The 59392-nt window shown below is 42.5% G+C and overlaps 1 protein-coding gene across 3 annotated transcripts; it reads left to right on the top strand.

Annotated features, from left to right (window-relative positions):
- The first annotated feature begins 5733 nt into the window (after window positions 1-5733).
- Window positions 5734-39826, top strand: Erich2 (glutamate rich 2). 3 transcript variants are annotated; one of them, XM_052181156.1, is made up of 13 exons: window positions 5734-6196; window positions 6287-6332; window positions 9346-9402; window positions 19195-19230; window positions 20454-20484; window positions 21014-21062; window positions 21282-21318; window positions 24086-24178; window positions 28629-28777; window positions 31641-31819; window positions 35078-35135; window positions 38141-38212; window positions 39154-39826. In XM_052181156.1, the coding sequence occupies exons 1-13, from the start codon at window positions 5734-5736 to the stop codon at window positions 39273-39275; spliced, it is 1392 nt and encodes a 463-aa protein (XP_052037116.1). In that variant the 3' UTR covers window positions 39276-39826. The 3 variants fall into 3 exon arrangements, with proteins under 3 accessions (XP_052037116.1, XP_052037117.1, XP_052037118.1); XM_052181157.1 differs by lacking the exon at window positions 9346-9402 and having other exon boundaries at window positions 5734-6175; XM_052181158.1 differs by lacking the exons at window positions 5734-6196; window positions 6287-6332; window positions 9346-9402; ... (2 more) ...; window positions 21014-21062; window positions 24086-24178 and having other exon boundaries at window positions 21263-21318.
- Window positions 39827-59392: the final 19566 nt, after the last annotated feature.

Here is a 59392-nt window from a genome sequence, read left to right on the forward strand (position 1 = left end):
AACAACCAAAAATGTTAAAAATGACATGCTAATTTCTGCTATAAGGCTGAGTCCTAAGAAGGCTGCCTTCTTATGCTCTGCCAGTATCGGCAGAGCTATACTGCCCTTTCACACTCAACTACTGCTTGACTCAGTATTTTGATACACAATGCTAGGAAGGGAAAATGAAATTAATAGCCAGTTAAAACCATTAATTTGAAGCTAGAAGCCACATTTTAATAGGAGGTGGACAATATTTAACATTCTCTAAAATGAGGATTGATTTGCTGAAATTATATTAATAAATTTCATTATATTAATAAAAAAGTTACCAATTACATTAGCTAATAACATATGTCTAGCCTGAAAGAATCACACAGAAGCTTTTTCAGTAACTTATTAAAAACAAGCAATCCTGGAAATTCCAAGTCCATTAAAGAGTCAGCGTCATGGGCTGGAGAGACCGCTCACAGTTAAGAGCACTAGCTGCTCTTCCAGACAAGACGACCTGGGTTTGATTCCCAGAACCCACATGATAGAACCACTCAATTCCACTTTTAGGGGATCTAGAACCCTCTTCTGACATCTATGGGCACCAGGCACACACATATTGCACAGATACACAAGAAGGCAAAGCATTTATACACAAAATAAAATAAATGTAAAAGAAATTTTACTAATTTACACTGGCTTTCTGTCCAGTATTTGTTTCATTCAGGCTACAGACAGAGCTTTAAGATGAGTCCTGAGAACAGCTAAAAACACCACAAAAACCCCTTTTATCATCAATATTCACTATCTTGCCCATTAGCACTCTCACTGATATCTATTAATCTTTTCTTTGTTCTCCTGGACTCTCCAAGAAAAATGTTGTTCTTAACAAAAAAATTAAAGATGGAAGAAACTAGACCTTTCAACAAAAAAAAAATATCATGTCTCCTGTCCTCCCATTCTACCGTGCAAAAGGACTGAGAACGTCTCACGGCAGCCTGGTGTCACTTTAAGGGAAGTATACTTAGAAACAGGAAGTGCGCATGCTCATGTTGTCTTGATGAATCCTGAGAAGGAAGTGTGTTTCGGCTATCCCAGGAGGCATTTACACAACCCTAGGGCCACTCCGATCATCTGTGATAGGAGATGGTCCCCTCTACACAGTGAGAAAAGAACATGCCCACTGTGGATACTGGCAAATGTTTCATTACTGCCCAGCCTAGGGCACTAGTAAACAAATACAAACTAAGTAGCCAAAAAGACTACTCAAGATGTTTGCTGCCAGGCTTAATGACCTGAGTTCAAGCCCTGGAAAATGCAGGATGGAAGCAAAAAACCGATTACAGTGTAATCGCCACATAGCACCACAGCACACTCACTGCCACACATGGAGGCACACACACAGTAAATAAAGAAATGTAACTTTTAAAAATAGAGCTATGAAGTAGCACAAGGGACTCTTTCTTCTTCGAGTGAGACATACAGAACATACAGACATGTCACGTGAGAAGCAGCCGGGCGTGGCCTTGGTCTGAGGAGAGTCTTAAGCAAGCAACAAATGTACGTAAAGTAAGTGCTATCCAGTGCTGTCAACAAATGTACATAAAGTAAGTGCTATCCAGTGCTGTCCGTCAAGCTGTGGTATGGTCAGGAGGCATCTTTAACATTAAAGAAAATCCCTAGTCTGTGAAAGGTGTGGTAATGTATTAGGTGTCTTCCTAGAATTCTGTGAGCTTCCTGTAGGATGACAGAGCTTCCCCGAGTATCTGGGGGAACAACCAACTACACCGCAGCTTAGTGTAGTTGAGACACAAGCACAAAGACACTAAATTGGAAGTGGTGACTTATTTTAAAGTTCCGACGAAGCTAAGAGTCTTGACAGTATGCCCACAGAAATGGAAAGGAAACCTACACTGTGCTCTGAAAAGGGAGATAGTGTTGCACGCAATGGACCCCTGTGGAGTGTCACCCCTGTGGAGTGTCAGCTCTGGGATCACTGAAGGGGGTCCGGAACAATGGAATTCTGGATGGTCTCACTGAGAAGGTTGAGAGAAGGCTAAGGTCGCTTTCTGGTCTTTTAAGAAGAGATTATAGAAGCAAACAGATTTTAAAATCATTGCTGTTTTACATAAACGCATCAAGAACCAGAAGCCGATCACAATGTATATGTCTGCAATAATAATCTTTTGGCTCCAGGCTCCCTCTACTGACTCCTAAATAATAAATAATAAACATGGGTAACCTCCTGACTAGACTCAACCATATGTGAAAGCCAAGGCGAATGAGGCTGTGCGGTAACAAAGGATATCCTTAGTAGGAGAAGCAGAAGTTCAACATTTGAAGAAACGTCAAAATATAAACTAATTTGCAAAGTACCTGTATAGGTAGAACAATTCAATTTGATTCAATTGCCACTATTTAACCAATTCTTATCCACAAATGACAGCTGCATGTGGTTTGACTTAATTTTTAATTGTCAGAGAGAGCACAGCATCGTGGTTTGACTTAATTTTTTGTCAGAGCACAGCATCGCCTGAATCACAGGTATATTATATACAAGTGTGTTGTCAAAGGTGGTTATTGTCGTCAGTAAAAACTCTCTAAAATGAAACTAATTGCAATGATCATTTTACGTCTCTTAACTAAATCTAACTACGGGATGTGTTAAGTGAAGCGCCATACAGGAGTGATGATAATTTTGCTGAGAAGTATGCCTTAGGTTAGGGTAAAGATACAAAGTGTCTCACGGGAGAAGGTAAAGGAAAGCAAAGCTCAGGGGACGGGTTTACAGGGGAGAAGCTGGAAATTAAACAGCATCCTTAGCACTCTAGCTGTGAGACCAGGAAGTGGGGTAATTTGCATAGACTTCAAACAATCTCACAACTATTGAGCAAACCAGCAAATCCTGGAAAGAATTAGAGCGAAAAGCCAAAGTCAATACACTTCAAACCCCCTTGGTGTTTCCCAGCAACTGGCAAGAAAGCATCTTCTGCTGGTTCACACTTTGCACAAAATAAATATTAAGTCCGTTGTTGGTACTCTTCCAAAAAGTTAATATTTTACAGTTCGGAATTTTAGTTTAAGACTGCCTTTGAAGCTCAAAGAATGCCTTTTTGAAGTTATGTTTTCATAGACCTAGGAATCTGGTCTGAGAATGAAAGATGTCATCAAAGATTTATTTACAAAGATGGTTGTCAAAACCTTTCTTTCTTTTTTTTCTCTCCCAAGACAGGGTTGTGTTTCCAGGCAGGGTTTCTCTGTGTAGCCCTGGCTGTCCTGGAACTCACTCTGTAGACCAGGCTGGCCTTGAACTCACAGAGATAGGAGTGCACAAACACAGCCCAGAACTTACTTCTTACAATTACTGTTCAGCTCTTGCATCTCAGGCCCTGAATGCAGCCTCATCCGCAGCTCCCAACAAAGATGTTCAGAAACAATGAATCAGCAGGAGAAAAGTTAGAAATCTCCAAATCAGGAACTGTCTCAGCAAATTAAGAAAGTTATGATACATATCATATATTTGCCATTGAGATGCTTTGAAGACTAAAGACATTGGGAAACATTCAAGAAAAAAATATTAAACAACAAAAACAAGAGCACCAGCAACAGAGACCATCAAATACAAATGTCAGTAAGTGAACATGTGCCCCAAAGTAAAAGTTAACATGTGCACAAAAGAGGGCTAGAAGGTCACTACTAGGAAGGAGAATCCTGGGTAATTCATATTTTGATGGTTGTGTTTTTCGGTATGTTGTAATTTGTCCATCGTGAGAGTATATCGGTAACCCTGTTTTTGTTGTTGTTTTGGTGTTTTGTCTTGTTTTTTTTGGTGAGAGAGCTTGTTTTGTTTTCAGTGCTCAGCATTAAGCCCAGAACTGCAGTTCACCACCAGGCAAGCACTTCACCACTAACCTACAGCCCAATCCCTGTGTTAGTTTTATACTCAGACAACACTAAATGTTAAACACGTTTTTTGTATCACGCTCTGCTAACATTCAGATCTGTGATAAAAATAAAAAATTACCATTAAAAATCATGGAGATGGGGCTCAGATTGTTGCTTGGTAGACTACTTGCCTAAAGTAATCAAAGTCCAGGATCCAATCAATCCCTAGGACCACCAAACACCGAAGCACCATGGAATGCTATGGGGGGGGGTGTGGTGTCTGCACGAGCATTTCCTTCTCACTTCTTTAAAACAACTCCTCACTAGGGAGATCCTTTAGATAAACTTATTCAGTATCTAAATGCACAGGCTCGAGCTAAACTTTACCTTATATATGAGGATTGTGTCAAAAACCAACTTCTGCATATAGGTTATAGAGATGGGTGAGTCGTTTCTAATGCTATGCAAATGAAGATGAATTTAATGCTTTTTCATCAAAGTGAAATACACCGTTCATTATGGAGTTGAATAGGCATTGGGCCAGGTACTCTACTGGAGTGACCTTTATTCTTACTGTTACCCTGAAAGTTGGCTATTTTATTTAGACCCATAATACAGCAGAATGGATGCTATTACCTGAGTCACCTGTCAGATGTCATTTAATCTGTAAAGAGTTTCTCTCTCCGAGTTGTGAGAAATAGGAACCACAGACACACCTTGAAAACCCTGCAGTGTGTAAACTGGTTTGGGCTCATCCTTGCGATGTAGGGGGAAGAAAGAGATGGTCTAATCAGGTCAGCTTGATACTCTTACACTTCCTTACAGAGGGACAATGTGTGCAACAAAGGCGCCATTACTTGAGCCATACCAAGTAAATTTAATAAAACAGGTTTTAAAACATAATCAAGAAATAGACTTTTCCTTTGCCTTTACGAAGAAAGATCTTGGGTAAAACTCAAGACACCTGAGACAGAGTGTTCCCGTCCCTGCAACAGCAGACGCTGGGCCTTGTTGGGCCCTCATCAGACATGTTGCAGTTGTCAGTAATTTCATTGAGTTCCTTAAACTTTCATTCTAGCTTTTCCCGCCCCCTGCCTCCCCCTGCCCCCCCCCCCCCGCGTGATGCCTTCCTTCCCCTCATCCATGACTCAAAAAGCTTTAGAGAGTGCCTGGACGGATGAATCCGAGAATTTAAAAGCAACAGAAACTGCCTGTACTCTTGGTTCAGAATGATTCGGCTGGTTCTATTTTTATAATAATGTCATAACTGAATCAGTTTCTATACATCAAAACGTACATATTTTCGCCATCAGATAAACCGCATGTCCCCAGAGGGCCTTAAGATAGTGATTATATCTCTTATATTCTGGCCACTAGGTGAAATTCGAATGCAGGTTTGATTCCAACAAACGTGTCCCCCTTCAAATCTCGTTGCCTAGCAACAAGTTCTCCGTGTCCAAGGAGAGAGGTTACCCATTTTCCCCCTTGAAGATAAGCTTGAGAGACCATTGAAATTTTCTAACAGGGTGTCCTCCCACCCTCTTTTGTGACCGAAGCAGTGAAGCATAAGACCTCCAACTGGCTGAGGTGCTTCAGTAGCAGCCCGGGCGCAATAGGAAACCCAGACTTGGCCCGGGCTGGGTGGGAAAGGCGAGTCTGGTTCTAAACACCTGAACCGGATCCCTGGGAGAACTGATGTCGAGATCCCCAGGAAACCCATAATCTTCTCGGGCGATCTCAGGTGCAGGGGATTTTTGTTCATTCATATCCAGAGGCACCCAGCCCTCCCAACTCAAGGCATCTTTTCTTCCACAAGTTGTAACCCCCAATGAGGCCACCTCGCCCCTTTCCCTCCGCCACCTAGAGTCAGGATCAGGTATGGACACCGACCTTCCAGTCTCCCTGTCTCCGGCCTTTCTCAAAGTAAGCAGGGTACGTGGTCAAGCCTGCCCCAGGGTGTGCGGCCCCAACCTGCCCCGCAGCGTGACCCCCAGTTCCTCGGGACGCTGGGCCACCCGCGCCGCCCGCTCCGCCCTTCGCGTGGTTCCAGCCGCTGGAACCGCTCCCGCCCCGCCCCCGCCCCGCGCTCTACGCCCCGCCCCGGGCCCGCCGCGCTCCGCCCCGCTCGCCCCGCCGCTGCGCCGGGCGGTCCAGTCGCTGAGCAGCTCCCGTGGTTCCCGGGGCACCTGCGGCAGCCCGTCCTGTCTCCATGGCGACGCGGCGTCCCAGGCTCGCGGCTCGGAACCCACCGCAAGTGCGGAGCGGAGCTGGCCTTCCTGGTCTGCGCTTCGTGGAAACTCCTTAGCAGGGCGGCCAGAGGGTAAGCAGCGCCGTGCTGACTGTGAGTATTTTCCTCGCACCCCCGGGAGTGGCGGGTCCCACCCCGCACCTCCGACAGCACCTAATCCTGAACATTTATCTACCACTCCAGGTTGGGCCTCTGGAACCCCACGGCTGTCGAAGCACCGCCCGAGAAGGTAGGATGCTCGACTGCGAGGAGGGAAAGTCTGCCTGTGTAGGGGGGGTATCTCACCCTACCGCCAAAGTGAAAACCGTCACGTCCATCTTAGGGCTTCCAGCTCCGCCCGTTGTTCTTTAACTTTTGCAAACAACTTATTGGCTTACCGGGATGTGCATCCCCAGGCTTGCTCTCTGCCTATACTTGTTCGGCACTGTGAACTTTGGCCCTCCTGGATCTCCCAGGAGAAAGGTTCGCATTACGAACTGCCCTTAAATCCAATCTGGATGACTTGGAATATCCAAAAATAAAGATTATGACTTTTGACTCCTTGAACTCCTGCACCACACCCCAATAGCATTTAAATGATAAGTAGCACGGTGGCATCAGCACCTTTTGGCAAGGTGACATACTTGCCAAAGCAGTTTGTTCTTATCCGAAGAACGTTGCTTTTTAAAAGGAGATCTGGGGAAAAAAAAAATTAAATTCTTTGTTTCATTCTCCTAAAAACCAAAGCCACTGGCTCCCAAATCCAAATATTTGAATGTTACTAGGATTTGGGGGTTTGTTTTGATCTCCAGAAAACAAACTACCTCAGCAGAAATGATCTCTGTTGAGTTTCCAGAGCTAAATCCCAACTCTGGGGATCACTGCACCCTCTCCACATTCCAGTCTCTCACCCCTGCCCTGCAGTCAAGCTGTGTACCTTAGCTGTGCTCTCTGCTTCGGTGTCCAAGCAGTCCCAAGTTCAATTAGAACCAAGGTGTTTACTTCTATTCCTAGTTAAGTTCTGTTGTTATATATGCTCATCTGTACAGGAATCACAGGGTAATTGACTCACAATTACAAGAGCTATTGAAATTTGAACGCAGGCTGCCTCAAGCAAGCTTCTGTCCTGTCAAGGAGGAAAGACACGGTTTATATTTAAGTACTGGGAAAGACCCAGTACTTCTGGGTATAAGTGATGTGCTGTAGAAATTCTTAATTTTAATCTGGGGCTTTTATCCTGCCTTTAACCATTTTCTTTTTAGACAAAGCACATACCCAGCCTTTATAATAAACCTTAATTAGCACTAGAGCTGGGCAGATATCTATTCTCTATGATCAAAATTTATTCTTATCAATAACCCCGTTATATTTTCTGTGTTTTTATTCGGGCTGCTCTTAATTCTAATTGGCCAGCCCTCAGGACCATGTTTATTTTGACCCTTAGGCCCATGGTATCTCCCTCCTCCTCCCTCCTCTCTCTCCTCATGGTCTCCCCAACCCCCAGGCTGGGAACACCAAGTACCACCTATGTCTCTTCTGCCCAGCTATAGGCTGTAGACATCTGTATTCACCAATCAGAAATAACTTGGAAGCAAGGTCAAATAGTGTCACGGGTTTATTTACAGAGTTTCTTGTCTCTGGGGCAACCAGGTCTTGGAGACCCACACTTAGCATTACAATACATAACAACAGACCACACCTCAATTTTTTGCCTAAGGAAAAAGGCTTTTTTTAAAAATATGAATTGAATATAATTAAATAATTATGAAAATTATAAGGTCTGATATATGTTTATAACATCCACTCCATTATATTTGGCAATTTAGATGAAGTAATTTTTACCATTTATCTTATTTTGGTGAGTTAGAATTTTATATATTAATTATTATTTTAACCTGTATTATCATTTTAAAAATTAATTTAGACCTAGAACATTTTTTCTTAATTTTAAACAACTTAAGTTTAGTTGTGAGGTTATAGTTATTTAGTCTTTAATCCCATCAGAGATTTGAGAAGGAATAAATATTATTTGAGTATGCAGGAAGTGCGGAGATACGGTTTTTTAAAAATTATAGGTATCGCTTCTCGACCTTTTGGCTAAGATAAAGTGTAAAAATTATAGGAATGACAGAGATATCTTATTGCTTAGACAGTCTCCAATATTTTTCTATAATGTTGGAGCATCTGTCTTTAGCCTTTTGGCCCAGAACATTTGACCATTTGACAGACTTTAAGTGAAGCAAGAATTATGAAGGACTAGCTTACCCTTTCTTGGCAGAGTTTAGTAATTGATTAGTGACTTTTTATGTAGCTTATTGATGTTTATCTTTTTTGAAGTGAAGTGGGGTTACTGTTAGCAAATTTGTCTCATAGTCAAAAGACTTTTTAATAATGAAATAATTTCAAATGTCATATTTTGTGGATCTTTGACATTTTTGAAGACCATTTATCTATTTATAGCCTATTTGAACAAGTAAAGACAGTTTGTTTTTAGCTATTTATTATGTATATCCCAGGATGTATATTTTTGTGATAATTTAGGGTAGTATCTAATATCATTATGAGGTTGATTGAGTGACTGTTAATTTGTATTATTTAATTATTTTAAACAATTCATAATAGTAGTTATTAAAAGGATTGGGATTAAGCCTTGTATTATAAGCATAATGTCTATCTAAGAGTAACAAAATTAATCTTAAATTTTGTATTAATATACAAAGATTTTTATCAACAAAAATCTTAAACCTGTATTAATATATAAAATTTGGTATTAATGTAACAAAATATAACCTTAATTTTATATTAAAATATAAAGATTTTATTAATATAATATAATGACTATAAAATGGTTTTGCATGGTTTTTGGTGACAGGTTTTTTTTTTCCTAGAATTCACTCTGTAGATCAGGCAGGCCTTGAACTCAGAGATCTGCCTGTCTCTGTCTCCCCAAGTGTTGAGATTAAAGGCATGCGCCTCCACTGTTTGACCTCAGACTCATAAGAAACCTATCTGTCCTTGCCTCTGTCTTCCAAGTATTGAGATCAAAGGCCTGGATTTATTTATTTATCTATGTATACTTGAAAACATTTTAATTTTTATTTTACTCCCTTGGGAGATTAATACCTCCGTGGATAAATATACTTATACCTGCTTTCTCTTTATATAAATTAATTTAATATCCTTCTTTTGCTTAACTTTATTTACGTTCCCTTGTTTACTGTATAAGCATATTTTCAAGCCACCATATATGTGTTTTATGCTAGGACAAGAAGTCCCGGTATTCCCCTGGAGGCCACGTTGAAGGAAGCCAGTTGCTTAAGGTAGAGTATCATTTTAATTAATTAATTAATTAATTAATTAACTTATTTATTTAGTTTTTCTTTTTCTTTTTCTCTTTTTTTTTTTTTTTTGAGTGTGGGAAGCATGCAGCCTTGCTTTTTGTTTTCTGGGCAGCAGGGTTTTGTTTGCTAGCACCACTGCATAGCAAGGTCTTTTAGCAGCTGTGCAATTAAGTTGCATCTCCAAGGCAGCGTAGAGCAGCATTTGGGAAGACCCCAGGCTGGAATTTGAGCCTGTCACTTGATGTGTTGGTTTGGTTTGAGGGTGCACTGTGTCTGTCTGGGGCATAAATCCCAGAAAAATGTATATCAAATCTGCATGTATTTTAGCCCTAGTTCCGAACCCCACATGGTTTGGGGAAAAACAACTTTATTAAGAAACCAAGTCCCCTTAGTCTTAAAGGGACAACATGTGTTTTTTTATTTGGGAATCTGAAATTAAATTTTTTTCAAAGTGAGTTTTTGCCTCATGTTGGACACCAATATGTTGTACAAAATTATAATTTTAACCTGTGGTTTTTATCCTGCATTTACCCGTTTAGTTTTCAGACAAAACACATACATGGCTTTTATATTTATAATAAGCCTTAATCAGCACTAGAGCTGGGCAGATATCTCCCTCTACATTATTAAAATTTATTTTTTATCAATTACCCCAAGTTATTATTTACTGTGTTTTTACCTGAGCTGCCCTTAACTCCAGTTGGCCAGCCCCCAGGGCCATGTGTTTTGACTCTTGACCCATATTGTCTTCCTCTTCCTTCCTCCCTTCTGCTCCCTCTCTTCATGGTCTTCCCCAACCCCCAGGCTGGGAACATCAAGTACCACCTATGTCTCTTCTGCCCAGCTATAGTCTGTAGGCATCTGCATTCACCAATCAGAAATAACTTTGGGACAAGGCCAACCGGTGTCACTTGGATCTACATGCAGACTTTCTTATCTCTGGGGCAACCAGGTCTTGGGCCTGCACTTAGCATTAGAGTACATAGCAGCAGACTAATAAGTAGTCATTTTTATGTGCATTTGAGGCTGTACAGTAAAATGTGCCTGGGTTGTGCTATGCTCCACCACCCTTCACCACAGTTCCAGGGCAGAACATACACCCATCTGCCAATTCATCCTGTTCTCTGCCAGTCAGAGCATAAGGTTGCTTATAAAAACAAATAGAATAAAGAATAGAAAAAAGAATAAAGAGTAACATAGTTCCATAAATACAATGAAGAAAAATATCACGTCTTTCATTATTAGAAGAGAAACCTAAATAAGACTATTTGGAAATCTGAATCTTCAATGTTAGCAACTCATTTGATAAAAGCCTGTTTGGATTTTGCAGCCCACATAGTGACCCCATTGGCTGCTGGTTAGTGGCATATGCCTAGGGGTGTGTGTATGTGAGATAATCTTACATCAGTTTTGGGCACTAAGTCTTCTAAATCTAGTCTTCTAAATGGGATGTTTACTGTCAGTTTGAGTTAACCACAGTTCACAGACTCAAGTCCTCCCCATGGCTAGTGGCTGCCATGTTGAACAGCTGAACTCTAGTTCATATGTTGTGTTCTCTTGTTTCTTTCCAGTTCTACTCTTTCAACAATGCTTACTGAGCATCAGATCATGTAGTATGGGGTACACTAGGCCCTAGAAATAGGCAAATACACGAAGTCCCTTCTCTCACAGAACTCCATTCAGCAAGAAGACAAAGAATAAGTGAATGAAACTATGATGAGCTCATAGAGAAGACCTCTAGACCTCCATTTTTTTATTTTGTCTTTCTTTCTTCTCTTCCTCTTCCTCCCCTTCCTCCCCATCTCCCTCCCCTCCTCCCCCTCCCCATCTCTCTCCTCCTCCTCCTTCTTTAGTGTTAGTATTTAGCACAGGGTGGCCTGGCACTCATGGCCAAGATAGTCCTGCTTCAGCTTACTATGATTGTTGGCATAAACCACCATACCTAACCATGCAAAGGAGCTGATTTCTTTGTTTGGTGGTGCTGGGATCCAGTCTAGTCCGTACCCAATGACATGATGCTTTTAAACTGATATAGGATACACATTATAACTAAGAAACAATTTCTATCTCACTCTGTCTCTCTTCCTCTCTCATAATGAAGACTGAACACAGGATCTTGCATATGCTAAGCAAATGACCTACTACTGACCATTTTTGTTTCAGACAGATGCAAAGTTGTCTAGGCTAGCCTTAAACGTGGCTATGCAGCCCAGACTGACCTGGAATTTGCAGTCCTCCTGCCTCATCTCTCCTGAAGTTTTAGGTATTTTGATACTACACTAGGCTAAGAACTAATTTCTTTTCTCAAGATCCTTCCTCTGTGGTTGTGGTCATTCCTGAATTCTCTAGCCAAGTCTCCATAGTGGGGATGTGCATATTGGTATATCTTCCCATCTACTTCTTGGATGTATGAACCATGATTCTATCCTTGGGCTTCTCTTGTTCTACATGGATGATGCAGTCCAATTCAATTCTGTTTACAGATCTAGGCAGAGAATCACCAAATGGTCGTCTTGCCTCTGTCCTCTCTCAGATTTACCATCTACCAAATTTCTGAGATCGATTTAATCTTCTGGTCTTTTTCAAAGCCTTGAATTTGGTTTGCATTGTGCAATAGTTACAGCCCTGACTCCTTAGCATGCGGTAATTAATGGCACTAACATTTCATTCCCACATACATTTCTAACTCCCTCTGCAGACATTCTCTAGTGCTGAACTGAACAATTGCTATTGCCACCTGACTGTGGCCCCAATTTGATAAATGTCACCTTCACAGTGAAGCTCAACCCAGAGGCATTCTATGGGGGAAGATGCAACCTTATGTCACAAGCTTGTGGTTGGGATTCTTTCCAGGTATTCAAAGTTGGCAGGTAGATTTAGCACTTCTCACTTGACATGCCCAGAGGCTATGCTAATTGTTATCAAAGCTCTTATCACAGGATACCAGGAATGAGAGAGAGAGAAGAAGAACCATAGTAGTCAAGGTTTCTTTTGGTTTCAATTAACTCAGACCTGTCTCAGGTAAAAAATAAGAAATTAACTGTCCAGTCCATGGTAGGGACAGAGATTGGGTGGATCAGGGACTCAGATAGCATTAGAAATGTGTGTGTCTCTTATATTTGTATTTATTCTCTCCTTTTTTCTCTCTCTCCCTTCTGCTCCCTTTTGTTCTCTCTCCTTCCCCCTCCACCAACCTCTCTTCTCTCCTTATTTCTCATCCTGGAGTTCTAGACTCACATGATCCTAAATTTATGACAGTCCTACTTGGAAAGCCTCTGGGAAAGATTGTGAGAAGCTAAGCTTGGGTCACAGACACATGACTAGGCCTGTCACTGTTAGCTTATGAATTCACAGTGGGTGTCCCAGTTAGAGTCAGTATTGCTGTGATGAAACACCCTTGACTGTGATGGCACTATTAGAAGGTGTGGCCCTGTTAGAGTAGGTGTGGCCCTGTTGAAGTAGGTGTGGTGTGGTATGGGCTTTAAAACACTCATCCTTGCTGCCTAGAAGCCAGTATTCTGCTTGTAGTCTTCAGATGAAGATGTAGAACTCTTAGTTACTCCTGTACCATGCCTGCCTGGATGCTGCCATGTTCCTGCCTTAATGATAATGGACCAAACCTCTGAACCAGTAAGCCTGCCCCAATTAAATGTTGTCCTTATAAGAGTTATCTTGGTCATGGTATCTGTTCACAGCTGTCAACCCTAACTAAGACAATGACCAAAGCAATTTGGGGAGGAAAAGGGTTTATTACACTTACATATCACAATCCATCCCCAAGGTTAGTCAGGGCTGGAACTCAAATAGGGCAGGAACCTGGAGTCAGGAGCTGATGCAGAGCCCATGGAAGGGTGCTGCTTGCTTACTGGCTTGCAACTCATGGCTTGCTCAGCTTGCTTTCTTATACTACCAAGGACTACCAGCCCAAGGCTGGCACCACCACAATGGGCTGGCCCTCCCCATCAATCGCTAATTAAGAAAATACCCAACATGCTTCGCTACAGCCAGATCTTATGAAGGCATTTTGTCACTTGAGGTTCCCTCCTCTTAGATGATTCTAGCTCATGTCCAGTTGACATAAAACTAGCACAGTAGGTCTGCTTGGGAATGGTACCATGACCTTTGTAGTTGGGCAGCTAGATCTGCCCAAAAATCTGGGGACAGACTATATATAGTACATTGTTTATAGATTCTTATAGAAAATACAGTTACGGAAGAAATGCAGGAAACAAAGAGAATGGGTGCCCTGTCTGGATTGTGGCACCAGAGCGTGGTTTTAGCACAGCTCACTAATGCTTTTCCTCCTCCCTGGTCTTTCCACTTGTGCCTCCACTGCTCTTCTTGCATAGCACCTCTTGCCATGTGCTCAACTGATTGCTTGATCTGGTATCACTATTATCTCAATTTGTACAGTATAGAAAAATCACACAGAAGCATTGGGTATAGCGCTCTGAAACCTGGATAGGAGGGGAGAACCTGTTTCTTCCTTGAGATACTGAGCTTCTCAAAAGCAGGAAATCCTCATCCTTGTGTCTCTGCAGCTTATCATAGATTTGTGTGAGGCATGGTCAGTGTTCACTGAAGGTTTTCAGGTGTTGAGGATGAAACTGAGCACCTCGTACATACTCACTACTGGGTACACTTTCCTCCTGAACTACAGACACATCCCAAATTTTTGTTTTAAATAGATGTTGAATGTTACATATGAATTGGAGACAGTCATAATTATTCCCACTGCCAAAGGGATTGTTGACAGACATGAATAGGGTCAACCCTTATTCCAAAATCCAGTGGGTACTGGGTAGGGCTTCCATGTTCAGCATTACATCATTCTCCGGGGGCCAGTGATCTTTGTTAGCAAGTATTAGTACTCAAGGGCTGAGGTGGCTTTGTAAGTTAATTAAAAATATTCAAACCTAGTCTTCATCTTTTTGTTGTTGTTTTGTTTTGTTTTTTTGAGACAGGGTTTCTCTTTATAGACCTGGCTGCCCTGGAACTCACTCTGTAGACCAGGCTGGCCTCAATCTTAGAGATCCGCCTGCCTCTGACTCCTGAATGCTGGGATTAAAGGCGTGCGCCACCACCGCCCAGCTAGTCTGCTTGTCTCAATCACAGCTTGTATTTTTGCTTCCCCAAACAAGGATATTTTTGTTTGCTTGTGTTTTAAGATTTATTTATTATGTATACAGCATTTTGCCTACATGTATGCCTACAGGCCAGAAGAGGACACCAAGGGTTATGAGCCACCATGTGGTTGCTGGGAATTGAACTCAGGACCTCTGGCAGAACAGTCAGTGCTCTTAACCTCTCTTAAGCCATCTCTCCAGCCCCATGTGTGTGTTTGTATGTTTGTTGTTTGCTTTGGGTATGTGTGTGAATGTTTTTTGGGTTTTTTGTTTGTTTTATAACAGTGTCCTTCCTGTGTGCCAGACTCTGTGCTAAACCCTTCATATAGTTTATTTCACTTAATATTTAGTTATCAAGAGAAGTCAACCTCATTGATAATCACCATTCTTCAGGTGGAAGATTTGAAGCTTAAAGAAACTAAGTCACTTCCAAACTCACCCAAGTAGTGCAAGAACCAGCTTTGAATTCAGTCTCTTACCAAAAGCCCAGGCTCCTGAGTACTGCTGACTCCTAAGGAATTCAGTGTTAGAATGGCAAATGGTAAAACCTGGACTGAGGACAGTCTGGGTCTGAGATCTGAGCTCTGGCTTGGAGTTGACCCTACTTGGACTGTACCATCAGATATACCATTCTCTTCCCATTTCAGTGGGGAAAGAAAAATCAGGACAGCCAAGGAGATGTTCATTTGACCTGTCTTCATTCTAACCTGAATATGTAGGAAGCACAACACCATAGCTTCTAAAACTTAAACAGATTGTAGACAGACAATTGACAGACAGCCTGGACAGTCCCCTGTTACTCAAAACATCAGAGCTTCTGTCTTCAGCCTTCTGGATCAGAACCATCTGACAGACCTAGAAGCAAAAACTGTGAAGGCCTACTTCACTCTCTTTGCCAGAGCCTAACTGCTAAGCAAACTGTTGACTACGCCTCATTGCGTGTTCTTTCCTGGACAGTATTTTTTGTCTGTAGATGAGTAGGGCAGTTTTTGTCCTTGTCATAACTGGAGCAACTCTATATGGAGGATTTGATGAACAGTTTCTTCTTTGAACCAAGAAGAGTGAACTGTAAGGAGCAGACATGTCTCTAGTCAAATGATCCTCAATAATGAATATTAAAGAATATAGAAAGGATTTCTGATGTTTTGAAAGACTATTTATATAAAATATAGTGGAATTGTTAAACCTTGACCATTCTTAGCTCTATTTGAATATTGTAGAAAGTACCTCAATATAATTAGATTAGAATCTAATATAACCATGAGATTACTATCTGGCCCTTAACTTGTATTACTTAATCATCCTAAGCAATTTGTAGTAGCAGTTATTAGAAGGACTATGTTTAATCCTTGTATTCTTAAATGAGATGTATAGGGACAATGCCTATCTAAAAGTAACAATATTAATTTCAATTTTTGTATCAATATAAGAAATTTATACCAACGAAAACTTTAAATCTGTATCAACCTACAAATTCTATATCAATATAACTTCAATTTTCATCAGTTTTAAAGATTTCTACCAATGTAAAATTTTGGCTATACAATGCTTTGTTTAAGAATAAGTTTAGTAATCTATCCCATCTATTTCTTCCTGTTCAAAATTATGAACATTTCTAAAATATTCCTTAAAATGACAGCCTAACATAATTTATAAAATAACCATAGCCAGATACCCAAACCCAAGGGATTAGGATGACAACTCTCCACAACTTCTTCCTGCTGAATAGGGAAGATAAATTCTTTAAAGGGGTGGCAGACACCAAACCCAGATACAGTTGCCGATTCCAAGAAGTACATGCTGGCAGGAGCCTGATATAGCTGTCTCCTGAGAGGCTCTGCCAGTCTGACCAATACAGATGCAGATGCTTGCAGCCAACCATCAGACTGAGCACAGGGACCCCAATGGAGGAGTTAGGGGAAGGATTGAAAGAGCTGGAGGGATTTGCAACCCCATAGGAAGAAGAATATCAACCAAGCAGAGAATACATCCTGCTGCGTGTGTAGCCGAGGATGGCCTGATGTGGCATCAGAGGAGGCGCTTGGTCCTGCGAGGCTTGATACCCCAGTGTAGGAGAATGCTAGGGTGGTGAGGCAGGATTGGGTGGGTGGGGAGCACCCTCATAGAGGCAAGGGTGAAGGAGCATAGGATGGGGGGGTTGTGGAGGAGAAACCAAGAAGAGGGATAACATTTGAAATGTAAATAAATAAAATAACCAATAAAGAAAATTAGGAAATTTTGTTAGAATTAAGAAAGCTAGCTTTAGCAGTTGTTACTTAGTCTTCGTATGTTTAGAAGGCTCAGGACTTGATTGACATTCCGACTGGATTCTTCTGAAAGGTTGGATGAAGCAAGACCATCAGGAATCAGCAACAATTCCTGAAGCTGTTCTGGAAGCAGTCTCTGGACAGTATCAGGAAGAGCAGGTCATTTCAGCATCCCGGAGAATGTGTCTTGCCAAAGCTTACATTCTGTAACATGTGAATCTTACAACCAAGGTTTTAATACTATTAAGATATTTGTATGGATTTTGTAAGGTGTGCAGATAAGTAAAGGATGAATTTTGTTCCTTCTTTGAGCAGGTGAAAGACAACTATCCTTTTATGAGTTAATCTGATCAAGAACCAATTGTAATAAACCTTTATTCATGTCATATGAAGAACATGAAGATTCTTAAAGATTCCATAACAACAAAATTTATCATCCAAATTTAGCTAAAGTTTTAGCTAGAGACATTTTTATGTCTAAGTCAGTTATTGGAGATGTTCTCATGGCAAGGAAATCAGCAGATCAAGTTACCTATCCTATTTGATTTTCTCAGATTTTTCTTTTCTATAGCCAAGATCTTCATGGGGTCTTCCCCAGTCACATCTGATCCATAGAAGGATCCAAAGCCTTCTCCTTTCCTGTCAACACAAATACAGGGCCTCTCTCCTAAAATAGCATGTTCTTGGTCCAGTAGCCAGAAATCAATAAAGGTATAGAATGAGTTAAATTAATAGCTTGACCTCTCTCCCAGAGGATTTTTAATATCATAAATAGCACCAAACTTGTAAATTTGGCAATTAAAACAGCTCAAAGCAATTAAAACAATAAATATTTTATCTGTTTAGTGCTCCTCTACTATCTCCTGTTTGCTTGTTTTATTTTTTCTTATACGATTCATTTTTAATAGATTGAAGTCTAAGTTTCTATTGTCTGAGCTGTGTTAGGCCTACTATCCCCTACTTTTTTCACCTACAATTGAAGATAAAATAAAGCCTCGATTATTTATCCATCTATGTATACTTTAAATCCTCCTTTCTATGGCGATTAATATCTCTGTGGGTACATGTCCCCCTCTCTTTATGTACTTGAATTTACAAAAGTTTTTTTTTATCTATCTAAGTTTTTTCCACCTATCCCTTGCTCTTTGACCTATAATTTAAGATCAGAAGCCTCAACTATTTATTCATCTATGTATTGAACTTTAATTAAATTTCCTTCTACTTACCATATAAGCCTATTCCAGGCTCTGTTTTTGTCATACAGGGCTGAACAATCCCATAATTCCTTGTAGACCATGTTCAAAAGAATCCAAGTATTTGCCCTGGCATAGACCTTTGCGATTTTTCTTTAAAGCATATTTTTCATTCAGTCTCTCTTATATCTGACACCTTTGTTTATCTGTCTGTGGAGGCAGGCGGCTTCTATTGTCTGCCCCTCTGCCTTCCTCTGAGCAGCCATTCTGTCTCTCTGCACAGCAGGGCCTCCCAGCACCTCTAAGCTCAAGCTCTTTGTATAGTTCCTAACCACAAAAGGAGCCGCCCTTGTGGTTTAGGGGGAATCTGTAGCCTGTTAGAAGCCAATTCTCCCCAACTCCTACTCTAACTTCATGGCGTGTGGTATTCCATCCTAGAATCTCTAAATCATGTTTAATAGTGAGTTCTTGCCTACCACGTTGGGACAGTCTGTAGCGGTGAATAGTTAATCTGCGTTAGGCTCCCAGTGGGGCACACATGTTTCCTCTGCACTGACCTTAGAGCTCTAGACTCAAGAGCACTGACTGTTCTTCCAAAGGTTCTGAGTTCAAATCCCAGCAACCACATGGTGGCTCACAACCATCAGTAAAGAGATCTGACTCCCTCTTCTGGAGTGTCTGAAGATAGCTACAGTGTACTTATAATAAGTAAATATTAATACATATATTAAAATATTAATACATGTAATAAATAAAATAAATAATAAATAAGTTAAAAAGAAAAAGACAGACACAACACATAAACACACACACACACACACACACACACACACACATACTCACACACACCAGCTAATTTTGATATGCCTTGACTAGCTCAATGGCTGGACACTTCCAAACCTCCCCGTGGCTAGCACACACTCCCCTCCAGTATACCTGGCTTAACACCTTTAAATCTTTATTTTGTCTTTGCTGCCCTGTTACCTTCTGGGCAGCCTCCCACAGGGCTGCTTTCCCTTTACACTACTGGATGATTTCTCTCTAGCAGCTCTGAAATCTGTTCTCTCTGCTTCTGAGTCTTGGGGATTCCCCCCTCTCTCTCCCTCAGTCCCTTGCCCATGCAATCAAGAGACATTTGAAAAGGGAGCAGTACTAACTAATGCCTCTTTCCTTTGTCGTTCACAGTCTTGTCCCTGAGTTTTGTATTCCTGAAATTCCCAGGTATGTAGTAATAACCATTTTAAAAGTCTGGTTTGAGACCCAGGCATGATGGTAATCCCAGCCCTTGGAAGGCAGGTGGATCTTTGTGAGTTCAAACCCAGTTTGCTCTGAGTCATAAGTTCTAGGTCAGACAGAGCTACAAAGTGAGACTCTCAGAAATAAACAAAAAATCTGCCTTGGGGTGTGGAGCCAAGTAGAGGGGCAAGTGAGTTGTTGATGTATGCTAGAATTAAGTGTGACTGTTTCTATAAATAAAAATGATACAACTAAATGACTTATCCAGATATATAAAGAGCTCCTTTATAAGGAAAATCAATCCTATAACTGGATAGCCTAGAAAGCAACAAAAAACTTGGAGAAAACATCAAACTTCTAAGTATTAGTAAATGCATGTGAAGATAAAAATTAAAATGTATCATTGGATAAAATAAAGGATCAATTTGTATATTTATATATTTAAACAATACTTTACTAAAATTCCATATCCTAAATGCAAAAGCCTTCTACCTTCCTCTGGCTCATATTTCCTCTCACAGTTCTCTATGATGGCACCAGCAAACTGGACAGTGGCAGAGATTTATTTATCATATTTAGCTTGTTGAAGCTGCAGAGAGACATGTGACTGTGAGCCCAAAAGAAGTCCTGATTTCTAGAGTCACTCAGTGGGAAGGGTGACCTGGGGCCTGCCGTTGACTGTAGTTCAGTCTAGACCTAGAATCCAAGATAATGAACTAAAGAGATAACAGAACTAGTGGATTGTTCAACACATTACCACTGCCCCAGCAGAATCGTTCCTGCAGTTCTGCTTAGATGGACCTCAAGGTGAGATAAGAAGAAGCTTATTCTCTGGAGTGTCAGTTCTGGACCTTCCTAATGCTGAAAACCTTTAATACAGTTCCTCATGTGGTGGTGACCCCAACCATAAAATTATTTTTGTTGCTACTTCACAACTGTAATTTTGTTATTGTTAAGAATCATAATCTAAGTATCTGTACTTTCTGGTGGTCATATGCAATCCTGTGAAAGGACTGTTTGTCTCCCTCCAAAGGGGTCACGACCCCCAGGTTGGGGTTGGGAACCACTGCTCTAGGTTTCATAACGTCACTTCCTAGCCCATGCTTGACGGCCTGCTCATACTTCTGTGTTTCCCGTTTCATTTGCATTTACATTTATTCAAGTGTTTAGACATTTGTGAAAGTAAAAATATCTTGTTTGTTTTTCAGCAACTACCTGGACAAGACTGATGTTGTAAAGGTAAAGGGTTCGGAGCTGGGGGCAGAGCTTCAGTGACTGCCTAGCATGCGCACAGGAAGCCCTGACGTCAACCCCCAGCCTGCACAAATTGGCATGGGCGCACACGCCTGTTATCCTTGTCCTTGTTCGTTTTGGCTTTTGAGCCTACCCTGGTAATGGCCAAGCCATTTCTCCCCCTCAGTTCTGACATTTGGGAGGGGAAAGAAAAAGTTTAGAAGTTCAGGCTCATCCATGGCTACATAGTAAGATCAAGGCCAGTCATGAATGCATAAATATGCCTTGTCTCAAAAAAATTTTAAAAAGTAAGAAAAATGTGTATTGCCGGAGGTTTTGTTCTTGTTGCTTTGTTTTTGTTTTTAGAATGCTTTGGACTAGCTTTACCATCCATTTATAAGGTTTAGAAATAATTGGTTTAGTTTATATTATACAATATAAATATTTACATAAAGGCTCATCAATATATTTTTTCCAAATACTTCAAACTAAATAATAATGATAATTCTAGTTTTTATTCCTGCTTCTATTTTAGGCACCAAAAAGCAGACAGAATGGCAGATTGCTATTGTATGATCCGAAGGGTAAATGACTTATTACTTAGAATGTATTTGACCATGATCTTGTTCTGAATATTAATTAAGAATACTGGAATGGTTGGATGCCGTTGTATAGCTCAGCAGTTAAATCCTGTTATCTAAATTTCAAAAAAAAAAACCCTTAACTACTTCTCAATTAAAATTTTATGTTAGGAACAGCACTGTAGGAAAAAAAAATACTAAATATGTTCTTTCCTCTTTCAGAAAAATTGATGAATGGCAGCAATAAAGAAAAGTCACAGTAAGAACATTTCTTTGGCCTTTAAGTAATTAGAAGTTGATAACACAAACCAGTTATCACCTAATTAAACCTGCAAAGGCAACTGTGCGTGGATGGGTTACAGTTGTTACTTGAATTGAGGGGTGTCTAAAATGAAAATTAAACTGTAAAGAAGTGAAATATACATGATGCTCACTTCCACCTCTAGTGCTTAAACATAGTGTTTTCTGGCTACTCTGTCTTTTATTTGTTAAATTTCCTCTACTCTTTCCCGTTTCCCTTTGATACTGCTTCCTTCTTTAGAACATCTCTGTAAGTGAATACCTACTATAAAATTAGTATTCTCAGCTCATTAAAACATGCATCATAGTCCTACATGAAGAAAAAAAAGTCACCTTGAATAGTTGAAGAGGCTGGTACTTGAAAATCACAGTGTAGATCAATTGAATTGCCAATAATGAGGTATTAGCTACACTGATAGCATCAGTTCCAATGCTTGATTAAAGTCCTTTATAATACAATCATCTTCTACCTTTCGGGAGGAAATATGATAATTATTGTATGAAAAATTACAGTTTTAACATTGACCTTAGAACAAATTCCCAGGGCTGGAGAGATGGCTCAGCAGTGAAGAACCTCTTCCCAAGGACCCGGGTTTGATACGTGGTGGTTCACAGCCATCTCTAACTCCAGTCTTAGGGAATGCAATGCTCTCTTCTGGTCTTTTGGGGCATTGCACACATATTGTGCATAAACATGTGCAGGCAAAGCTCATGTACATATCAAATGAAGAAAGGAAAGGCGCCTGTGCCAGGCTTGACCACCTCAGTTCAGTTCCCTCACACAGTCAAAGGAGAGAACCAGCTTCCAGTAATTCGTGTGTGTGTGTGTGTGTGTGTGTGTGTGTGTGTACGATCGTAGCTCTTGGCAGCTCCAGATACATTGTCTATCATGCCTGAAGTCCTGGATCATTTTGAATACTATTGGCTGAGAAAAATTCAACTCTATGAAGCATATATATTAATTCCCATACTGTAATAGCTAAAAATGTTCATCTTTACTTTTTTTTAAAATTATTTTTAATCTTTTTTTACAGTCCAGTCATTATCCCCCCCTCTTGGTCCACTCTTCAACAGTTCCTCATTCCATTCCTCCTTCCCCATCTCCAAGAGGATGTCCCCAACCACCCTACCCCACCCCACCCTGCCAGGCCTCCCGACTCCCTGGGGCCTCAAGTCTCTCCTCTTCTCTCACTGAGGCCAGACCAGGCAGTCCTCTGCTGTATGTGTTGGGGACCTCATATCAGCTAGTGTATGCTGCCTGGTTAGTGACTCAGTGTCTGAGAGATCTCAGGGGTTCCAGGTTAGTTGAGACTGCTGGTCTTCCTATGGGGTTGCTCCTCAGAGTCTTCTAGCCTTTCCCTAATTCAACCACAGGGAACCCCCAGCTTCAGTCCATTGGTTGGTTGTAAGTATCTGTGTCTGTCTCTGTCAGCTGCTTGTTGGACTTCTTGTAGGGCAGCCATGCTAGGCTCCTGTCTGTAAGTACACCATAGCACCAGTAACAGTGTCAGGCCTTGGAGCCTTCCCTTGAGATGGATCCCAATTTGGGTTGGTTACTGAACCTCCTTTCCCTTAGTCTCTTCACCATTTTTATCCCTTCAGTTCTTTTAGACAGAAACAATTCTGGGTCAGAGTTTTTGACTGTGGAGTGGCAACCCCATCCCTTCCTTGATGGTCTGTCTTTCTACTGGATGTGTACTCTACAAGTTCCCTCTTCCCACTGTTGGGCATTTTGCCTAAGGTTCCTCCCTTTGAGTCTTGAAAGTCTCTCACCTCCCAGGTCTCTGGTACATTCTAGAGGTCCCCCCTCCTCATCTTCACTTTTGCTGCAAAGTTTATACATTATATAAATGTAATACTTAAAAAAAAAAAAACTTGTAGCCAGGCATTGGTGGCACACACCTTTAGTTCCAGCACTTGGGAGACAGAGATAGGCAAATCTCTGAATTCAAGGCAGCCTGAGCTAGTTCCAGGACAGCCAGGGCTACACAGAGACATCCTGTCTCAAAAAAAAAAAAAAAAAAAGAAAGAAAGAAAGAAAAAAAGAAAAGAAAAGAAAAGAAAAGAAAAGAAAGAAAGAAAGAAAGAAAGAAAGAAAGAAAGAAAGAAAGAAAGAAAGAAAGAAAGAAAGAAAGAAAGAAAAGAAAAGAAAGAAAGAAAAACTGTGGTCAGGTTTCCCTGTGCGCATGCAGGGACAAGAGCAAGGCTGGTAAATGCAGCCAGTGAGCCTCCCGATGTGCAGTGTGACCGTCCCAAGGGTACTTATTGAAAGTTTAAAGTAAGTGAGGTTAGGTTTTGGAGACAGGTCTTGTCACAGTAAAAATGGAAAACTATAGGGACCATAACTCAGAGAATGAACTCATTCAAAGTCAGAGAATTTCTCAGCGGAGCTTCCATGCAAGCCCATCACTGTTGGCTCCACCACGGGATGGTCCAGCTTGGTTAGGTAAAGGCCCTACCTGTGCTAGGTTAGAGAGCACCAGTGCTCCCTCCCCTCCCTCCCTCTCCCCCCCTCTCTCTCCCTCCTCCTCCTCCTCCTCCTCCTCCTTGTTCTGAGTCTTCACTCCTGTCTCAGCTATAGGGGAAGTGGCTGAAGCAAATCCACAGTTCTTTGACCAAAGTTGAGGAAACTGTCTCCTGGGTTTTTTATGCAGTGGTGTGGACGCTATCCAACCTTTTCTAAAATGAATGCTAAGCTGCGTTCTCATTTCTACTTCACTTTCAAGCAAATCCTCCTTTGGACGCAGACCAAGATTATCAAACAAGCTCTATACTTCTCCAGCACAGATCCCGGGTGCAGCTAATACATTCTCAGCAAAGTAAGATTTAAACAGTTTTGATTTTTGACCTATATAGTTGATTGATATAAATCATTTAGGGGCTACAGAGATGGCTCAATGGCTAAGAGCACTGACTGCTTGTCCAGAGGTCCAGAGTTCAATTCCCAGCAACCACATGGTGGCTCACATCTATCTGTAATGGGATCTGATGCCCTCTTCTGGTGTGTTTGAAGACAATGAGAGTGTACTCTCATACATGAAATAAATAAATCTTAAAAAAAAATCATTTAAGATGAAATTTAGATTGTAAATTTTCTGAAAATACTACTAACTCTAATAGCAATTGGGGCACATTTTCTAAATATGCTGGATATAGTCCTTTAAAACTAAGGAAAATGCTAAATTTTAGGATATTTACTCTCTAGCATAGCTACATTTTGCCAGACCATCTAATCTGAGTAACTTTGTAGCTTTCAAAACTACTTGATTGAATAAATACCTTCTATATCTAAGATGTTGGTACATACAGAAAAATTTGCAATCTTCCCTCCATCCTCACTGTTGTGAAAGCAATCAGTTTCTTAACTGTTTTCTTACATACATTCCTTATTACTGTGAACATCACCATCTCAGAAGGAAGTCAGTGGGATTTTTTGTTTTTTGGTTTTGTTTTGTTTTGTTTTGTTTTGTTTTGTTTTGTTTTGTTTTTAGGAGCTAGAGACAGGGTCTCACTAGGTATCTTTGGTTGTCCAGGAACTCACTCTGTAAACCAGGCTGGCCTCTGACTCAGAGAAATCCATCTGTTTCTGCCTCCCAGGATCAAAGGCATGAACCACCACATCCTACTAAAGTCAGTAGTCTTTAGTTGGAAAAAAGATTGAATTTATGGCGTGTGATTCTTTAAGTGTCTACATTGTTGACTCTACAGGAAGTGAGGAGAAAAGGGCCTTGTGTTTTACTGTTAGCTCACTGGGTCCGTCCTCAGGTCAGTTTTGGTCGTGAGCATTCATGGTTGCAGCTTGCAACAGTAGCTAGCATTTCACAGCCACACGACAGTGAGCTTGTCTCCTGCCTCCATGTGTTTAAGGTTAATCAGAGTATTTTCAGGCATATAAGTCAGAGGATCTGCAGACATCCTAGTTCAGAGTCTTATGCATATATGACTTCATATATGCATAAGATATATATGACTTCTCCTATTGACTTCATTTATGCCAGCAATAGCAATGTGGTACATAAAACAATGTCTTATAATAATGACATCTAAAAGTCAACAGAATACTGTCATTTAGTGAAGAAAAAGGCATAAAACCCCTTTTCCTAGAGTTGATATGACCATATGTAAGTTTTGGCAAGCGATTCTATGGCAGTCCAACAATAGTCCTGCCATCCCAAGCAATCAAGGACTCCAACTCTCAATGTCAAGTTTCTCAGACACAATTAGAAGACCAAAGGGTCAGAACATAAATCATCTTCCTGAGCCTTCTTTATTTGTAGAGAATGGGGTTTGTTGGTTGGTTCCTGCAGTCATTTTTATACAAAGTATGAGGTTTCCTCATGGCATCTTCACACGCATGTTATACTTTGTTCTGTGAGTCCCCTCTCCACTGCCACCTGTCACCCATCCCCTCCCCCACTGCCAGCTCTCACCCTTGCAGCTTGTTTTGTCCCTTTCCCCAGTCAATCTCCCTTTCCCCTTTTCTTTTCCATGTATTCTATTATCCTGTTTCCTACTACTCTTGAGATGTTTTCTTTCCCCTTCTAGTTTCATAATCTATAAACATATGCATAAACACACACACACACACACACACACACACACCCCTGCATATGTACATACAATTTTAAACTTGGGCTCTGTATCTGTCTTAGTTAGGGTTTTATTTCTGTGAAGAAACACCATGACCAAGGCAACTCTTATAAAGGACAGTGTTTACTTGGGGCTGGCTTACAGGTTCAGAGGTTCAGCCTGTTATTGTCATGATGGTAAGCACAGCAGTATGAAGGCAGACATGGCAATGAAGGAACCAAGAGTTCTGTATTGCCAGGGCCGTTCTGACACGGGCCTGCTTACCTGCGGAGAGGTGACCCGGCTAGGGGAGGGGTGGTGGAGTCCTTGATCCGGTCTGGCGGCTGGAGATGCTGAGAGGCCTATTCCATTGCTCCAACACAGCGGGTTTTGATAAGAAGAGACAGCCCATGCTTTTAAAGCTTTATTATAGAAAAGGAGGAGGAAAGAAAAGAGATAGAAAAGTAAAGAGGGAAAGAAGAGAGTAGAGCCAGCCATGGCCACTTGGAAAGAGAATAGAGAGAGGGGGGAAGCAGGGGGCAAGAGATAAGAAAAGAGGACAAGAGAGAAGGGCAAGAAAGAGGGGCAAGAGAAAGGAGGGGTCACGCAGCCCCTTTTATAGTGGGCTGGGCTACCTGGCTGTAGCCAGGTGTCTGTGGAGATGGAGTCCAGTCAGAACACCAGGGGCCTGGGACATGGCCTTATGTGACTAATGGCCACAGGGTTATGTTGAACACTGTGTCTTGATTAAGGAGCGACCAGGAGGAGGCTTTATTCTGATTAGGGACCTCAAAGCCCTTTCCCTAACAATGACACACTTCCTCTACCAAGGCCACGCCTACTCCACCAAGGCCACATCTCCTAACAGTACCATTTCCCATGGGTCAAGCATATTCAGACCACCACATCTGAGAAAATATGTACTATCTTGGGCTTATTTCTCTTCACACAATGATTTTCAATGCATCCATTTCTGAAAATGTTGTGATTTCACTTTTCTTGAATGGGGCTCAACATTTTTTTTTTCTTTTGGCTTTGAGACAGAGTTTCCTGTGTGGCCCAGGAACTCACTATATAGACCAGGCTAACCACCAACTCAAAGAATCACCTTCCTCTGCCTCCTGAGTGCTGGGATTAAAGCTGCACACATCACATCCAGCTTGATGGGGTATAACATCTCATTGTGTATATGCACCATGTATTTTCTTTACATATCCATCTTGTCTTCGATAGGTTTGCAATTGCTGTGAAGAGATACCATGACAAAGGCAACGTAGGAAAGAAGCATTTAACTGAGGGGCTGGCTTACAATTACAGAGAGTGAGTCTATGGCCATCATGGTGGAGAGAATGGCAGCAGGAAGGGCACATGGCTCTGGAGCTGAGAACTCACATCTGATCTACACGTTTCAGGCAGAGAGAGAGCAAGACTGAGTTTAGTATAGGCTTTTGAAACCTCAAAGCCACCTCCAATGTCACAGCTCTCCCAATAAGGCCATACCTACTCTAATAAACCATGCCTTCTAATCCTTCTTAAACAGTTCCACTAACCAGGAACCAAAATTCAAACCTTTGAGTCTATGGGAGCTATTATTCAAATGATCACATATCCATGGACGAATAGTAGACTGGTTTTGTAAAGTTAAACCCAAGGGCTAGCAAAAAGGAGAAGGCAAAAAGCTTGCTACCCAGTCTGATCTCTTGAGTTTGATCTCCAAGACTTACCTGGTGGAGAGAACCAGCTCCTACAGCTATCTTCTGACTTCCACATATATGACATGACACATGACCACATGCCTAACACATTCAAAAGAAAGGAATGTAAAAAGAAAGAAAAAAGCAGAACCCAAGATAGCTGAAGATACTGATTGTTTAGACTTGAGTCTTCTTGAAAGGGCAAAACCACCATAATATTATCATGTTGTATCTTTCCATGAAACTAGAAGCTGAATTTATTTTTCAAAAGAGACATGATAAAATATTGGTTTTGTTGTTGTTTATTTAAGACAGGGTTTCTCTGTGTAGCCCTTCCTGTCCTGGAACTCACACTGTAGACCAGGCTAGCCTCGAATTCACCTGCCTCTGCCTCCCAAGTGCTGAGACTGAAGGTATGTGACACACATCTGACTGACACTGAAAGGTCCTTAACACTCTGCCAAGGACTTGGGAACATTTTCACAACCATAGCTGGGTTTCTCTGTGGATGGAGTGCTGTCCCTAGGACACCTTTTCTCCATGTGCTGTTTATTGGGATGAAGTTTCTAATGTGAAAGCTAAGCTGCTTTATGACTGTAGGGTTAATATTGGTGTTGGAACCTTTCTACAAATATAGCACTTGGCAAGAGCAGGCATCTATTTACAAACTTCAAAAGACATTTGAGGCCAATTTATTGTTTTCTGTCACCACATCATGACAAACCATAAATATTTTCCTAAATGATTCTCTTATGTGCCATGTGTTTGAACTCTAAAGAGATTCTATGAATTGTTACACAACAATAAATAACCAAGCAGAAATGCTTTTTCTTGAATAATAAAAATTATGCTTTTCCAAAGAGCCAACATACTATTTAAGTCTGTTTGTTTGGTATATTATATTCTGATTTTCTTTGAGATATAGTATGCATGTGTGTGTTTTGTGAACCTTTATAAAACATGATCACTGTGACTGAGATGTTTCACTGTCTGCTTTAACGGTTAGAAAAGAAGCCTCTTCAAAGAAGATTGAAGATAAAGTCTCTTTTAAAAATAGCGAAACCAGACCTTCCTCAAGGAGTACTGAAAATAAAGATGTCTTAACAAACCGGCCGTCTGAGCTGTGGTCATCTTCCTTCCTAAAAGAAAGTGCAGGTAACGAATAGCATTTATCTTAGTGAACTGAGTAATTATGGCTTCTGTTTTAGCCTGCTGTCCATGACCTTTGGACATGAGTTGACAATGCTGTCGATCTAAGGTAAGTCAAAAGAAGCAGTACATGTTCAAACTCATATACTGAATTATTTGATATACAACCAGAAAGGGCATCTGTGGCTATTATATACTATATAAGATAAACATTACAGGGTATTAAATCCTAGAATTGTTGCAGGATAAAAATCCACCTGCAAACTCTGGTTTGGACCACACTCCCACATTCCTGCCAGCCCCTACTGTGCCTTCTCTCCAGTGTCCCCCCAGTTCCTCTCGCTTGTACACAACACCCCACACACCCCACAATCAGTTATCTCAACACCTAATTACCTGGTAGAATCAAGACTCTTAAAGCTTAATTAATCAATCAGATTTATAAATCAGTAAAAATCACAACTTACAAGATGCCAATACAATAATTTCAGAGCCAATTGATAATGATAAAAGCTTTATCCCAATATTTCTAACCTTGTGAGATCATAGCTACTTGTGGGTGGAAAATACCACAAGGGTACACATGAGCTGTCCTTTCAGACTCCCCGGCCTCTGTAACTCTTAGCTCCGCCTCCATTTTCCCCATCCAATCACAGGCCTCCTCTGTACTAATCTACGTGGACAAGGAAAATCCTGCAACACAGAATGGATTAAAACACTATGAAAACGTAACAAGCTAGCATGCTAGGTACTAGTTTAAGAACTGGATCCAGTTGTCAGACCAGACACTGACCTTTCTCTTAAGAAGTTCATCTTCTAGACAGATAGTTGGCCAGTTCTAACAAAGTAAGTGTTGAAGAATAGATTTTTTTTTTTAAAGGAATACTGTTAGGATGTTAAAGATAAATGAAATCCTGTCATTTACAACATGGATGGAACTGGAGATCTTTACATTACATGAAACAAGGCAGAGAAAGACCATACCATAGGGCTCTTGACCAAATGTTAAGACTGGAGAGAGGTAACCAAAGGCTGGGCAGAGAAAAGGGAGAGAAGACTGCTGAAGAAAACTGGTCAGTGCAGGTTAGAGACAGGAGTTACAAGTCTGATGTTTTATTAAACAGTAGGATGACTAGAGACGAGGAACATACCCTGTTTCAAAAAATTAGACTGCTCCGGGAGGCAGAGACAGGTGGATTTCTGAGTTTGAGGCCAGCCTGATCTACAGAGTGGGTTCCAGGACAGCCAGGGCTATACAGAGAAACCCTGTCTGGAAAAAACCAAATCCAAAAAACCAAAAGAAAAAAAAAATTAGACTGATGGAGTGTGTTTTCACCATGAAGTGGTACACTTGCTGAGGTATATTTAACCTTCTTTAAATATTATAAAATTTATGCATGCATTAAAACATTACATGGTACTCCACGAATACATACAAAATTTTTTCCAAGACAGGGTTTTTCTGTGGAGCTCTGGATGTCCTGGAATCAGGCTAACCTTGAACTCAGAAATCTCCCTGCCTCTGCCTCTCGAGTGCTGGGTTCAAAAGCATGTGCTACCACCACTCAGCTGAATACATGCAATTGTTATCAATCACTTTAAAAGTAAAAATTTCAAACAGCAATATAAAACACCACCAGGAAAGATAATTTGAGGCTGTAATTGGGCTACAGTGACATTAACAGCACCTAGGAGAGAGTACTTTGGAGCCAGAGATAGGAAACTTCTTCACAATGCTGAGTGTCTACATTGAATGAGGCCATCCTTGTGATGTCACAGGATGTTCTTAATCACCTATTATGACCCTTCCCCTGATGACATCAGTATGGTGAGGTGGTGCACAGACTGGGTGCACTTTGGAGGTTCAAGAGGGTGTGATTACATGGAGACTGTGGACGAGACGAAAGCAGGTAGATGGGACCCTTAAGATCCACTGTCTGCCTTTAGGATGGGCATTTGGTTTAGAATCGCTTTCATCTTCTTCTTTCTTTCTTTATTTCTTGTCTGTGTTTTCCCAGTCTGTCGTCTCTGGTGCTCTCCGCTGAATGTCTTTTTCTTTTCCATATAAGTGTTTATATCTCGTTTATAGTACTTCATGGCCATGATCCTATCGAAGAAGGGACTTTATAGATACTCAGAATCTTCTGAGACGGGGCTGCTTCTAATGAGTTCAGTCTGAAAGTATGAAAGACTACACAAAGCCAAAGACACAGGCTCACAGTGTTTCCCAAAGGCCCACATTAGAAGAAACAATATTCGTAAATTACCCTAACGTATTTTAGGAAAGAATAATATAGACTGTCCTTACGGGTATTAACTCCAGCCAAACTTACCCCCAGGCCAATGGGGTTGCCTTATGAAATTGAATATGGGCTTGTTTCATTTCTATGCCCCCAGTTTCTTCATCAGTAGATGAGAATAGAAGCACTACCAGCTAAAGAGATAGATGCTCAGCCATGAGGAGCACTGGTTCCTAACAGAGGACCCAGGTTCAACTCCTGGCACCCACATAGCATCTCACAACTGTCTAACTACAGTTCGAGGGGATCCAACATCCTCACAGAGATATGGATGCAGACAAAACACCAATGCACATAAGATTAAATTTAAAAAAATTTTAAAGGAACCCTGACTTGAAGAACATCCTGCCCCAAATTAAAATTTAAGTAAATAAATAAAAGACACACTAACCATCTCATTGGGCTGTTGATAGAGATACATGACCTAATGTGCACACAGATAGGAGTGAGGGTTTTTGTGTGCTGACTGTTTTTATTAATATGTCTGTCTCATGGATTGCTCATAGGACCTTGTCCAATTTAATACCTAAACTTCCCATTGTTTGTTGGTTATGTGTGTTCTGTTTAAGGTGAAGCAGGCAAGGTTTTGGTCCCTGCAAAGCAAGAGAAAAATAGTGACCATTGCCTTGACATTGAGGAGAACTTGTCAGACTCGACAGATGGTGACGGCGAAGAGGACAGCAACAATGAAGATGACGAAGGCCCCGCTAAGAAGGAGACTCGAGCCCCACTGGAGCTAATGGCAGAAGTAAGTCTGTGCACGTGTGTTATAACTGCAGAGGCACACAGATACGGAAAGAGTCAAACAGGACACAATCTTATCAGCTAGAGTAAATGAATTGGTATAGATTGATAATTTTAAAATTAGCCTATTGTTTTGAAGCACAATGTTTCCCTAAGCCTGGGGCTTGCATTTTCTTGGCTTAGCGGGAAGCCAGCAAGCCCCGGGTTTACCTCTGTCTCCATCTTATCTCACCCACACCGGAGCCAGGTTCCCAGCTGTGGTGGAAAGAACTCATGGGTTGTTTCACATGTGCTGGGATCAGAACTCTGGTCCATATGACTGTGAAGCTAGCACTCAGAGCCACTGATCCCTCTGTCTAACCCTCAGAACTTAGTTCTAAAGGCTTCAGTGGCAAAAGTGTTCATTAAATATTAACATCAGAAACTGGAAAAAATTACAATCGAGCACTTAAGAAGCTAGTTAAAAATTCAAATTAAAAGAAACAAGTTAATAGATTAAGTGGTAGATATTTGTAAAATGTGCAGATAAACCAATGCATATCATAATTAAAAAGGAAGCAGAAAATTGTAGACCTGGTAGCACACACCTATGATCCCAGGCCGTGTGTGTGTGTGTGTGTGTGTGTGTGTGTGTGTGTGTGTGTGGTGCGGGTGTGGAGGAAGAACAGGAATTTGAGGCCATCCTGGGCTACTTGAGACCTTGTCTCAAATAAATAAATAAAGTGTAGCTAAAAGAGGAATGAAAATAGAATCGTTGGCGCTGGAGTGACGGCTCGGCAGCTAACAGCACTCACTATTTTTGCTGAAGACCTGAGGCTGGTTATTCCATGTGTATGACTAGCTGAGAATTCACAACTGCCTGTAACTTCCAGGGTCTCTGATACCCAATTCTGGCCTCTCTGGACGCCTGATGCACACATGATGCTCGTACACACATGCAGGCACTCACACATGCATAAAATCAATGCAAAATCAAATGAAAGTCTTCACCTTGGACAAGAATAGAGATTTTTAAAGCATTGATAGCATTTGTTAACATGTAAGGAAAAACTCCAACTAAACTAACCAAGAAACAAACAGAAATGTTTCTCAGAGTTCTGTTTACATTAATAAAACATTCAATTGCATTTTTATTTCATTTGCTTGGCGGGAGGTAGGCGTGTGTGCTTCACAGTGCACACGTGGGTCCTGGGGATTGAACTCAGACTCAGGCTTGGCAACAACACCTTTACCAACTGAGTAGCCATGTCACCAGTCAACCAACAGGAAAAATGTTTTAAAACCTTAGGGTAGAAACTGAGAAAACGATAACTACTTCTTAAATTGGTAAATGGTTCTTGTTCCCAAGTCTGGGAATGAGAGAGTGGTATCTCCTCATTCCGCGGGGGACTTGGCTCTTGTAGATCTCTCTGCCTGTATACAGTTCAAAAGCTGCCTCCCATAAACAAGGACTACCATTAGATAATCGGGTGTTTTGTTTATTGAAAGCAATATAAAGAGATAACAATACAATAATTAAATTATACCCTAAGTAAAGAAAATTTCAAAGGGAGACCGTAGAGTTAGTTCTAGGGATATCAGTTGAATGGTAGAACACACGCTCAGTTCACACAAGGCCCTGAATCAACCACTGCTCCCAACTCCCAGAAAGTAGACTATTTAATGCCAGAGAGTGATCCCAAATTGTTTTTTTTAAGTTTCTGAATGATTTTAATACATATGCACATAATTGCTATATATGTGTATATGTGCTCATTTGTTTTAAAAATACCTAAAAGAAGTTGTTGACTGATTGGCAAAAAGCATTGGCTGATCTTGCAGAGGACCTGGGTTTAGTTTCCTGCACCCACAGGGTTGCTCATATCCATCTGTAACCCAAGTACCAGGGTGATGCCCTCTTCTGACCTCTGTGGGCACCAGGCATGCACATGATGCACGTGCATTCACGTGTGCACACACATACACACACATATACACACACATATGCACATACATATACATACACATATGTATGTATGTATGTATATACATATATATATGCAGGCAAAACACTCATGCACATAAAATAAAATACAAGGATATATATAAAATGTTTTAAAAATGTACATTTCTAGATGATAGAATTAGAAGAATTTTCAATTAGGGACAGGACTATTTAGTTTATAAATTCCTATACTGCTAGTATGTACTACTTCTTAACTTCTTAACAATAAGATGTCCCAGCAAAATGATGATACATCAGCAGATACTGAGTTATGGATGTAGCTTTAGTCCACAGTTCTTCTGCCTGTTTTTCTTAAGATTTGTTTGTTGTTTGTGAGTGTTCATGAGTGATTTAAATGTATTCATGTGAACCACACACGTGCAGATGTCCTCAGGTCAGAAGAGGACATTGGATTCCCCAGGAACTGGAGTTATAGATGGTTCTGGACCATCATATGGGAGGGAGGCACATAACCTGAGCCTTCTTAAGAGCAATTCATGTTCCCGTTGCTTGAGTCACCTCTCCAGGCTTCAGTTTGTTTTAAATTAGTAACTGTCATGTTACTATATCTACATTGCCAGAGGAAAACTGACCCTGCACAAAAGAAATATGTAAATGATGAGACCAGTGTGATGCCCGTTGAATCAGCCTGCTCAGCCTCCTCATCCCCAGACTGCTGAGAAACACAGACTTTGTGGCCAGGTGACAGGACTGGGCTCTCCAACCAAGTTCCATCACACAAGCTGGGCTAGAAAGCTGGCTCAGTGATTAGAGCCTCTCCTCCTCTTCCAGAGGACCAGAGTTTGCTTCCCAGCACCCACACCATGTAGCTCATAACTGCCTGTAACTCTAGCTCCAAGGGATCTGATACCCACTTCTGACCACTGTGGGTACGCGTGCGCACACACACACAAATGAATAAAAATAGAAACCTTTAAACATAAAAATATGTAAGTGCAGTTAGTTGACTGACTATAGACTCACAGAGAAATGTGTAAATGTTAAAAGCAGAATAGCTACTGGGCAAGGTGACGCATGCCTATGATCCTATCACTCAAGAGGCAGAGGTAGGCAGATCTCGGTGAGTTTAAGGCCAGCCTGATCTATAGAGCAGGTTATAGGACAGCCAGGGATACACAGAGAAACCCTGTCTCTAAACAAAAATAAAATATAAGATATAACAAAACAAGCAAAAGCAGAATAACTTAATCAGTATTTTTTAGGGAGTTTGTTTAAATTTTGTCCTGAAACCACTTATCTGAAGAATTTGTTTTCCAGTTCCTGAGAGCAGAAATGGGCCGAGACTACCAGCTGGCAAAAAAGTTATGCCAGATGAGTAAGTACGAGATACTCTCCCCTTCTCCAGCTAGTCCTTTGCTTCCAGAACAGATATCATAATATGAAGACGGCTTGACTATCCCAGTCTAGTGAATCCTCTGCCGGTGTCTCAAAGATCCTTTAGAATAAATGAGTTCAGTTAATCTATGAACTCACTGGGACTCCAAGAGCACTTCTGTGTGTATTAAACTGATGTAGACAGACTGATTGCTATCCTGGAAAAGAGAATCTTCATAACATAGGAGGCAGTAAATCGCTTTATGCTGCTAGTTTCAGAGAAGAGTCAGATGGCCCAGGAGTCTCTACTAAGTGAACATGTATTTATTCCACAGATGTTCAACCCTACTTGTGTGGGAGGCACTGTGTGAGACCCTGGAAAATCAGCATTCTGCCGAAACCAATCCCACCGTTGGGTCTAGTGTTGGACAAACCATAAAGTAATAAGTAGATGGTGTGTCATGTCTGATAGGCGCCATGGAGAAAGCCAAAGTAAGGGAGAGGAAGAGAAGGCACTAGACAGTCAGTTTCCACAGGATGCCCTGGAAGGCTTCATCAGAGCTTGAGCACAGAACTGAAACGTGGGAAGCCAGAGGTGGGCATAGAGGAACAAGGCACAGAGCAGGATGAACCACAACTGTGCAGAGAGGGGATGAGCCTAAGGCTGCACCTCAGACCAGTGTGGATCAAACTGGGCAAGAGGCGGGTGCTAGCATACAAGCCAGACACATGACATGGGCACAGGCTGAGTAGGCGGCACAGACCTTTGCCCAGCTGAAGGACCGTTTGCCCTGTGGTAGGTGGAAAACACTGGAAGCTTTAGACAAGAGGAGAGATAGGATCTACTTTATCTTTCTAGCTGGTGTTTGGTGTTTAGAATTACTCAAAATGGTTGTGGTTATCTTGGTATTTAAGCAATGAGTGCTTTGCTGACTTTCTTATAAAGAAAGCAAAGCACTTTTCTTTTGAACTTGATGAAACTTGATGGTTCATCAAGTTCAAAAATTTCTTGGTCATTACCTTTTCACATACCACTTGGGTCTCCAGTTAACAGACAAAATAAAATTATCATTAATAATAATAATAATAATAGTGCCTAACATGTATCTTTCACTCATTCGAGTTTTAAATCTTAGATCTGGGAACTGGAGAGATGGGTCAGCAGTTAAAAGCACTGGCTGCTCTTCCAGAGGACCTGGGTTCAATTCCCAGCACCCACATAGCAGCACACAACTGTCTGTAACTCCAGTTCCAGGTGATCAGACACTCTCACTCAGACATACATGCAAGCAAAACACCAGTGCACATAAAATAAAAATGAGTGCATTTTTACATTGTAGTTCTATACCTTGTTTTGAGCATTTCTGTTGACCTGTTTTGGGGTCCTCCTTCCTTGTGTCCAGTCTGCTGCCAAAACTGTCCAGGGAGTGAATTTCAAGCAGGAAATTTCCTAAAGTGTCCCAAGAATTGTTAGCATGTTCCACCAAAAAGGGCCCATCATCCAATTAATCTGGAAAACCATGATCTGAATATGTGAATGGTTTGGTAAATCCTGTGGTAACTTCTCCTTCTAAACTTTATCTCCTCAACTGCATTTGATCTGGTTTCCTAAATGCTGTTAAGAGAAGACTGTGTGAAGGAACAAGCTCTACAAAAGGTCTTTGTCTCACAGAAATCTTTAGATAAGCTTATCTGATGATAAGCATATTTTAGTCTAGCTTAAAATATAGAAAGAAGTAGAGTTTTATAAGAAAATATTGTTTCAGAGGACACCTAAGGTCCTTGAAAGGAATTTTTGAGCAGGTGCATAGTCCAACTCAGACTGGTGATGAGCATTAGTCACGTTTAGTGATTCAAAGATAGTCACTGGCTTGGGGAATTGATGTGAAAGCTAAGGGATCATTTCCTCTGAGTCAGTGGAGCCTTGAACCGTCCACAATTAACACACACACACACACACACACACAGATACACACAGATACATAGACACACAAACACACACATACACAGACACACACAGATACACAGACACAAATAGACACACAGACACACAGAGACACACACACACACCACACACAGACACACACACAGACACACACACACACACCATAGAGAGACACACCACACACACAGACACACACAACACACATAGACATACACAGACACACACACACACACACACACAAAACACATAGACACACACACACATGAATAGCATGTTTGGTGTTTCAGTGCCCCCTGGGGGGCCACCAAGCGACTGTGTGACCATGAAATGGGAGAGTGGGATGTATCAGGAATAAGTAGAGAGTGATCTATAGAGTTTTAAAAAAATAGGGTGACCAATGGAACTGTGGCCTCTAGGATCTTGGTAGCATATCAACAAGCCCTCCAGAAAGTAGTCCAGCAGAAGTAACACAGTCACAGCAAGAATCAGCAAAAACAAAGATTACTTTAAAAATTGGGGCAGGCAGGGAGGGCCTGGAGAGGGGAGGACATGGGAACAGTCAGAGGCCAGGTACAGACTAGGAGGAAAAGCTGCTAGAATAAAGAGAAAGAGATACCATCATTTCCCTATTCGAACCACTGGCCCTTCTGTTGTGGAAGGGTTGGTACAAGGGAAAAAAACACTACTCTTTGGGGATAAGCAGGACCTTTATGTAGGCACTGGGTGGGTGAGGCTGGAGCAGGAGCTGGGTTAGCAGACCTGTTATCCAAGTCTGCGCATTTGCAAGACTGTTGCCCTTTGGAGAATTTGCTTCTCAAAGAACTTCCTTCCCTGGCCTGGGAAGGACACTATATGGAAGAGGTTGTGTTCTTTGGACAGGAGGTAAAAAATATGGAGAGCATCGTTTCATTTATAAAACTCCAATACTCTCAGATGTGCATTTGATATAATTGTGGAAGCTCTTTTGCCTGCGCTGATTGACAGCTTCAGGCTGTCACTATAAAGGGCTATTTGCTGAAACACTGGCTATCAATAACATGTGATCTGTTGTCCATTTTCAGTCCTAATCTACGAACCAGAAAACCCTGTGGCCAAGGAATTTTTCTCACTTATTGAAGAGATATTGCTAAAGGGTAATTTTAAATTTTGAAATTCTTTTTTTCCCTCATAGAACTGTAAATAGTGTTTAGAAAAAACACAATAAGAGATTATGAAAATGCATCTTCCTGGAATGTTAAGGAATGTTTAATTCAACAGTTCTCAAACTTCTTGTGAGACCCTTTAATACAGTTCTTTATGTTGTGGTGACACCCAAACATAACATTCTTTTGTTGCTATTTTATGACTAATTTTGCTACTATTATGAATCATAACATAAATATCTGTATTTTCCAATGGCGCCTTAGGTGATCCCTATGAATGTCCTGATTCCCAAAGGGGGTCAAGACCCACATTAAGAACCACTGGTCTAAACTGGTATTTAAAATGAAGTAAAATCAGCTTGTCTTTTATGAATGGGAAAGGTGACTGCCCCATCTCTCCATGGATGGAACTGCTCAAACAAGCCAGCTCCCTTGAACATGGGAAAAGCAGACTGTGTCACCATGCCCATATATGACAGTATTGTGTGTCTCAAATTTCCAGTGACACCAGAACCCTCTAAATCACCCTAAGCCAATCTTCCTTACTTATTCTATTTCAGAACTTCCTTTCCCTTTTTACAAAGTTTGTTTAGTTTACTGTTGAGACAGTGTCATAGCTAGCCCTGAAATCATGATCCTCCTGCCTCAGCTTCTTGAGTTCTGGGATTACACATGTACCATCATGCCAGGCTTTTTAAGGATTTTATTGCCAATATTAAGAGTTATTGCTGTAGACCTGTGCTTTAAGTTAGTTTTGAACCCACAAACATCTACCTGTTAGTCAACATAACTACATTGACTTCCGTGTTCTATTTTGATTCTCCACCAAGTTCAGCTCAGTTTCACAGTCCTCAAAATGCACATTTGGTAATGGAGGGAGTCGAGAGGGACCCTGGGGGACATGGTTAGCACCTCTCTCCTCTCCGTGGCAGAGAAAGCTCAGGATGAGGACGACGAAGAGGACAGTGACGAGGACTCGAGCAGCGAGAGCGAGGTGGACAGCAGTGAGGACGGCAGCGAGGACAGCTCGGACGAGTGCGAGGACGGGTCCTAGCGGGCGCTGCCGCCACCGCCGCGAGATTTATTTTCAAGAGTATATGCCATGCAAATCCAAATATAAAGTAGAGAGCTGCCGTGTAGCGTAACTGTGGCTTCTTCGGTGCCGAGTTCGAGTGTCCTGCATTCTTAGTTTGAGCTCCTTGCCCATGTCCAAGGCTGGCCACTTAGCGAGGGAAGTGTAGAAGAGATAGAATGTGCCGGGAACACAAACATAGTATGCTCCACCTACTTTGTATACTCCTACAACCCAAGTAGGATATTACTATCCCCATTTTACAGGTGAGAAAAGTGAGGTGGTGAGGGTAAATAGTTTTTTGCAGCATTTGTCACCTGTTTGTAGTGTCTGGATTTGCCTCTGTGACATCATGGCTCAACAGCTGTGCTTTCAACCCCCTTTCGATGGCCACCACATCAAGCCTTAAAAGAGTGGAAATCACTGTTCCTGCGGCACGTGCCAGCATCTGCTTCTCCCTGGTAGAGCATAGCCTCCGTGTTCAGGAAACAGGACCTCGGTGGGTTTTATGATTGTATCCCTAGCACCTGGGAAGTAACTGGAAAATAAAGGTGGTAGGGACAGAATGACATGGTTCCTGCCCCTGGGACAGCTATGGACTTCAGTGAGTGTCTGTGACTGCTGTGGACATGAGGTTTGTTTATATAATAATGTGCATATTTTCGCATTCCTCTGAGGCAGGTCCTCCCTATGTTAATGACCCCAGGACAATCAGAGACAAGGGGAGTCTCTGAGGCAAAGGTGTGGCAAAATAGTAAACATTGGAACCTTTAGGACAACCGTTAAGGATGAGGAAAAGAACTCTAAGAACGAGTTCAAAAATAATTTCTCAACTATACAAAAAATAAAGATGCAATATGAATTGTATAAGGAACTTCATAGATCTAAAGGCAGCTGCAGTATGAGTCAGCTTGTCAGAAAGACACAAAGGCAGGCAGATACAAATACAGGCAGATTCCTGAGTTCATGGTCTGCCCTGAACAGATGAATTTAGGTCCAGGCAAGGGAATAGTAATTCTACGGCTGAGTCCCACCCAGCTAGTTTATTGCAATGTTAAAAAAAAAAATGCTAGCTGTCTAAGAATCAAAGGGCTGGGTCACAGGATGCTGATTCATAGGATAATCAAAAGGGCTCTGGAATAAATAACTGAATGGACATATAAATAACACCCCCCAGAGCCCCCCCCACACACATACACCTGTTTTTGGTCTGCATGAGACAAGCTTGCAGCGAAGGACAGCAGTTCTCCCCCTCCCACCCAAAACCAAGGGATTTGTTTTCCAGTGCCTTGGGGTCAACCTTCAATTAGTCCCTCAAGGCTCCTTACTAAGAAGGTGACCCTGAATGGCTATTACAAGCAGTTGTTATACTTTGTAGGAGCACAGGTTTGGGATAGCAGTTCTTTTTTGGAATTTTTTCTGTAGTCTGAGTTGAGCTGTCTGAAAATCTCTGGAGAGCAAAAACAGCTCTTCAAGAATTTTTTTAATACCAGGATTTCTGATTTTAATCAGAAAATCCATGGAGAACAAACTCAGCTCTTTTAAAATGTTTTCTAGCATCAAACCAGAGAAGGGTGTCTGAAGAACAAACACAACTTTTTTAGAATTTTTTTCTGACTTTCTAATTTTGCCAAGAAAACTGGAGAATTAGTTTTAGAATTTATTCAACAGGATTTTTGACTAAAATTCCAAGATTTTTTTTTATATAGTGTAAGAGTCTATGATTCGCTGAAGAATGACATCCTTGACTCAAATAGTATGTAACACAGAATGCTTTATTCTGTAGAAGTCCAGCATGCTGGGGTCTCCCATTACCAAGGCAGAGAGTCACCCCAGTGAGCTCACAGGCCTGATTTAAAGCCATTGGGGATTCCAGGATAAGTGACTCCTATCTTACTCCATCCTAGGGACATTCCATTACCTGGGCTGTAAACTGTTGCTGAGGAAGTAGCTGAGGACCCACTGTCCTTGCCTCAGGCCAGGTGGCAGGGCAGCTTCTGAGGCCTGGACTTTCCTGGACTTGCCCAGTCCTGAACTGCCAATTTGAAGCCTGTCATGGAGTCAGCCTAGCCTTCTCAATAGCAATTTTTCTGACTTTGGTCAGAAAAACCCATGAACTATCCAGAGAGCTTTTAGAATTTTTACTAGCAGAGAGAGCTGTCCCGAACAGAAAACTGTCTAGGGGAGGGGAGGGGAGGGGAGGAAAGGAGAGGGGAGGGGAGAGTAGGGGAGGGGGAGAGAGGAGAGGGGAGGGGAGGGAGCGGAGCATCTGGAAAGCCATCTCAACATAAGCCACCAGCTTGAGCCCACGATTTGACTTTGAGTCGTTTGTTTTCTCAGCTCCTAGACACCCCTCCCCTCAGGAGCCCCTCTCTAGGCTGAGGAGGCTGGTCCTTGACATGTGCATATGTATGTGTGTATCTGTTTTTCTGTGTGTCTGCGTACATATATAATCTCAAATTGATAAATGAAAAAGATGATTGTATTTTTGATCCAACACTAGAAAGGCTTTATACTTTTATGCATCAATTGACGTTATTTTTCGGATTCTGTTATTTTTCGAAATTTTATTTATTTATTATTTATATTAGTACACTGTTGGCTGTCTTCAGACACACCAGAAGGGAGCATCAGTTCCCATTATAGATGGTTGTGAGCCTCCATGTGGTTGCTGGGAATTGAACTCAGGACCTCTGGAAGAGTAGTCACTGCTCTTAACCACTGAGACATCTCTCCAGCCCCCAGTTCTGTACTTTTTAAGACTTATTTTAGTGTATGTATGTGTGTGTCTGCCTGCCTGCCTGTCTGAATGTGCGGGTGTGTCCTTCTGCTCGTCTCTGTCTATCTGCCTGTCTGTCTGAGTGTGTGTGTGTGTGTGTGTGTGTGTGTGTGCATGCGTGCACACCTCTGGAGGACATTGATCCCCCTGGAACTTGTTTCAGGTGACTGTGAACTACCACTTGATATGAGTGCTGGGAAACAAACTGGAGTCATTTGCAAGAGTAGCCAGTGCTCTTAACCGCTGAGCCATCTCTCCAACCCCAAGATTCAGTATAGTTTCAGAAATTTCTGCCACTTTTAAATTGGCTGTGAGATAATAAAGAAAATTTTAAAAACCATTCTTAAATAATTTCTTAATGAATATGCCAATCTGAATTGAGGGCAAGGTCATTTTTTAACTTTTCAGATATCACAGTGTCATGATATATCCAAAACACAGTATAGTTCAAAAAATATTCCAAAACTGTTAGTGAAGACTAGGTTTGATTAATGTATGTGCACATGTGTGCACCTGTACACACATGTTGCCACATTGTGAATATATAGGTCAGGGGACAACTTTTGGATATCAGTTCTCTCCTTCCAGGCATCGAACTCACATTGTCAGACTTGATAAGTGCCTTTACCCACTAAGCCACTTCACCAACTCACACACATGCACCGTTCACACTAAAGCCTTACCAAGAGAGACTAAAGGGGATACAACACAGAAAAAGATACAACTCAGGAAAGAGTCGCCCTGGAAGAGTAGATAAATTATAAAAACTAAAGATACAAACATATTAGCCCTATAAACTAGCAAACCTATAAAATTAATAGTAGGAAAAGACACACACCTTTAAAAATAACCTTAAATATATGTACACACACATATACATACATACATACATACATACATACATACATACATACATACATATATACATTGCATATGAAATATATTTTCTTGCCCAGGCTAGCTTTAAAGTACACACACTATATAGCAGAACATAATCTCAAATTTTCTGATCTTCTCAAGTGTTGAAATTACAGGCATTACCATGTCCAGTTTTGTGTAGTTCTGGTTGTCAACCCCAGGGTTTTGTACACACTGGACAAGCATTCTATGAACTGAGCTAAATCTCTAACCTAACATCTCTAAAAATAAATGGTCTTAATTCTCCAGTTAAATGATACAGACTGGTTGAATGGTTTAAAAAACAAAATTCAACTATTTGCTGACCGCAAGAAATTCACTTAATGAATAAAGACACAATAGAAATGGAAGGATGGAGAGTATTTTGAGCAGAAACCCAAAGAGGAGTAGCTATACCCATGTGAGACAAAGCAGTCTTTCAGCCGAAATAGGTCGAGATTTTTTAAGGCTACTATAAATAATGGAAAATAATCTATTAAGATATCACCATTATAAGTACTTATGCATTCAATAGTGATATACTTCATTTTATAAAGCAAACACTGGCAGACTATAAGGGAACAGATTAGTCCCAATATAATTATAGTGGTGACTTCAATACTCAAGTTTCATTATTTAATTTTAATTTTATAGATTATCTAGACAATCCCCCAAAATACCAACAAAGGGATAGGATGGTGAAGTGGAAATTTCTGGGTTTGCTGGAGACCCAGTTGTGTCATCTGATGTTTTTCTGGAAACTCTTGTGAGAGGATGTTTTGCTGAAAACAGACACGTGATGTTTTCTGGAAGCTGCCTGGTGAAAGGACATGTGATGCTTTGCTGGAGCAGATGCTTAGGACGACGCGTGAGTTTTGGAAAGAGTATAAATACAACCCAACAGACGATGGACAATGCTCTGGCATTGCTCTGCTTTTCTGGTCTTCGTTGGGCTTCACTAGTGGTGGTCTTCACTGGCAATACTTTTGCATTGCTTCACCTTGCTTCTCTGATCTTTGCTTGTCATAATTTCATAGAAACAAACCAAAGAACTTCTGGTGGGGTTCCAGCTGCTTCTTGACACTGTGATGGACTCATGCCAGTAAATGGAGCCTCGGGATTTCTTCTGGGTGGAGCCACTACTGCTGACTTGTGTTTGGTGTTTTGCTAGTGAACTGGACTGCAGACAGTGAAGATTGAAATTGCCCCCAAGGAACTATTTCTAAACAGGTCCATGTCCCCCTTGTTCTATTAGCCATCTTCCTCCGCTATCTTTGATCAGTGGACTAAAAGGGAGGTTAAAGCATTTAAGAATCCTCATTAAAGTAGGCTTTGAAAAATATAAGCCTACAGCACCCTATATAAGGTATGTTCTGTCAAACCTGATGACCTAGGTTTGATCCCTTGAACCCATAATGGTAGAAGAACCTACATCCAAAAGTCACTGTATGACCCCCCCCATACACACATATATGCCATGTTACACACACACACATACACACACACACACACACACACAACTGAAAGTCAGTTTTTGAAAATCAGCAAAGAACAGAGCATGGTGGAACATTCCCATAATCTCAACATTCAGATCTCCCAGGTAGGCAGATCTGAGTTCAAGGCCAGTCTGGTCTACAGAACAAGTTTCAGGACAGCTATGATTTCATTCCAATGATGGAAGAAAAAGTCAATATGGGCAAATCAATAAATTTAGTATGCATGTAAATAGAATCAAGAACAAATAACAACCACATGGTTGTACCAAGAGACAGAGAGAAAAACTTTGACAAGGTTCATCATCTTCTCCAGTGCCTGAAGATACCAACTAGCCCTGGGAGGAGCATATCTCCACAAAATAAAGTTATAAGTGGCAAATCTCTTGCAAATGTGGAATAAGCTAAAGGCACTAAATCAAGGAGAAGATATGGGTACACTCTCCCCACTCTTATTTGATTTTTTTTTAAATTCTTAGGACAGTAAATAAAAGAAAATCAGAATTTACAGATGACATGATCCTACTTAAAAGACTCTAGAGTCCACCAGAAAGCAGATCTGCTGAGCATTCTCAGCAGGGTGGCAGGATTTTAAAAATCTATATAAAAAACGAGTTGCATTTTATATACTAATAATATGCTGTGACAGAAATTAGGAAAATTCATTCCAACTTTCTTTTTAATGGCTTGTACCTAAGGAAGAGGGGAACAGATGGATTGTAAGACCCAGGGAACCCAGAAATCAGCTGTGAGATTGGGTCTTTCAGAAATGACAGAAAAACTCCCATGATGCCTCAGCAATATGACTGCCTAAACACAACCTGAAGAAGTACACCACCAGTAAGAGTTGCTAACATGGGAGGGGAGGTCTCACAGTGTCTCACCTATAGACAGAAGTACAAGCAAGAAGTATACAGTGGTTCTCAACCTGTGGATCATGGCCACTTGGGGAAATAAAACAACTTTTTCAAAGGAGTCACATATTAGATATCCTGCATACTAGATATTTATGATTCATAACAAAATTAGTTACGAAGTAGCATGGTTGGGGGTCACCACAACATGAACTGTATTAAAGGGTCACAGCATTAGGAAGGTTGGTTTTTCCCTTAGGATAATCTCCCAAACTGGTCAGTCCTGAAATCTTATATACAAGTAACTCTAAAAAGACTGAGCAAGTCGTATTTACACATTTAGGCTGTGTGTGTGTGTGTGTGTGTGAGAGAGAGAGAGAGAGAGAGAGACAGACAGACAGACAGACAGACAATAGTCCATGATTTTGAGAGAGAACAGCAGACAGGGAACATGGGAGGGATTGTAAAGATGACTGGAAAGGGAGAAAGTGAAGTAATTAGTGGTTATATTTTTGTTAAATTTAATTTTTTAATGAGGCCAGAGCAATAGCTCCACAGCTAAGAGCAATGATTGCTCTTCCAAAGGACCAGGGTCAGTACCAAGCGTCCACAAGGTAAGCTTACAACTGTCAGGAGCTCCAGTTTCCAAGCATCCATGCTGGCTAATTTTGTATCAAGTTGACACATGCTATAGTCATTTAAGGCATGAAATCTCAATTGAAAAATTGCCTCAGCTGTTGACAGGCCTGTAGGGCATTTTTCTCATTGGTGATGTGGGAGGCTTTGCCCACTGTGGGTGGAGACAGCCCTGATGTTCCTGGGTACTACAGGCTGAGCAAGACAAAGCAAGCCAATAAGCAGCACTCATCCATGGCCTCTGCATCAGCTGACTTTCTTAGGTACTAACTTAGTGTGATCTTAGGAGCAAGATAAACGCTTTCCTCCCCAAATTGTTTTTGGTCATATATGGGGCGGGAAACTTGATAAGGATAAGTGTGTTTGGAAGCCCTGGCATCTCATACCAGAGAAGCTTCTCCTGCTCACCTACCAGGCCCCTATCACGTGGCCACAGCACCCTATGGAGAGGATTGTGACAGTCACATGGGGCAAGACCCCAAGCCCCTCCACATGCAGATGAGGCATCCCTGACATCTCAGAACAAGCCAATAGAAAGCATCTTCTTTCAGACAACAACCCACCCCAAAATGTATATAAGATACTATCCAGAAGGAATAAAAGTGTGAGAACTGCTCCATCTTGAGTCCATCTGAGAACCTCTGTCATATAACACTTCCAGGCTTTCACAGCAGGAAGCTGCCTGGGCCCACTAATCACTTCCCCAACCTAGCCTCAGCATCTTCCCCCCACCCCCACCCCCATTTCCCACTGCCACAGGCTGGCTCTGTGCAGCACCTCCCCATTTCACACTGACCCCCCTCCCCTTCAGAGAATGCAACTCCTTTGACCACTCCTACCAGGCCAGAGCCCCCACAGATCTCCTCGAATAGTGTCCAGTATACAGACCAGCTGTCATAGTGTTTATAACAGTAGTAACCCAATCTTCTGTAACCAGACAAAACTTCTGGTAATGGGACTGGGACACCAACCCAGCAATAAAAATTTCAGCCTGCAGCTGGGCGGTGGTGGCACACACCTGTAATTCCAGCACTCAGGGAGGCAGAGGCAGGCAGATTTCTGAGTTCGAGGCCAGCCTGGTCTAATAGAGTGAGGTCCAGGACAGCCAGGACTATACAGAGAAACCCTGTCTCGAAAAAACCAAATCAAAAAAAAAAAAAAAAAAAAAAATCAGCCTACAATCTGTCCTGCCTGCCAGATGTGCTAGGGCAATGGTGCAGAACTTGTGGGAGTGACTGACCAATGACTTCACTGCCTGGATGACCAGGAAATGGAGGTTGAATAGCCCAGAGACAAAGGGTAGACCCAAACATGACTGGCAAAAAAAGGGGTCTATATACATAGACTGGTGCCTAGTTCAGCAGCTGTTGGGAAAGGGTGCCGAGACCACAGCCAAACATTAGGCTGAGGGACTCCAGGTTGGAGGTCTCCATTAGGTCCCTCTCTTGTCTTTTTTCTTTTAATTACTATTTATTATATGTAAGTACACTATAGCTGTCTTCAGACACCCCTGAAGAGGGCATCAGATCTCACTATGGATGGTTGTAAACCACAGTGTGGTTGCCTGGATTTAAACTCAGGACCTTTGGAAAAGCAGTCAGTGCTCTTAACTGCTGAGTCATCTCTCCACACCCCCCCCCCTTGTCTTTAAAAACCCAATTTTAAAAAGTTGCTAGGTGAAATTAAAAAAGCATTGAGATTTGTCTCAAACTAAAATCTCCTAAACCTTGCTGTCTTCTCATCTGTTAAGGCAATGTTTAGATACTGTTGCAATCCACCATGACAATTAAATTCTTCTAAGAGGTTTTGGTCTGGGGAGGGAGAACTTAGCTCCTTGCTCTCCCTTCCTCTCATCAGAATCCAGAAGAAAAAAATAAATAAACAGCCTAACAGAACCAGCCACGCTCACTCGCTCGCAGTCACTAGGTGCCTTCCCTCTCTGATCAAAATCACAGATGTCTGCTGGGAGATTTCAGGACTGAGTCTGTTCAGCTGCACAAAATAAAACAACAAAACATGAACTGAGTAGGTACCACGATTAAGAAATGTTCTGTGCTGTGACAGAATGGCAAGACAGTAATACTCAGTTTCTCAGAACTGTGTGTGTGTGTCCAGATGTGGATAGTAGGTGGTTTCTTCTATTGCTTCCTCCCTTGTTTTTTGAAACAGGATGGCTCACTGAACCCAGTGTCACCAACTGATTAGACTGTCTGCCCATCGAGGTCCCGATGTCAGTAGTTGGGTTACAGGTGCACACCGCCACAGCTTTCTATGTGGAGTTTAGGGATCTGAATCCAGGTCCTTAAGATTTCATGGCAGATATTTTACCAACTCTCCAGCCCCAGAGCTTATCTCTGTGGGAAGAACGAATACTAAATAGTGAAAACAAACACATTTTAGGAGGTAAAAAGTGTTAGGAAAGTGATGTCCTAGAGAATCATGACATTAGATAGAAGGTAGAAGAAGCTCTCACTGAGAAAGGAACGTGAGAGCACAGACTAGACCTAGACCGTGAAGGACTGAGGTTTGGTCTGTTGCTGTGCACTGAAAGTAAACTCTAGCCCTGGTCACCTCAGGGACAAGGAGATCCTCACTGTTCATCAGGTGATGCTATGTAACCTTGACCCTCAAGTTATCCCTGACTGGCCAATGAAGATGCCTACAGCCTGTAACTGGGCAAAAGAGAAGTAGGCAGGGTTTCAACTCCTGGGCTTAGGATCTACAGCAGGACCATGAGGGAAAGGAGAGAAAGTGGAAAGAGGAGAAGACACCATGGGGTAGGTAAATCGTGAAAACATGGCCATCAGGGCTGGCCAGTCGGAATAGGAATGACCCAGGAGGAATGTGGCAATAACCCAGTGCAGTCATTATATTTCTGGGTTATTGATAGGAAGTAGGCAAATATCATAGAGGATTGATATTTGCTCAGCTCTAGTGCTTTAAAGGCTTATTATAAATATAAAAGTTTTGTGTCTTTTATCTGGGAAGTAAATGATCCCAGGGATCCAAGTAATAATCCAAGATCTCATTAATATTAAATACTACCAGGACAGTGAAGGGACAAACCTTGTGCATAACAGGGGGCACTCTGCAATCAGGTGATAATTGCAAAGCTGCTGAGATGAAAGAATGCCTAGAATAGTCAGGAAAACTGCAAAAGAGCAGCTTGAAACAGCATTTGCAGACTGAAGTCCAGGATTCTGGGGGCCTGAGCAGTGGGAATGTAACAAGGCCCCAGACGTTAGCAAGACTGACGCCATAACTGTCCTACCAGGCAGGCGTAGGAACCTAGCTTGCAGGCAGGCAGAACCACCTGCCAAAAATGAAAACGAAAACCTAATCCATCAAAGTCTGGAGTTCTTGGAAAGTCCCTAAATGTACTAACCTTGCTTTTAGACTTTTATGTAGTTCTACTTCTGGCAAGCCGGTCTAGTTAGCTGAGCTATGTCAACCCAGGATGTGGTTTTTGTGCATAAAAGCTCACCCTGAGAAAGGCTCGGGGCTGCACTCTGGTCCCAAACACCCAGTGCAGTCGCTGGCCAGCTAATAAAGACCTTCTGTGGGCTTGAACCCATGTCCGAGTGGTGTTCTCCAGTGGGTACCTCACAACAGGAACACTGCAAAGACCTGGGACTAAGATTGCAACCCTAGAAGTGCTTTGAGTGTAACAGTGGCAGGTTAGACCTGGGCCTACCTGTAGACAAGGACCTCAGAAAGCACCACATAGAGGAAATCCATCATGGATCCTAGTGTTGCCGGCCAGGGGGAGGAGAATGAGGGCAGTAGGAGCAGAGCCTGAGACGTGGATGGAGTTTGAAAGTCGATCCAATGATTTATCACAACTGAAAGGGCAGAGGCAGGGATAGCTCCAAGATGTTTGCTTACTCCGCCAGCTGGAAAGACGGAGATGTCTCTTTCTCATTTACTGAGGTGGGAAAGGTCATAATACATTTGGGGGAAGAATTGAGAGTTTAATTTGGGATACTTTAGAGCGCCTATTATTAAAAATCTAAGTGGAAAAGCTCCACGAAACATGTGGACCAGTAATGTTGGGGGAAGACATGAATACTCATAAATAGGAAGGGCATTTAAAGTCACGAAAGAGGAGGAGTGTAGGAACTACAGTATCTGCTCATCCTAGGGGCCCCTTTCTCCTCCTACGTGAGTCTGAATTCCCCATCAGAACATTGTCTTCTCCAGGAATCACGTCCCTGTGAATCACACAACCTTTACATCATTAAGAGGAGGAGCCCAGACCCATCCCTGGATGATCAGCAACTCCTCAGCTGAGAGGAGGTCGGCTAACAAGCTTAGCTAGCAAATTTAGTGGGCTAGTGGGCGGGGATCGGGTACCGAGGGCAGGATGGAGTGCCTGTTGAGCCCCCCTCCCCCGCTGTTGAGCCAAGATGTGCAAACATTCAGCTCCAGCAGGGTTCAGGTCCCAAAGGGGAGGTTTGAAGTTACAGAATAAAGGATTCAGATGGGATCTGAGGGTGAATCAGGATAGCTTGTGCATTTATTGAGAAAGGCTCCACCTTTGTTCTCTACATTACATAGTGGCTTAATCACAATGATGTTGAAAGCAGACCTGATGATTCCAAGAGACATACCGTCTTTTTCTCAGTCTGTTTTAAACCCATTTTAGCCCTAGTTGTCAACATCCAGAGTGTTAGAGGTCATTCACTTTATTATAGTATTTTTCTTTGAAGCAAAAGCAATGAGTTCAACAACCCCACCAAGTGCATGTTTTCATTTCCTCTCAGGAAGTGCCGGACACTGAGTCCTGAGAAACAAAACCATAAGAGCAAATTTCACTCCTCAAGGGGCACAATGCAGGACCCTTTGCACCACGTAACATAACAAGCATGGAGCTGTTGGCTAATTGCCTTCCTACGTGCCTCAGCCTTGCCATATGAGTCAGTTCTTGTACACTCTCCAAAGGTAAGGTCCTGATATCTTACTCCTTTTCCAGTATGCTGTACTGTGGGGCAGTGGGCTATTTTGAATCCCAAGACAGATAAGGAAGGTATTAGCTGGTCTTTAAGTTGGGAAGGGGAGAGGGAAAAGTCTCCCCATACTAATATATCATCCATATAGTGGTATATATTGAGTCCTTTGTCTAAATAGGGTTTTGATGCAGTGGCTACAGTCTCCTGACAAGTGGTTGGACTGATAGTCATTCCCTGTGGGAGGACAGTCCATTCATATCGTGAGGCTGGGCCAGAGTTGTTAATACGGGATACTGAGAATGCAAAACGTTCAAAGTCTCAGGGGTGGAGAGGGATGGAAAAAAATAAATTTTATGTTTATTGCTAATAGGGGACATTGGCAGGGATGGCCAAGATGTGGGGTAGATCTCTGTGGGGAGCTCCAAACTCGCATGGTTTTGTTAATTGTCCTCAAATCTTGTAATAATCTCCATCCCCCTGAGCTCTTTTTCACAGCAAACATGGGTATTCCATGGACTGAGGGAGGGGCTGATGTGCTGTAGCAACAGCTGTTCTGCTGCCAGCTGTGTGAGGGCTCTAAGCTTCTCCCTAAAGAGAGGCCACTGTGGGACCCAGATGGCTCCATTGGAGAGACAGTCAAGGCAGGGAGTATTAAATCTAACAGTGCCCCTAGAACTAGGGGTGATTTGGAGGAGGGTCTTTAGGGTCTCCTTGGGTATTACTTTTTTTGTAGGTAATGTCCTCTCTCTTAATGTGGTCTCTTTTTTGGTTGGGTGCTACCTCTAAGGCTTGTAAGGTATCCCTCCCTAGAAGACTGGTGACTACTTGAGCCACCAGGGAGCGGGTGTATGAGGCTGGTAGCTCCATCCAGGTCTTCCCACCTGTAGGCCTGTTTGGCTGGCCGGTTGTTGGATACATTTTATTGTAGTTTGTCAAGTAGTCATGCACAAGTGCAAAGAGATAAGAAAAAGAAATTAGATATCCTAAGAAGATCAAACTTGCCCCAAGGAACTTGAGAGACCCCTAATCAGCAGCAAGTAGTCTAAAGATGCCATCTCCCCCTTTCCTCTCTATCCTTTCCTCTCCCAGTGTTAGGGGGTTGAAATGGTGGAAGAGAGGTGGAAATGTTTACTTCAATTCTGATTGATTTAAACTATTTATTTATTTATTTATCTATTTATTTATTTATTTGGCTTTCTCTTCAGATGAAGTTACCTTAAAAACACCAACAGGTCTTGGAGACCATAATATGTACAGCATTAGAATACTCCCCAGGGAGAAAATATACAAAACTATAACATATTATTTCAGAAGAATGAAACCTTGTCTGTATTCTTCTGATACCCCAACCCTCTTCTTATAGAGCCCCTGAGAGAATGCTCTTTCCAGGCCATATTGTGACGGAACTGAAATGTGTCACAGAGCAGAGCATAGGGCTCTGGAGGTGAAAGAGAACTGCCTTCCCACTTCTTCCCCAGAATGCTTGCTGCTAAGACCTGGAGCCTCTCTGGCCTTAAATTGCCTCATGTATAAAGCAGAGGACGTATTGTACTTAAAGAGAATCCACAACACACACACACACACACACAAATGGGGCTGGAGAGATGACTCCACAACTAGGATCACTGGCAGCTTCAGAGGCCCAGGTTCAGTCCCCAACACCCACATGGTGGCTTGCAACTGCTTGCAATTCCACTTCAATGAGATAATCCTGTGGGCACCAGGGATGCAATACACATACATACATGTAGGCAAAGCTTCATATATGTAAAAAGAAATCTGAAAAAAATGAACACACAATTTCCATGAGAAATTATTATCTATAATATGAGGACTGCAATTCTCTTAGTCATTACTGATAGAGAGAAAGGCTGAGGGACAGAGAGACAGGGACATACGTCTCTAAACACTCACCACCAGCAGGCCAATAGGGAACAATCATGGGACTCTCGTTAACCAGTCAGGCGGGACAAATTTTGCTCTGTTTCCGCAGAAGTTACAAAGAGCAGCTTTCCTCAGTGTCCACTTCTGCTGTTGGGATCTGGAACTCTACGCTTTAAATAGCAATGGCCCTGCACCCAGCAACGGGTGTAGCATCTCTGAGCTAAGGGTGTTGGGACCCTGTGCCCTTGTGCTCTATAGCTCCCTACAGCCAGCCTTCTGGAACCCAGTGCTAGTGTCTGTAGCCTTGTGCTTACCAGCCTTGTGCCATCTGTGGTTGCAGCTCTGCACCCCTCTCATCTTCTCAACACGTGTGTGGTCCTTCTAGAACCTGCTGTCCCAACTTTCCAGTATCAGCCTGCCTCAGTCTCTGCAGTAGCCTACTCCCTGGGGCTCTAGCTCCTGACTAGCTAACAGTGCAGGGATTTTGGGGGGAGTCTAAGATGTTGTCCCCCAGTAACCAGCTCAAACCTGACCCCCTGGTATAGACCAGACAGTAGACACCATAGGGGGTTCCTCAGGACCTAGGCTACACAAGGTGAACAATGCACTGGATGAGGCCAGCTGACAGCATCATACCCTTCACCTACTCGGAGAAGAATGAGAAGAGGGATACCCAGACAACTGCTAGAAACCAGTTTTCTGCTTAGCTATACAGTCTGGAGCGGAAATTCTAGACCCACCCAGCGCAGGTGTCATGGGGGGTGAATGTGGCACTCCTCCCTGACTAGATTGAGGACCTGTACAGACCTCCCACTGTAACGGTGGGTGGAATGGCCTGAGGATCACTGTGGTGAAAGTGAGGCCCCCTCGGCAGCCTTTTGGGGTATCTGAATCTGCTGTGACTGAAGCAAAGACTCCTAGAGGTCAGCAGCTTCCATGACATCGCATCTTTGGTCCTTCCCACTGGAAGGAAGTCTCTTTGAAATCCAATGTGGTGGTTGGGGGGGATGGGCTTCCGTTTCTCTGCTTGAGAGGTGTGACTCCGTGGGTGGGGGCTGTCACCATTGATGGTTTGGAGACTCTCCCAAGGGGCTCCTCTGGGTTTCCTACAGTGGAAACGCCTGGAGCTGGGGTTGCTGCTGGTCTGTTCTCCAAGAGCAGACAAAATCCTTCAAGGCCCTGCTGGGCTGGGGAACTGTGGAGACAACAGAGGGTTCCATCCAACCACCTCAGACACAGCTTCTGTTCCAGCTGCCCTCTGACCGAGGGAGAAGACCCACAAGCCCTGCCTGGCAGCTTCGGCCATTGTGTTTAGTTTCCAATTTCTAGTTTAAGAATTCCATACATGACTATAGTACATTTTGATTAAGTCCCCCTCCCCATCCCCTTCCCTCGAACCCCTCCAATACCCCTGAGGCCACTTTTCCTTCCTAACTTCCTGTACTCTTTTAAATCCACTGGAACCCCTTAGTACTGCCCATATGCTCCTGGGGCTAGGGCCATCCACTAGAAGACGGGCCGTTTAGCTTTGGTCATTTTAAAATGCAAAAACAATAAGATGTGTTGACAAAGATTTTGCCATGAAAATAACATTTTCTTCAAAAAACATTGATAATGCTTAGCCTCTAGGGAAGATTCAGTCCTCTCTCTGTCTTCTTCATCCAGGCTAAAACGTTCTACATTCCACCTTGTTTCCCTTTAACCTTCTTTTTTTTTTTATTCGATATATTTTTTTTTACATTTCAAATGATTTCCCCTTTTCTAGCCCCCCACTCCCCGAAAGTCCCGTAAGCCCCCTTTTCTCCCCCTGTCCTCCCACCCACCCCTTCCCACTTCCCCGTTCTGGTTTTGCCGAATACTGCTTCACTGAGTCTTTCCAGAACAAGGGGCCACTCCTCCTTTCTTCTTGTACCTCATTTGATGTGTGGATTATGTTTTGGGTATTCCAGTTTTCTAGGTTAATAACCACTTATTAGTGAGTGCATACCATGATTCACCTTTTGAGCCTGGGTTACCTCACTTAGTATGATGTTCTCCAGGTCCATCCATGTGCCTAAGAATTTCATGAATTCATTGTTTCTAATGGCTGAATACCCTTTAACCTTCTTGATGTAAAAACCTACAGCTGTCAGCTGTAACCATAATACTGACGGGCACAGCGCACCACCCCAATATTTGTGAGTTCGAAGGTCACTTTTGTACCAATGTCCAAAGCAAATTGCGTGGCTAAACCCAACCCCAAGGGAAGGGTAGAGCGGTGAAGAACTTTGACGTCTCCTCCTGCTCTGGGGTTTGGTTCCTAGCTGTAGAGTTGAAACAAGTCCCAGTAAGAAAATAACGATTCTTATTTAATCCTTATATTCATGAGCTCCTAAAAGTTTCAGTTTAAATGGATCTAAAGATTCCTTTTCAAAAGGAAACAGGATCTTGGTCTTCCAACTGGAATTACAGTGGGTCCCCTTACTATGTTAGGAAAACCTACAGTGTGATCGTCGTAAGCCAAGTGGGCTACAAATATAAGTAAGCCTTCACATAAAATGGACCGACAGCTTCAGGAGTTGGAACAAATCCTCCCATGAAGGTTCTCTTTCTCTTGAGTACTGACCAAAGCCCGGGATGGAGCCACACCTGACCCCACAAGTTTAAATAACCAGATTCTCCATGACCACTTCACAACATTCCAGAACCTTCTCACAAACAGTCCCAGACACAGTAAGTCTGTAAATAGGGACTATGCCTAGTATCTTAAACAGAAAATGAACTATTACTTAGTCCCCTGTCTTGTACTCTTCCATTGTCTCAGGTTTCAGTAAAATCCTCTTTTTCGCATCGGTATCCAGGTCTGTGCTATCTGCTTTACAGTGAAGCTGTTTCTAGCTTACAATCAAAGGATTCCCTAAGGCTACCTTTATGATACAGTGGTGAGGAAAAGAAACGGATACCATGTTGCCTGTCCTCTTTCATCAAAGGGACACACGACCCTGGGTGTTTTAGATCACATCTGGGGCATTTCTCAGCGTTTAAAGAGGTTCTGCTTTGTTTTAAAAGAAAGAAAGAAAATAGCAAGGATGCATCGGAAATGGAGCCGACCTGGCAGGCTTCCTTGAAGACCAGCTGTTTGGGGCTGTTGTTCTCAGGAATTGTAATCTATCGCCCCCTGCTGGTCACTGTGTGCCAGCTTGGGGCGGCGAGAACTGGGCGTTTCTAGATTTACACAAATAATATAAATCCCCCAGTACTGCTTGCTTGTTTGCTTGCTGGGTTTTTATGTTCGATTTCAGCTTCGGATTATCAAACGGAAACGGCCATATGACATTATATGAAGAAAACAGGTCTGCAGGAGAAATCATTGCAATTTCCAGAATCCTCTCTAGAGCTCTGCTTCCCTCCGCCTGCCCCCGCCCCGCCCCTTTTAACCCTGTCCAGCCTGCTCTCTCTTAGGATGGGGTGTATATTAGGACCCTCCAAAGAAAGCCAGAAAGACTCGGAGATCTGTCTTTAAAGTATGAACACACAGCGAAGGCATCTGACTTTAAAACGCTTCCCTATCCTTTTGAAAGAACCATTTAAAGGCGAGCACTGCTATATTTCCTTTTCCTTTCTTGGTCTTTTTTAAAAGTCATAATGTAGATACTTTAAATAAGACCTTCACGACCCAGCTAAAATGAACTAAAATTCACGGCTCTAAATTTCTGTTCCTGGAAGTTAATAAGGCGAAGTGCGTCGAAAATCAGTTGACGTTTCTTATCTGTTCACCTTGACCGAAAATATTTTAAGCAAAAAGGGAAGAAATCCCGGAAGCAGGTTGGGGCTCCTCTTCCACGCCTAACGCTCCTCCCACCAGATTTTTTTCTTTTTCGAAAATCCAGGGCCCACGAACACATGAACACATTCTGAGTATCTTGAAATGTCCTGGGGAAAGGGCACAGTGGACGGAACATGTTTGTCAGTGTCACAGTTGACCTAGGGAACTTTGTCCTTGGTAGACAGAACAAGTGACCAGGCGGCCGGCCACCCCCAACGCCCGGAGGAGGGAGAAAGAACGCAGCCGTGGGTATTTCTACGCCCCTCTGTGCCTCAGAGCGTTTGTTTCCCCCAAGTCTTCAAAGCGTTAATTCTTAGATCAAAATACGAACGGAACAGCTGGCCGGACACCACACCTTTCCGGGTCACCCCTCACCACCGGTTCTAGTCCCTGGAGAGGATGTCTTTTTTTCCACCCCCATTCACCTAAGCACCACCCAGCTGGGAGTATAAAGATAAAAAGAATGAAAACCCCAAATAAAAATATAGGTTCCAAATACTGTTTCTAAAGAGCCCAAAGCCAAAGACCCAAATGACAAGGACAGCAGTCATCCATCCAAATTCTAGGAGGGGAAGGAAGGAGTGGGCGACGCTCCACCCCACAACCCCCACCAGGCAAAACAAACAGCACTCATTTGCAAAAGGAAAAGAAGTTGAGGCCCAGCCTGGGGCGGGGCGGGGCGGGGCGGGGCGGGGGGGGGGGGTGGGGGATTGGCCCAGCACCTGCGGTGAACACCCTGGAAAGCCTCTGACGACAGACGCTGTCCTCGGTGCTGAAGTCCTCTCCTTGCCGCAAAACTCGATGTACCGGAACTGAGTAGATTTCTAGGCCCTCGGGTTTTAATATCCCGCTGAGCCCAAGAGTCTTGAATTGGAGTGGCAGATAATCAGAGATTAATTCAGTCATGAGTCCCTCAATCTGCCTCTCTCCTGGCTCACAGGAATGTCATCTTCATGAATGCAAAGATAATATAAATCAAATGGTCACCTACATTCGTTCAATGGGTTACTACTATTCATATGCTTTCAAGTTAAGGACAAATAGAAGCCTTCATTCTTTTCATACTCATCATAAAAGAGAGAGGAGATGAAGAAGGGAGGGAGGGAGAGAGAGAGATCACCTCAAAGATGGACCCAGCCATGTTTAATGTGCGATATCTACTAGTGTAGAATATTCTTTTCTTTCCCACGTGGATTTTTGCTAAAGTGAGAGCTTTTAATTCCGTGGTCAAAGAAAGACATGGCTGAAAATCTCTCCAGCTAGTGCCACAGGTGAAGCGAAGGCACCTTCCTTTATAGAGTCTTGGAGGAAGGCCGGCACCGAGGCAGAATTGTGGGTACTTAGGGTCGGGAGGATTTATGCTTCCTCCTGTCTGACCAGCGAGTCCTGAGTGATTAAGATTAATCAGTGACACCCAGATTCCTGATTGATGTCACTACATCTTTTAACGAAGGCCAGAAAAAGGGGCGTGGAAGAAACTCCAAGTTCACCTCCTCATAAACAGTTTCAAGATATTCTGAAAAGCCATGAGGTGCGTGGTTTTAAGGCACATTTCCTTCGGGGAACACACACACACACACACACACACACACACACACGCCTACCTAACCAGGAGCGCAGGGGAACTTCTGTTCCAGCTCAGCCCACCCTTCGAGTGCCTTTTGTTTTTAAAAAGTGCGGGGACTTTTTTGTGAGGCTCAGAGAAAGCAACAGTGTTTTTTTTTTTTTTTTTTTTTTTTTTTTTTTTTTGGTAGCAAGGAGCAAAGCGGTTACTTCAATCCCTTTTGTTGATCAGACCGTATCTTCACAGCCCGGAGTCTTCGAGCTCCCTCACAGAAATTTCAGTGATTTATACGATTATTATTATTATTATTATGCCTTCGTTGCGGTGGTGATGAAAGTCGATAAGATAGTCACACACAAAAAAAGACAGGCCTGGGATAAACCATTGAAGACCCAGAGGTGCACATAAATAAACCCGTCTGCTGCGCCACAATGTGAGGGAAATCACTATGAAAACGAGTAAAGCCATCATAGAGTACTCCTCATCACTCAGACAGACCCACAAATCCAGTTTGTTTTGCCCCCAAAGAATAAGAAACGGAGGGAGAGAAAAGGAAAGCCAAGAGGTCGCTACGGGGAAGGCTGGAAGAGGCCGGCAGTTACAGAGCCTTGCGGGCATCTCCAGGTGTTGTCTGGGGCGCACCAGGGGAAAGGCAGGCAGCGCCGGGTCTCTGTGTGTTTGGCGCCCTCTGGTGGAAATTTTTTCGATACCGCCTTTTTATGGTGGGGGACTTCACCCCGCTTAAATGTTGCCAAGAGACAATCATTGAACACCGTGAAACTGAAAAGAAGCGGGGAGAGTGGGCCACGACGAGGAGTGCCGTCCTGGCTTCCCGGAGCCACCTCCACGCGCTGGTTCCCCAGGCGTGTGGAGCGGCATTCGTGCATGTTATTAACCTTCAGACATGATCAATTACGAAGATTTCTCCACCTCACCCCCCCACCCCCAGGGAGAGGGCTCAGAGAAAGAGAAAGAGACCCCTTTCCTCTTGTGGTACCGGGTAGCTGTGTTCGAACGAGGTAGTTTGGAGATGAACTGGATGAAGAAACTGGAGTGCAGGAACTCCACGGTCTGGGTGGTCCCCTCAGCTCTGCTTTGCCTGAACAGCCATTCTGGCTCAGTAGAGCGCTCCCCGGGACACCACCCAGAGAAAACCTTCCAGGGCAATCACAGGAAACTGGTTAAGGCAAAGCAAATATTCTAGTGTTCTCCAAGATACGGGAAGGAGGGCAAAGAAG

This window comes from Apodemus sylvaticus, chromosome 5 (assembly GCF_947179515.1).
Source record: "Apodemus sylvaticus chromosome 5, mApoSyl1.1, whole genome shotgun sequence".
NCBI lineage: Eukaryota > Metazoa > Chordata > Mammalia > Rodentia > Muridae > Apodemus > Apodemus sylvaticus.

What these genes read in the sequence shown, in the direction of transcription:
- Erich2 (XM_052181156.1), top strand. Translation starts at nt 5,734, where the DNA reads ATGGACACCGACCTTCCAGTCTCCCTGTCTCCGGCCTTTCTCAAAGTA. An exon ending in AGCAATAAAGAAAAGTCACA is followed by an intron (nt 21,319 to 24,085) that starts GTAAGAACATTT and finishes TTCACTTTCAAG; the next exon opens with CAAATCCTCCTTTGGACGCA. An exon ending in CTTCCTAAAAGAAAGTGCAG is followed by an intron (nt 28,778 to 31,640) that starts GTAACGAATAGC and finishes GTTCTGTTTAAG; the next exon opens with GTGAAGCAGGCAAGGTTTTG.